The sequence below is a fragment of the Pteropus vampyrus genome, unplaced genomic scaffold, assembly GCF_000151845.1.
Source record: "Pteropus vampyrus isolate Shadow unplaced genomic scaffold, Pvam_2.0 Scaffold66, whole genome shotgun sequence".
Classification (NCBI taxonomy): domain Eukaryota; kingdom Metazoa; phylum Chordata; class Mammalia; order Chiroptera; family Pteropodidae; genus Pteropus; species Pteropus vampyrus.
Genome location: NW_011888847.1, coordinates 8,786,298 through 8,858,386, shown reverse-complemented (window position 1 = coordinate 8,858,386; position 72,089 = coordinate 8,786,298). Strand labels below are relative to the sequence as shown.

Below are 72,089 nucleotides of genomic sequence, written 5' to 3'. Positions count from 1 at the left end.
TGTGTTTCTTGCTAAACTGAGTTTTTAATTTCCAGCACATTTGGGCTTCAACTTCTGCACCTGGCTTTTCAAATCATTGATCCCCATGGTCCAGTAATATCCACCTCATAAGATTGTGGTAAGGCATAAACGACCTTGCCAAGAGCTGTGCAAATGTACTGTATTACAATTTTACTCTAAGACTAATAATAAATGCACTATAAACCCATTATTTCAGGATGACAGTATTTAGTCCTCACCTGCAGACAGACTATGAGAGATTCTGATAGCACTAGAAAGTGATGACAACAAAAAACAATAATAATACAAGTTCATATTTATTGAACACATACTACATTCCAAGCAGTTTGCTAAGACCTTTATATGAATTGTCTCATATAATCTTCAGGCAGGTAATATTACACATCCATTGTCATCAAAGGAAAAAAAAAAAAAACAAGTTTAGCAAGTTTTAGAAACTTCGCCAAGGTCACAAAGCTTCTAAGTGGCAGAGCTGGGATTCAAACTCAAAATATCAAAAGACTTGAGCCTTGCTCCCAAGAAGCTTCCAAAGTATCATGAAAACATATTCACAAATAAGACATAGTCACAGAAAAAATAAATCAAATTTACAAATTTATAAATAAACAAAGTAATAGAAGGTATACCATAGATAATAATTTTTTACATGGTGATAAAGTACACTGAATATAGGAATGCAAGTTCCTTGGAAATCAATGGACTGTTTAATATTCAAGTAATAGTATCCTGATTTTTTTACTTATTTGATTTAGGCGTAACTTGAGAACTACAGATTTTTGCTTTTCATTTAATTTTTTTTCCTCCCTCAGCACATATCCATAAGGAATAAGTCTGTATAGTAGAAATATTTCATATACAACACATATTGAATGATATCCTGAACATACAGTTGTAAGGCAATATTTATGAAAGACCAATCTTTAGTTAATAGAGCACATGCCTCAAAATGTTGGCTGCTTATGCCTGAACTTCTCAAACAGGAGAGCTACGGATTGATCCCAATTCTCTAGAAAATGCTTAACTTTTATGTTTCTGTTATGACAACATCTAAAAGAAATTAAACAAGCATGTTATGGATTATCCAAATGAATCATCTTCTGGATTACTCATATGATTACTGTTCATAATTGCTTAGATCTATGTTCTACAGTTCAATAGATTCATTCAGTGCTCACTACCAATATCTTTATTTTCCTGTCATCTTGCAATTGAATGTACATTTTTTTATCTAGTAGATTCCTTAAGAAGTGCTCTGGAACTATACTCCTTGAGGTCTTGCATGTTCAAAATGGGAGGTTGCCTTTATAATTGGATGAAAGATTGACTGGATGAAAACTCTGTAGGTACCATTTTCTTTCCAGAAGGATTTTAGAGTTATATTGTTCCACTGTTTTCTAGCACTGAGTGTTGCTGTGGAGAAACTGAAGGTCATCCCGATTTATTCCTTATAAGTGAAATGATCTTATTGCCCAGATGACCAAACACAACAAAGACTCTGCGTAGTAAAACATTTACAAAAGCAATTTTTAAAAATAAACCTAAAAGCAACAAATGAACAGGATAAACAGAGACTCATGGACATGGACAATGGACTAGTGGTTACCAGAAGGGAGAGGGGATGGGGGAGGAAGAAAAAATTAAAAAAATAAAATGTTAAAAAAATAAAAATAAAAAATAAAATGAGGCCAAAATAATAATGATAATAACAGTAATAATAATAATAATATAATATGACAGATCTTGTATCAATTTTTTTAGAGCTCTTTAAACTAGATTACAAAACAAAACAACACCCAATTCTATAACATATATAAGAACATAACTAAAATTTAAAAACATTCAAGGAGGTTAATATAAAAGAATATCAAAATGCCTAGCAGAAAAAAAATCATAAGCTCTGATTATTCACTTCAGACAATACTCAAAGGTATCTTTATATATATTTGAACTACAGAATATTCATTAAGATGTCTTTACATGTGGACCATTTTAGTCAATTTTCTCTGTGACCCAGCTTCACTTTTTATTAAGTACATTCGAATCATTTATTTAAGGAAAGTTTTATTAAATTATGTCAATAAATTTCTCAATTGTCCCATTAATCTGATGATTTGTCTCTTGGCCCTTCAATTATGCAAAAGTTGCATCTCCTTTCCCTATCTTCCATCATTTTCTCTCAACTATTTTTTTAATTCTCAAACTTAGAAAAAAAGACATATTAACTTATTTTCATTTTAAAAATCTTTTTATTTTTACTTTTTAAAAGATTGGTCTTTTTAAATAAAGATGACTTTTTATGTACTTCATATGCTGAAGATGATACTATAGTTAATGAGACTTTTTAAAAATTCATATGTCAATTCATAGAAGGACAAAACTAATTTTACAGAAGGGGAAATGGAGGAGTCTTCTCTAGGTTACACAGAAAGTGCTTCAACCTTCGAAGCCCTTTTTTTTCATCTTGCTCAGATCTTTTTTATTTATATCTTCCACTCTATATTCAGCAGTGCCTGTTTTCCTTCGTGGTTTTTCCAATATAGCTCTAATTTCAATCATAGGGTTTTTTGGTTTTATTTTATTTTTTTGTTCTAGTTTGTGTGTTTCTTGGAAATGATAGATGTTTGGCAGCTTTCTCTATTTCTTCTAATGTATTTAGTCTATATAGATGTTCCGTCTTCCCTCGAACCTTCTTTGGTAATTTTTATTATACTTGTTTACGTTTCAGCAGCTTTTGTTATTGCAGCCTATCTCCCCCGATCTTCTGCATCTCTGCTTTGGGTTCTCCATTTGATTATTTTTTAAAATAGTGCCAAAATGTTTTGTCATAATTTTTTTTAATATGCTGTCGTTTTTAGAGAAGTTTTAGGTCCATAGCAAAACTCTGAGTGGAAAGTACAGAGACTTCCCATATTCCCACTGCCCCAACCCCACACACACAGCCTCCCTGTCTACCAACATCCCAAAACAGAATGGTACATTTATTCACAATTAGTGAAGCTACAATGACTCATCATTGTCGCTCAAAGTTCATAGTTTACATTAGAGTTCACATTCTACAGGTTTTGACAAAGGAATGATGACGTGTATCTACCACTACAGTATCATACTGATCAGTTTCACTGCTACGAAAAGTTTTATGTGCACCACCCATTCATTCCTCCCTTGCCCCCGTTTCTCGAGGTTCCAGCAATCACTCATCTTTCTACTGTCTCCATCGTTTTGCCTTTTCCAGAATATTATCTACTTGGAATCATGCCGTAAGGAACCTTTTCAGACTGGCTTCTTTCACATAGTAATAATATGCATTTACGGTTCCTCCATGTTTTTTCTTGGCTTCATAGTCCATTTCTTTTTAGCACTGAATAATATTCTATTGTTGAGATGTACCACAACTTATTTAACCATTCACCTACCGAAGGACAGCTTGGTTGCTTCCAAGTTTTGGCAATTATGAATAAAGCTATTATAACATCTAGTTGCAGGTTTTCATACGGACGTAAGTTTTCAGCTCATTTGTGTAAGTACCAAGGAGTGCAATTGCTGGATTGTACTATAGGAATATTTTTTGTTTTGTAAGAAACTGCCAAACTGTACCCGCTTTGCATTTCCATCAGCAAAGAATGAGAGTTCCTGTTGCTCTGCACCTCACTAGCATTTGGTGTTTGGATTTGGGCCATTCTAATAGGTGTGTAGTGGTATCTTACTGTTATTTTAACGTCATCATTTTTGTCAGCTAGACTGCCACACTTTTTTTTTTTTTTGAAGGTTCTGCTTCATTTGATATCCATTTTTCTAATTCCTTTCCTTCTTTCTTGATGTAACCTCTTTGTATAGTGTAAAATCTTGTAATGATTTCTTTTTTATTACTTTTTGTAGAAACTGGTCCTAAGGAAAGGGAAAAATAGGACAATCCATAATTCTTCTTTCACTCAGTCCTTCCTTACTCACCAGGAAGCCAAAGGTACAGAGTTTAGATAGAATGTGTGCATATCAAGAAGCAAAGTGAAAACAGCTGACTTAATTGCGTGCAGTGTTCCTACTGTCCTAGTAAAAACAAAATGCATATGCACGTGCACATTATAAAATATGAATTGTGTAATTTCAATGATTATGCATAAAACTTAAATGTTCTTATAGTTAATCATTTAAAACTGCCATTGCACAATATAAAGATGAATAGTAAAATTCATGTTAATATTAAATATTAACTTTTTTTACTTAGAACATTAAATAGCAAATAAAAAAACATCAGGACAAGAGAGAGTGATACCACAGGAGAAAGAAAAAAAAGCCTTTAATACTTTTAATAGCACTTTTTCCCTGATTTTTGAACAACAGCTTTGCATTTTCATTTTACACTGGGTCCGACAAATTAGTTAGCTGGACCTACACAGGAAGTAGCACTGAAAAGACCTTAGAGATTATCTAGCTCGATTCCTTCATCATACAAGGAAGATGGGTCCCAGAGAGGTGACATCTTATTTAGGAAATTAAAAGTGAAAAGCAGAATGGAAGGAACTTTCTCCATCTTCAGGCCTTGGGCAATGAACTGGGGTTTCACCGAAACACGCTAAATCCACGGGGACCCACTCTTCTTCGACTTGTCCCTGTCCAGGCTCTCTAGCACTCACACCCTCCTGTGATGATCCCAGGGTTCCCAGAGGCAAGTTTGTCTCCAGGGTTTGGGGGACAGTGGAGCCCAAGCTCCCAGCATTCTTTGCAGCTGTTGCATATTTTGGCCCCATTCCCACCCTCCTGGATTCCCCTGCTAGGCATCACTCCCACACATTCAACAGCTAGACAAGATCCTACACCACCACTGCCACCCAGCAGCCCTGGGTGTCTGGGGACTTTCAGTAGACATGTGTTTTATTCTTGAGAACATCTGGCTTCTAATAAATCCACAACACTTTAAAAGTTTGGGAAATGCATTGTTAGAAGTGGGATTTAGGGGAGAAGAGAGAGTCCTGATGGACTGTCCTAAATTTGCCTCCCTTGGATAAAATTTCTCCCTTCCTACAGAGACAGCGTGGAAGGAGAAACGAAGAGAATGCTAGAACTGAATTAAGAAAGAGGTGATCTCTTTTCCAACTGCTCTGCTAAAATCCTTGCTCTGAGGCTTAGAAATGTTGATTTTAAAAGATTTAACAATTTTTTCCAAGGCAACTGATTGAATAACACATATAACAAGAGGGTTTTTTTATAAGATGTCATGTCATCTGATATTCTAGCCAGCACCACACACACACACACACACACACACACACACACACACAATTATTTTCACTTCTTCAGGGAACGAGAAGAAAATTGACACTTTTTCTCAAATTACAGTGAGATAATTTTACCCTCTCCTACACCCCTAGAGCACAAAGCATTCCCAAAACACAGTGAAGCGATGTTAAAAGGACACCATGTACCATTTCATGATTTTTAAGTCCTTCAAAATCTCTGCCTTCGCTCCACCTATATTAAAACTCTAGACAGACATTTTCTTCGCATAATGTTTTCTGGGAGTTCTCTGTGTTTCCTGAAAAGTACTTCCTTTTTCTTTTCAAGTGAAACTATTTGGCACAGGCTATAGCTAGCTGTGGAGCGAAGGAGATTGGGACTGTGGCGGTATGGCAGGGGAGAAGGGCCTCTCCCCAGGGACCACCACACCCTCTCCCAGCCTTCCTGCTGCTCAAGCTGTCTTGGGGCACTTCCTTTCCAACCACTACCAGCCGCAGGTTTTACAGAAAAAAACACACACACAACCTCTGGCATCTGGGCTGCTGCTTCAGGCTCCACCCTCTGACCCTCTGGCCTTGCACAGATCCCACCCCTCAGGCACAGCCCTCTCAACAGATGCTCCATGTCGGCTGGATTCTCTCTTTCCCCTGGCTCCTGGGTGCTGGACTTTTAGCTTCTCGCTTTCCTGAGATTTCTCACCAGGACTCAGAATTTGGTCTTCCTGCCCAGTTCTCCTCCTGCTCTTGTAAGAACCATTGTAAACGCACCCGTCCAGGTCCTCCTCATCACTCTGGAGAGCCAGGGCCCTCCCTGGAGCATGGAAGCAAGGACTGGATTCTAGCACATTATCTTGCTCTTGTGTTCGCTTCTCCCACTGAACTAGAACTCAGAGACAATGTCTTACTTTTCTATGCTTCCCCCTTCCACCCAATGGCCTCACACAGGACTGGTATGTAGGCACACATGAGGGGTCCAGTAACAGTTGGATGTATAAATTCAAGTTCTCTGCCAAAAGCACAGCATTCTTTGTTAACACACCTGCACAAAAACTCCCTAAACATATGTAGTAGTAACTTTGATTTCGGTTCAATAAATGTCTTCCAGTTGTGTTCTCACACCCCTCCTCCATCACTGCAAAGGCCTTAGGGAGGTGGTCACACTCGTGAGATCTAAGACGTCGCATGGGCTGCTCTACCCAGCTGTAGGGCACTAGGGGCTGTTGTTGAGCTTTGAACAAATCCCAGGATTATTTATAATTGAAAATCAGACTCCAAGAGCCTTTAGAGCCATGAAGGAGTTTATTATTCTCCACTCCCATGTGCTTTCCCTCTGTCCTCCTGCCTTGCCCTCTGGCCTGACATCCTGCCGCACTCACAGCAGGCTCTCCAGCTCTCTCCAGCCTCAGAGCACCTGTGCTTGGCAAGCAGATGCCCTCTCACCGGGCTCGTTCCAGGAGTCAGAATCCCAGACCACCCTGCACACACCACACATACTCTTATGACTGGGACGAAGCATCAAAGAGTGAGAATGGCCAGCTGAGGCGGAAACTGGACATGACTGACTGACTTATTCCGGGCTTATCTCAGCAGGTTGCCTGCAGAAGTGAGGAGAAATGGAGGCTTCTGTGAATGCCTTGGTGGGAGCTTAGTCCCGTTTCCAACCCGCGAGACCATTTCCCTCCCCTCCCTCCTCCACACTCTCGGCCTGAGCCTGTCCCTCCCCAAACACAGCATGCTCTTAGACGTCTAACGGGCACAAGCCGAAGCCAGGTGACTAAGAAAGAGAAATAACAAAGAACATTAGAGCTGGAGAGCCTGAAAAAGACCTTGTAAGCTAATGAATGCAAAAATATTTTAGTTGTAGAGCCTTTTCTTCGAAAGGACCTTACCAGAAAACCCAATGAGCAAACCGAGAAAACCCAGACAGGACAGCCCACACTTGTGCTCTCCACTTTCGCTTCTGCTAGGCCAAGGTGTTTCATTTCACTCTCCTTCCTCGGCTCCCTTCCATTCCAGAGGCACCTGACATGTCAGAGCTTAGCTATGTTGTGCCATCAGGCAGCCTGCTCTTGCCCATCCAGGAATGGTGTTTACGGAAAGTTGTAGAAGACAGGCATATTGATGAGCGTGTTAGTCAGAATCTTCTTTCTTGCAATTGGTAGAAGCCCAACATAAACAAGCTTCATTAAGACGAGGCTTTATTTGAAGGGTACTGGAGCATTCACACATGTATCTGGATTCTCAGTGCCTAGAATTGGGCCTCAGTGCTGTGAAGATCCCTCTCCCTCTGTTTCTCCTCTCTTCCTTACCTCTATTTGCCTTTATTCTCCCCAATAGAAATGAGTTTTCTCTGTGCGACTGAAAATATAGCCTCTGGGACCCTAGATATCCATCCCTCCTTCTAATCTTTCTGAATTAAGACGTCCTCACCACTAGCTTTGCTTAGACCAGTCCTCAGAAAGTCCTCTGATTGGCTCGCATTCTATCATGTGCCCATCCCTGAACCAATCACTGTAGCCCGAGGATTAGACACATGCTTACACTATGGCCATGAGCACGAAGTTCTGGGATTGACAGCCCCTCAGAACCACAAGGAAGGAGGACCGAACTGTGAGAAGTACTTCCCCAAAGAACGAGGGGCTTCTCTTAGGTTAAAGATGGTGACTGGCACACGTTCTTAACATTTTGTTAAAGACTCTCTTGGAAACAGTGCCCTTACATAAAAGGAATGATTTCTGTGAGTTCAACTTCAAGCATTAGAGACTGGGCAAGGAGAACCTTGCAGAGATTCTCAGACCACCCACAGAGGGAGCCATCTATACTCCCTCCCTACACAACCAGAGCTAAACCCAAGCTGGGAGCATGTGTGTTGCGTTTCCTTTTAAACTGAATTCAACTTGAAAAGCCTCTTCATATTATCTTGTGCAAGTGAGCAAGGGAGAGTGTATTGGTTCAGTGGTGCAATAAATAACTTCTCATTATGAGAAATGTGATGCCTCAGTCCACTAAGCCATTTATTTGGTAACCATAATCTGACATTACAGAAGCTTTTCTTGTGAGACCAGAGATATCTGAGCCACTTCCTTTTTCAAACGACTTCAGCTAATGGCTTTCTCTGCTATTAGTGGCATGAGTCCAAGCTATCTTTGATTTGTGGTCACTTGATTAGGTCCTGAAAGGAGAGGTTCAGCTTCGCAAGGAGGAATAATTGCCTGGGAACATTCAATTCCTGTGGCGTTGGAGGAACCACAAATCTGGAGAAACTTAACTTCTCCGGAAAGATGAATGAAAACATTTGTAAAGTCTTCTCACTTCCATGCTGGCCCCTTCCTCACTCTGATAGCTCACTTCAGTCTTCTCTGCCTCTCCAATTTTTCTGACACTGGGAATGTTTTCTTAGAAAGTAGAGGGGATCTTCTCAGATCTTACTACATAAAGCCAGAAGCCATTCGGAAAATGATCCAGCTGCACAGCCTGGCTAATGGGTCACGCCACCATGTCCTTAGGCAAAATACCAGTCCTCGGAGTGCACCTGAAACTCTCCTGTGGATTTCAAACTCTGCCTCCAGCTGCTGTAGAGCAAATAGAGTGGGAGGACAACAGTGTGTGTGGGGGGCGGGGGGTCACTCAATAGACATTATCTAACTAAGAGGGAGAGAGACACCATTTCGTATAGTAAAATGGCATGACCACCTGCCTGCTTCTGGGCTAACCCATAGGCCGTATCAGGAGTCTATGGTACCATCTGATCTGAAAGAGAATGGCAGTAGTGAGCAACTCTGTGCTAAGCACACCTCCCAAGTTGGGAGAAAGACACCAACGGGACATTTGTTTTGACATTGGAAACCTGGCTTCATTCTCAGAACCCTGACAATCAGAGGTTATCGCAGGCCTGGAAGGGACTTTTTCTTTTTAATAAACTTTTGATTTGGGAATAATTTTAGATTTACAGAAAAGTTGCAAATATAGTCCAGAGTTCCCTTTCATATACCTTTCACCCACTTTCCACTGATGTTAACATCTTTCATTACCATGCTGCATTTGTCAAAATTAGGAAATTAACACTGATACAATACCATCAAGTAAACTCCAGACAGAATCCAGATTTCACCATTTTTTCCACAAATGAATGTTCCAGGATCCCACATGGCATTTAGTCATCGTGTCTCCCTAGTCTCCTCTGATCTCTGACAGTTATTCAGTCTTCCCTTGTTTATCATGACCTGGACAATTTTGAGGAGTGCTGGTCAGACATTTCATAGAATATCCCTCGATTAGAGTTGTCTGATGTCTCAGAATAGACCGAGGTTCTGGGTTTGAGAAAGAATACCCAGAGGTGAAGTGCCTGGGAAGGAGTCTTTCAAAGATCAGGTAGCTCAGAAGTTATAAACTGATCTGCCTTCAAATATTTTTGTCTGTTCTATCTGTATTTTTAAGGAATTTGGGGCTGAACTTTCTCAATTCAGATTTCCAGTTTTTCTAAAATATAGAAAGAGCTGGTGTCTGCAGGATTCCACAGCAGAGGTGAGTGTTGAGACGTGGTGGTTCTCTAGTGGATTGTGTCCTCTTGGGGTGTCACCAGTGCTGTGGCCTCCCCAGTTCTGAGGCTCGGCTTCAGCTGCCACTGATCATCATGTCCGCAGTGTTGGTTTTCTTACAGGAAAGAAGTGTCTTCTATATTTTTACCACAACAGAAATGAACCCGGAAGGCTCCATGCTTCAAGAGTAAGTAAGAAAGCAAGAGTAAGAAATAAGGTGAGCTGAATCTCAAGGAAACTACATTTATCCTATTAACAGGAAAGGGACTGAAGGCACACTCTGAAAACTGCATGTAATCCTCTGTGATTACCGTCCACATGGCACAGTCCTCGCTGCTTATTTGGCAGCAAAAAGGAAGATTATGGGTCAAGAGGGAAGCCAATTATAAGGGAAGTGGGTGGGTGAAGGGGTACAATAGTGAAATCTTCACCTGCCCCAACTGCCTCTCAAAACCCTTCCCCAAGCCAAATTTATGTCACTGCCCGAGGATGGCCCTGTCACCTATCTGGACACGGCCATCCAGTAGGGTCTGCGCAGATAGGCAGGGATTTCTAATACTGACCATTCCACCTCAGGAGAGGACCTATGAGCAGATAGAGGGTCTCCCATGTCCTTCATGTCCTCCCTAACACATGGGCCTGCTAGAGGCACTGCAAGGGTCTGATTTCTCACTGTGCCCCACCCCTGCTGCCTGTGAGTCAGACATCCCCTGTCACATGAGCTAGAATCCTGAGCCCCAACCTCCCCCGCCCCAGGCCAAGTGATGACAGGTTTCCTAGCTCCTCTTCATCATCATTCATCTCCCATTTCCCATCCTACCCCATCACCTCAGCCTTGAAGGCCTCAGGATCTATAGAATGTCACACCAGGTGTTGAGGTGGTGACCAAGTCAAATCTTCAAGTCTCCAAGCACCTCACTGATGCTATGTGTCCTACCCAATGCATCACTAGTGCAAACCTGGTGCGGAGGGGGTCCTCAGGTGAAAGGAGTGAGCACTGGACCAGGTGTCATAGGATCTGGATCCGGTCTCAATTCCGGTGCTGTGCAATGCCAGGCAAATCACCAGCCTCTCTGAGACTCAGTTATCTCAGCAATCAAATCAGGTGACAATTTTAACTGCCTTGCTAATCTCTTCATTTCTGTGATGTGTAAAGATGATGAAGCCACTGAATAAGCTTCCTGACTTGTTCCCTTCACTCTCAAGCCTGAGTTATATCCTTCCCTATATGTCCATAGCAGCTCAACTTCCTCCGTCAATGCACTTACATCACATTCGCTGCTTGTTTGTTAACTCTGCACCCCTACTACTAATAGGATTGCCTTGAGGACAACATATTCATATTGAGGCCTATTACAGTGATACCTATTCCAGTACGTGGTATAGGGTATGTCACTAAATGTTTGTTGAATGATCAAATTAATCAAGCAAGCAAGAAAATAACATAGAGCCTATAAAAGTGTTTTGTAAACTATTCAGGCTTTATCTAAATATTAAGGGCTAGGGCTGGTACCTGGGTACTTTCTGGGTAGCTGACCTAGCCTAACCAGTCATCCTCTCAGAGGATCTATTCTGGCCCACAGCCAATGCTTGTTACCTGACCCAGCCTTCTGGTCAAAGCTGATTGGACCAGAAGTTGACACCTGACTTAAATCTGTCAATCTATTGGCTGACAGGCCATCAGTCAGACTCTTCCAATCTTCTGAACTGCCACAGAGATTTTTTTTAAAAATCATGATTTAATGATTGAACTGAAATGTTATGTAGACCCATGACTGGGGCAGCCACATTGGTTTGTTGCAAGCACCAGAAGCCACCAAAGAGAGATGACAGAGGTCATCTGGACCTTAGAACCAGAAAGGGCAATGTCGGTTCCCAACATTCTAGCTGCATTTCCAGTCTAGCTGAACTTTGTGTCTTGTGCTTGGATGTCTGAGAGAGTTGTCCTTGACACAGTATAATAAGTCCCTCTTTGCTTAGCTGGAGATGGGGTGGGGGTTGGAATATCTGTTCTGTATACACAAATAATCTTTCATTCAGGTACTGGGAAAATAAGGCAGTCTCTTACTAACAAGTACACACTTACCTACGGGGAGAAGGAAAAGCACTCCCATAAGGGCTAAAGCATGAACACTTATCTGAGGCAGAGATAGGTCAGAGGACTCTTCTCCGGCCCAGGACAGACACTGAATCCCACAGCCGATGATGGGAATGGTACCCCCCTGAGGAGACTTAAAGATGCTTCTCTCAGATGGGCAGAGGAGGTTGAGCTATAAGCCAAAGAAAAAAAGCCTGGCGTGTTACTGCTGGAGTGGAGGGCCAAGAGTTAGTGGGCAGACCAAGAGGCCTCCCAGGACCCTCTGTGGAGATTGGCTGGCTCTGAAGGGCTAGGAATCCACCAAATCAGGAGAAGGCCAAGCTCACAGTAGGCAAAAGTGCAAACAAATCTCATGAGCCAAGTGATGAAACCAGGAGAAAGAAACATAGCCAACTTCGGGCCTGGCCAGTCGAATCCTGGTAAGAAGGATTCTTCATCCAGAAACTGTGACTCGAATGGTGTTTGTCATAAGATTATGAAACACTGTGGAATTTGTGGTTCCTGTAATTTGTCTGCCTCGGAGGAGCTAATGTTTATTGATTTTCTTTTGCAAGAGGCAGAATCATCAATTTGGTTTGCCAGTATTGAAAGTTCTCAGGTTTCTGGAAGAAGCTTGAACCAAAAGAACTGAAATAGGCATTTCTACACTGGTTTTATTTTTAATCACCGAGCGTGCGATAATAGCCTTCACAAACATCGAAAATCGTATTCTTTTTCAAATCCTCAGAAGTTGAACATGATGGAAGAAAATAAGCATTTATTGAATACTGAGCATGTGTCAGGCACTGAGTTAGGCCCCTTTGTAAGATAGGAGTGAATTTAATCCTTTCAGGACTTCTGAAAATTATTGTACTCATTTCACTGAAGAGAAAACTGAAATTTAAAGAAGTGAAATAGTTTACTCCAAGTCTCACAGCTAATACGGAGCCAAATAGAATCTGCTCCATGTCTATCTGTCTCAAGTTCCTAATCTTTCTGTGGCACATACTGCTTCTCTGTCACAGGTTTCCCCTGGGGCCTTACAAAGAAAAGAAAAATACTTTGGCTGGTTGTTGAGTCCCCATGCCTGGCCTTCTAGCTTTATGTGATAGTTATGGGAAAGGAATAAGAGAAAAAGTTGAAACGCCAAATTTTTATTAATATTATCCTTTTATTAATGTCACTTTTAGATTTATAGTATTAATCCATTTGTACTTTATTTTTGAGAAAAATGTGACTTAAAGGTCTGGCTTTACTTTTGTCTTAATGGATGCCCATATATACCAGTACAATGTTTTTAAAGCATCCTTTTCCTACTAAATCAAAAATGACTTTATCATTCATTTTGTTTCTATTTTTTTGGGTGTACCCCTGACTCTTCTTCTTTCTACCAGTCTATTCGAGCACCAACTCCCTACTGTCTGAATTTCATAGATTTGTTTTAAGTTTTATCTCCTGGTAAAGCAAGTCACCCTTCTTAACTCCTCTCAGACATTTATTCTTCTGTAGGAACATTAATATCTTTTTGTCTATTCCCCGCCACTCACCCAAAATAAGCACTTTTATTCTGATTAAATTTTATTAAATATGTATGTTATATAGATTATTAATGAGAATTGACATTGTAAATTAAATATTATGTTGCACAAAAATAGTATGTATCTCCATTTATTCAATCTGGCCTTCCGTCCCTTAATATAATTTTATAGGTTTTTTTTTTATATATGTCTTCTACCCCTCTCATTAGATTTATTCCAAAGCATTTTGTAGTTTTTGTGTATGTTAGGAATAGAATTTATTTTTATTTCTAACTGGATATGCTCCTTTAGAGAAAAGTTATTGACTTTTTTGTTTATCATATTTAGTCACCTTACTAAATTCTTTTCTTCATTCTAGCAGTTTTTTAAAGTCACTAAATTCTGAATATTTATATTTCCACAAAAAAGAAAAATAATTTGTTTTTTCTCTAACATTTTACATGTTATATAATCCTACATTATTTAAAACTTCCAAAACAGTACTAAATACCAGTAATAGTAGTCAATGATATTTGTTCCTGGTTTTCAAGTGGTTTCACTATTTCATAGTTTGATATAGTCATTATCATGTTTAAAAAGTTTTATTCTATCCCTATTTTACATGGAGTTTTTACTAGTAACTGTTGCTAGATTATATCAAAAGCCTTTTACCATCTGCTGTTATAATAATATAGTTTCTTCTCTTTTAATCTAACATAGGAAATTTTTTGATAAGTTTACAAATCTTAAAGTAATCTTTACATACCTGAAATAAACATGTATTCATTTCCTTTACTTCTTTTTATAACTTTCTGCTGGATTTTGCTTACCAATTTTTGTTTAATGTTTTAGCTTCCATATTCATAAGTGAAATTGTCTAGTTTTCTTTTATTTCTATCGTTATCAAGTTTTGATATTAATATTACTTGGGTGCTTTTCCACCTTTTTTCTATGGCCTACCATAGTTCAAATAATAACCTGCCATAGTTTCATGGATGCTGGCATGAAACGCCTAGATCAGAGACAAAAGACAGTTCATTTTTCACAACAAAAGCAGTAGTGAGAGATAAGAATTTTTGTGCCAATTTCCTAAGCTTCAGTTCCCACAAGGCAATGTGAACAGGACCAGATGATACCTGCACTGTAGTGGTTGGATTACACAAGAGGAACCTCAAGTAAAGGAACCTGATTGTTTTATAATGGTCATTAAGCATTCCTGCTCTTTGCTCCAGAGCGAGACACACTATCTCCTAAGGTTGTAAGAAACCTGCCCTTCACTATGAAGGGAACCACTATCTCTATCTTACACAGTCATTTACTATATAAACATCCTTGAAAAGATAGTTCAGAATAAGGAACAGTCAGTAGTTCACTCACAGATGTACAAAAAAGATGAGGACTCATGGAGAATTATTTCTCAACAATGGATGGCTGAAGCAAAAAAGGTCAAAATATTAGTACTTGTTAATTCTTAGTCAATGGATACAGGAGCCATTACATTATTTCCTTTCTTTTTCTATATTTTTTAAACATCTGCCTCCCCACCCTTTAAAAAAAGAGAGAAAAAGAAATGAGAGCTGTCTAGTAATAAAATGGCTGCCTCAAGATTTGGTGAGCACTCCAACCAGATGTGGGTGACTTCCCTTTAGGGACATTATGGAATTCCTGAATTGGATGGTGGAGCTGGGTAGGGTCCTTTTAATTCAAAGAATTAACAACATTGGATTGACAAGTGTGAAGGCATTTCAAAGTTCCTTAGCTATTTCTATCCATTACCTCTGCATTTTAATATATTAATAGGTGGACCAGGGACAGATGATTCACACACACACACACACACACACACACACACACACACACACACACTTCCCAAACAACTCATGGCATGTTTCTTAATCTCTTTGGTCTTTTTGTCATAAGGCCGATGGGAAAACGGTTATTTAATGCGCTGAAAGCATTGGTATACGAAGAATGTCATGGGCACAAGACGGTCGATGGTGAGCAAGATAAACATGACCCCATTCCACGGAACTTACTATCTAATGGGGAAGACAAATAATTCAACAAAATAATAAGATGTGATTGGCTCTTCTAGATTCACTAGAAATTGATTTAGTCTCCTCCCCTTCCACATCTACTAAACCGTTAGCTCTCTAGGAAGCCATAGCCAGAGAGAGTTGATGCAATTTTTCTGTGTTTGTCCCACAGAGAATAATAGAACAGGAGGGCTGAGGAAAAAACATAGATTAACAAAAAAGCCAACAAAATACTAGTTGACAAAATGTGCCTACTCAGGTAACTCTCTTCTCTCTAGTTCAGATTTTCCTTTTCATAAGAAATTCCAGTACTAGCTTTATATTTCAAATGGTTACTTATTGCTTTAAAGCACCCAGAAAACCTAAAATAGCATTAAAAAGTCTCAAATTAGAATATTCACTTGAGGTCTTTGTCCAAAATGCAACACCCCACATCCCTGGTCCTTTCCTATCTCCTGTACGTCTGACGCCATTTCTCGTGGCCTGAACAATATGTCACATACACACACACAACATTTGCTTTTTCAACATTTTTAAAATTTTTTCTTATTTATTCTGAAAGGCCGAGGATGTAGGAGGGGCTACTATTGCTGAAGTAAGAACAAGATTAGCTAATGAGCCTCATGGTCTCTTTTACTCATCTTCTAAACAACAATAAAAACTCAGCTACAGTTTAATTTAAGCAAACACCTAAATGAAAATAAAAAATTTATAGAGAATATTAAATTAATGTTAAATCCATTGAATAGTCTCTATTTGAAAGCATTCAGAGTAGAATTCCTTTACTTAACAAGCTTCCTTCACTATTCCAGAAAAATTTGGCTTTTTCACAGACCCTATAGCAGGGGTACCTAAAATTGGATGAGAAATGAAGAAAATGCAAAACGAGTTTCTAGTTCCCTTCCGAAGCTGAACTAAATGACAGTTTTAATCCGTTGCATCTGAAATGCTAGGCTGTCAAAAATGATTTTGAAAGATGGACTTCATCTGCCCCCTGCTGTATTCTAGGTGAATGACAAGACTTCCTAATTAAGTCTCAGGAGATAGAGTCAAATTTGGCCCAGACTAACATCCCTTTCTAGATGTACAGGCTATGTCCAAAGAAATGGCGCCTGTGGTTTACCAGCATGTAGCACAGTTGGAATACATCAGTACATATGTGCCAAATGAGTTACCTTGCAGGTATGGAAGGTGTGCTCATATACTGTTGTGTAGGCATAATAATACCAAAAGCATATAAGCCCAAGAAAGAAAACAATGCAAAATTTTGTAATTCTCCGTTAAGTGTTTGAAATAAATCAATGGAAATTGGACATGCCTGACATCCTCTAATAATTCCACTGGGCTAAAAGATATAACAAAATTGGAATATCTAGACCAATGTATAAAAATAGATTCTCTGTTACTTCCAAGAAATAAATCTTTGAGAGTTTAGGATCTAAAAGCGATGAGGGGTAAATATATATATAATTGTCTCCAAGATGGCAGAACTAGTTGAGAGATCATAAAGTTCTTTATGTCCTCTGTCATCTTTCATCCCTTTCTCCTGAGACCCCTGCTGCTACCAGCTCTTCAGTGATTATCTGTATATCTCTTAAAGATTAATGAATGCAAGGATGGGAAAGATGTGCATCGTCTTTAGCTGAGGTGCATTCATTTACTGAATATGAAAGAAGTCACATTAGGGTTAAGATTTCTACATATGACAGATGTACCTATGTACCTACCCTGGAGAAGCTTAGGCTTCAATGAGGAGTCAACAAGTATGAAGTGCCAATGGATGTGAAACAACAAGTGTGCAAGAGAGAAATGTTCCCACCAGGGGAATCTTTTTACCAGTTGAGACTGACAGTCTCTTGCACCACAATTCAACAAGCAAATGAAATGGGGATGGTGGGGAAAGAGTATTTACGATTTTGCTGAGGAAAATGATCCTGGGTGATAAGCAAAAACAGGACTGGGGCCACATGAGACAGGCAGAAAGGAATGCTAGGAATTATAAACTGCCCATTTAATGCGGAAAGCCTCAGAGGGCTGGAGCAACCCTTGGAGAAGTAGAGGGTTGCCACGAGTTCACATCCCTCAGGAATAAATATTTTGGTCACTCCACCAGGTAAAGCCAGACAACGTTGTGGCTGAGGGCAAAAGGAACATGGAATGGGTAAATATCCCATTCACCCATTGTTATTTTAAGGCCTTATTTTTCTCCTTCTTTGGTGAGTTATGTGCATGAGTATGTATACTGATTCTCTTTTGCTTCTCCTCTCCCTTCCCCAATTATTCTACATAGCCTGTGTTGATTCATTTTACAATTTATCCATAGTTTACAGGGTATGAAGGTGGTATTATGTTTAAATTAAAATGAGTATCACACCGAAATCCTGAATTTAGAGCTGACTGTGATAAATTGAAATTTGGGGCTTCCTTTTTTGAGAGAGTAGCATATTTGGTATAAAGGATAGTCACGTTGTGTTAGGCAGATTGGAGGTTTAAGGATGGAAGAAGGATGTGTGTCAATGTTGGGGAGCCAGAGGGTGAACTGATGTGAACAATTCCCTACCCCAGATCTTTCAAACGCCCTCTCCTCACTGATAATTCCTCAAGTATAAATGCTACCTCCCTCGTATCAAATAACTTTTTAAAAGGAAATTGAAATTTTGAAATTAATACAACAGGTGTATTAAATTTTACTCATCAGATATACATGCAAGACTTTGTTTTGGAAGTGAATTTACTGAGAAAATGGTAAAGGTCTCCGCAGCTATTTTTCTGGGCTGGAAGCAGCAAAGGCAGCCTGGTTATGAAGTCAGTGGTGATGGAGGCTGTTTCCACCACCCACGGCAGAGGCTATGTTGTGGATGCAGCTCCAGCGAATGGTTGGATCTGAGGTGTGGTCTGGGCGTTGTTCCTAGAAACTCAGCCTAGTTTCTCCAAAAATTCTGCAAGTTTGGAATAGCCTTGGTGAAGCCCTTCCTACTAATATTAGCTAGAGGATTCTGCTGTTAGGACTAAGTCTGATTAGTATAGAAAATTGTAGCAGCTACATGCCTAAGCTCTACTGCTACTGCTACAATTTGCTTTGCCTCTCGGCCTCAGTTTTGTCATCTTTGAAAACTTTCAAGCCCTGTGGTAAAGATTAGAAATAATACAAAGTGTCTCATATCTAGGCGATATTAATATCACGGCTTATTATTTCATCAAAATATATCCGAAATCTATTTATTACCATCTGACTCAGGGTCATCATCATCTCTCACCTGGACTGCTTCAATTACCTCCTAACTTATCTTGCTTTTTCTATCCTCCCCACCCCCTTAAAATCTATTCTCGTCACAATAGCCAAATGACCCAGTCAAAATGTAAAGTCCTATCACCCTTCTGCTCAAAATGCCCTAATAGTGCCCAGTCTTTCTTCTACTAAAAATTCGCTTCAACACCCCATAAGACCTACATGACCCGGCCCCCTAACAACTTCACTGACTCCACAATCCCAGGCAAACTTGCCTCATTATCCCTTTAACGTGATACTCACACTCATTCCTCAGGCCTTAGCAGTACTTACCTATTCCTTTTTTCTGGCATACTCTTCCCCCCAATATCCACATGGTTCATTCCCTCCTCTCCTCCAAGTCTTTGCTCAAATATCACCTTCTCAATGAAGCTGACCCTCATCATCCCAATTAAAATAATAACCCTCTCACCCCCAGCACGTCTCGTCCTGATCCATTTTTTTTCTATAGCACTTATCACATTCTAACAAACCACATAATTGACTGTGTTGCATTAATTATTGTCTGACTTCCCTATAAAGACTGACCATTTTTGTCTCTTGTTCACTGATGTTTCTCTCATGCCTATAACTGAGTCTGACATAAATATAAATATTTGTGGAATAAACTGAATTAGTGAATGAACAAATGAATGAGTGAATATCACTTCTGCAACTGCTCTACTACAGCACTACTACTAGTAGTAGTACTACAGCTGCTACAGCAGACCCCCCTTATCCACAGAGGATACCTTCCAAGACCTCTAGTGGATGCCTGAAACCAGACAGTACCAAACCACATATATACTGTTTTTTCCTATACACAGATACATACCCATGATAAAGCTTAATTTATAAATTAGGCACAGTAAGAAATTAACAACAATAACTAATAATAAAATCGAACAACTACAACAATATACACTGTAATAAAAATAACGTGCTCTCTCAAAGTATCTTATTGTAGGTATTCACCTTTGTTGTGATGATGTCAGATGACAAAAGGCTTATGTGATGAGATGAAGTGAGATGAATGGGTAGGCATTGTGATGTAGCCTTAGGCTTCTACTGACCTGACAATACATCGGAAGAATCATCTGCTTTAGGTGATCCTGGATCATCAAGTTATGATGACACCAATGGTTGAATGTTGGCAGCAGACTATCGATGGTTGGGGAAATTGAATATTTTTGGACTGTAGTTGACCCAGGTAACTGAAACTGCAGAAAACAAAACCGAGGATAAGGGGGGACTACTGCCCTTTCTTGGCCCTTTCAAGTTCATATTTTTGTTTTCACCTTGCAAAATTCTGCCAGGGCAGGAAGCGAGATTGAAGCAGGAAGTTACTGAGCCAATAGCATGTTTCCTAGGTTCCTACATCTATCATTACAACTATATGAAGAATGAAAAGCTATTCTGAAATGCAATTTTGTTTGTGGTGGGAAGAAAGAAAGGGTACAAAGAGGGTTCTTTCATTTGATACTAAAAATGCCCTGATTGATAAAATCTAGAGTGACTTATTCTAGATACGCAATTCTGAAATGGTTAAAAGGTAAATGGATACCTTAATTTTTGAGGAAATCAGTGATGTCTAGAGTTTGTGCCACACAACGGGCATGAATAATAAGTGCAAATTCTTAGAGTGGATTGTCAGGGACTTTGGCTATCGTATGAAGATATTTACAAGACAGCTGGGGAAATGTAGATGCTTTCTGGCTATTTAATATTAGTGATATTTTATTCTTTTAAAAGTCATGGGTATTGTGATTGCTAAAAATAAGAGTCCTAATGTTTTAGAGATACATATTGAGGTATTCATAACTGAAATGATATAATACCTGAGATTTGCCTCAAAATGAGTCGGGGTGGGGAGAGAGGACTAGGAGTGTATAGATGAAACCAGATCGACTATGTGCTAATATTTGTTGAGTGATGGGTACACAGCAGTTCATTATACTGTTTTCTCTACCTTAATGTTTGAAAATCTTTAAACATCCCATTAAAGACTTTTTCAATAAGTACTCATTTGATCTACACCTGGCACTACACTTCCTCAATCAAGAAAAACATAGTCCATATGTACAAATATGCACTGACACTACAAACAGCCCAGAGATGAAATCTTGATGTTTACTCAACATTACAGATGTTTGCAGACACCTGAGTCAACTTCCATAGGAAATGCCACTGGAGGCAAACCAATGGAAGGTTACCCGAGTTCTGCTTTCTTAATTTCTTTCTCTTCCCTCAAGCTCCTGCTTCACCCACTCTTCTCGCTATTCAACCTATATTGTTCTTGAAAAATGTTAAGAGTTTTAATGTATGGACAGTATCTTCCTAAACATCAGAGGGTAGCTGCCAAATATTTTAGTTAAGTATAGTTGACGTAACACTGTTCAATATTAATTTTAATCACTTCTCAAGGCCCCTCCAAATCTGTGACATGGGGATATTTACATGACTGTTTACTGTGGCAGAGATATGCAATTACTTCATCCAGTAGCCGTACCAAACAAATATGTTTAAAAGGAGTGTTTACAGTTTGACAATTCAGGTAATAATATTGTGTTCTTAGTCTACCAAGCACCAGGAGCTAGAAACATGGTGGTGAATAAAGAGCATTCCTGCCCTTTAGAAGCTACCATACTAATACAGAAAGACACGTAATTGTACGTAAACAAAAATTAGGACTGGATGCTAAAAATAGGGTAATACAATAGAGCCACTGGAATAGCTGCTTTAACTAGGTTGGTCAGGAGAGGTCTATCTGAGGAGGTTAACATTTGAGATGAGATCTGAATAAGGAAGATCTGGTGAAAGAATGTTCCTAGCAGAATTGACAATGAGCCGAGAAGCCCTGAGATAGGCTGTTTAAGGGAAGGGTCAGTGTGGCTGGAGCACAGTGAATGAGAGAAAAGGAAGATGACATCATAGAGATATGCAAGGGCCAGCTTCTCATCAACATGGTAAAGAATCTGAGTTTTATTATTCCAGTAGCAAGGGAAAATCACTGACGAATTTGAAGCATCAAGGATGTTCTGATTTACTCTTTAAAAGTTAAGAGCATACTGGCCACTTTGGGGGAGAAACAGGAGGGTAAGCAGACCAGTTTGGTCTGCTGAGAGGTCATAGTGTGGTAGACCAGTGTTGTAGCAGGGGAGCTAGTAAGCAGTCAGATTCAGGATATTTTCTGAAAGAGAACTAGTGGGCTTAGGAATGGGTTGAATATGGGTATAAGAGAAAAAGAAGAATCAAAGATAATGCCTAGATTTTTAAGACAAAGAAAGCTGGTGAGTGTACTGAACTGGGGCTGGGTGAGAATCAGTAGTTCTGCTCTGGCAAAAATTTGAAATGTACATATAAATGGAAATATTGCACAGATACAGAAGTCTGGGTGGGAGACATAAATGTAATAGTTATCAGTGTAAAAATGTTTATGGATCATCTAACAAAGGACACTGAGTAGGAGAGACCAGTGACGTTAAAAAAAAAAAAAAAGGGTATGGTCATTTTTATCATATGCTGCTGAGTACTTATATCAGATCTGTGGTAATGCAATTTATGGTACTTTAGTCAAACGAGGTATTTACCTCTGAGGTGTACAATCAAAAAGACAAGAAAAATTTCACTTCCTGCTTCATAAAATGTTCTCTATGTAATAACATTGGTGATTCTCACGTCTTTCAGTATTAACAAAATCTTTTCTCCAGCTTTCAGTGTTTTCCAGAACGCAGCCAAGACAGAACTTTCAACTGGAGTTAGGCACATTACTCAGATATCTGTGTCTGAAACTTCATCCGATTCAAACCCCTGGAGGTGTGCAGCAGAGCCCTGAGTTTGAAGCCCGAGATAACCTGGGACATCCTTTTGGGGTTTCCTACCCATCTCACAGGACTGTTGTATGCAAAGTGCTAACATATGTGGAAGTGCTTTACTGAGCTATACAAAGGCTGTGGTCCTCTCTCCTAAGCCTTTTTATACACAACTTTAGGTAATTCTGACCTACTCTACTGCTAGCTTTGGCTCTAAAGAGCTACAGAAGTCATAAACCTACAAGAACATAATAGGAGTCTGTATTGTACTCAAATTATGTCAAAGGTAGATCAATTTCTCAGCCTAAATGCCAGCAAATTGCAAATCTGAAGGAGAAATCCCAAGAATCTCATCTAAGACTTAGGCAGAAAAGTGACAATTCTCTGTCCTGCTTGGAAAGGCCCTAATTTAGCTTTGTTTGCCCAGGAGATAACTGGATGATTCCTCAAAGTTAAACTCTACGACAGAGGCTCCAGACTGAATCCAAGTAAGGTAGCCATGTGATTAGCAAATGCTAGCCAAGTGAAAAGCGAGCCACCAGAGGCACAGCTGCCGGCTCTTCAAGCTGATCTTCATCATCACCCCACAACTATGACACAAATGGAAAAGCATTTAAGTCACAGATCAATTCTGGTCACAGTACTGGAATTCAGGCCACGAAAAACTGCTGAAACCTAAAAGTGTGCAACAGACACAAGCAACATAGGCTTGCAGACAAGCAGCTAGTGTAAAAAGCCAATCCCCTAGTTAAAAGACTAAGCAACTGCTTAGAAACTTTCCAAAAGGCCATTTTGAATATTTATATGGTCGACCACCAACAGCAACATCACAGTGATTTCTGAAATTTCGTGGTATATTTTTAATAGGTTCTTAACCAAATTAAGACTAAACCTTTTTAAATCCCATAATGATGAAACAATGTAAACTAACACCAACAGCACTTACACCTACAGCAAGGGTGAAGTCCCTAGCCTGCCCAATTCTGGAAGTAAAAAAACTAAAGCTGGCCCAGCTCAGAGTTCTCTGAAAATATAACCCTTAAAAGTGAAATACAGTGATTCAATTCTATGAAAATATTTTCACTGAAGCAGAGATGACTATCTTCATGAGAAATACATAAAGCATGCTCAACAGCAGGTTCACAAATGACTGCCCCTTCCACAAAAGTAAATTAGGAAGATCAATTATTTGTCCTCAGTATTTTTTAAAAACCTCCCTTGTAAAAAACTGTACCACAGAAAACATACTAACACCAAAGTTATTCAGTCAACAGTTTTGAGTTGTCTTTAATCTCTTTTATTGCTTCTTGCTTAACAATGCTCGAAATCTGCCAAGTGAAACCCAAGTTCTTCCTTGGATCCTTTATAGACGTCTATCTTCTTTGGAGAAAATATATCCTTCCCAACAAGAAATACTAAGAAATCCAATGGTCTAGATTCCACAACTCTTTAAAAAAAAAAAAAGGTAAGCTATATGTCTTTAATTTCAGAATTGCTATTATACAACGAAATTTTTATTTTTTCATTTGTAAAAAGAGTCCAGCATTCATAAAACAGGGTGGTAGAAGAAATAAAGAGACACTTTTCAGGTGGATTTTTTATGTTTAAGAACAGATGAGTTGGTAGCAATTTAATACAGATGGAAACAAGTACAGTCCATATAAAAACAGGAGTTGAAGGGGGGAAGAGAAGAGATATATCAACCAAAGTAAATTTAGAGCTTTCAGGCATGCAACTCAACATCTGAATTTTCTTCACTTAAAAACCAAACTAGGTGCTTTAATAGGTATCCATAAAGGCTACAAAAGTATTGCAAAAATGTTAGCCTTACATATACCACACAAAAAGAAAGAAATTAATATATCCCCAGCTACACCTAGGCTAATCACAAGTTTTCCCTCCCAAAGAGAGACACAGAAAAGTAACTTTTTACAAGCTTAGCTCCGAGGTACAATACCTTAGAGCTCTCACTTGGGTGTGTCCTGCTCATGCTCTTTTCAGAATAAACAAATAAGATTTATGTAATGGAAAGCATACTTGAAGAATTTCTTAAAAAAGAATCACAAGTTTCATTTTATATATACAACAAATTTTTAATTATGTACTGAAAATAAATTACAGGAAGTAACTTTAAAATGTAACAGAGGACAGTCACGATAAACATTCCCATTGAATTCCCGGGGGGCGGGGGGCGAGGTGGGGTGAGATTGCAGTGCTCAAGATAAATATCACAAATATATCAAAAACTTCAAATTGTCTATGCATTCACACACTGACATGAGCCACAAACGTTCCTTCACAGAGACTGTACTTATTAGCCTACCACAGAACCAGATTTTGCCATAAACTACAAAACTTTTCATACAAAATTGTTATTTATATATTTATAATTCATATACATGCCCTATCTGTGATTTTAGAAAATAAAAGCTACACAACTGTACAGACACTCTTAACTCATAGCTGTAGGCAACATTTTTGGATGGAATTTCTCCCCCAATAAAATTAATGGCATATTTTATGTACATGAAGGCTAAACTGTATAATGACAGTTCAGTTTCCCAGATATGCATCTCCTCTTAGGGCAGGTTTATAAATTTAAAAAGGCAAGACAAATGTACACCTCAGAATCACTTTCTCAGCTACAAGAGTTGTCATGTAATTTCTGTGAAGTTTCTGATACATGCATTTTATGTAATACTGGTACTGAAGGCAGTAAAGCAATATATACTTTTAATGTAGTGGCTCAATAAAGGCTTCAATGTCATTCCAATCTGATTCTTTATACAGTGATTCATAACTTCTCTAAAAATTAAAATTTCAACGGGATACTGTGTTAGACTCTAAATAGATTTCTTAAAATATTTCCCTGAAATATCCTTTTACATAAGACAAATTTTACTAACATTAGATTAAGTAAAAAGAAAAACAAAGAATTAAACATGGCACAAATGTGCATGATAAACTAATGCTCCTCAGCCAATCTCCATGCCTTAGGAGCCATGAACAGAATGCTTAAAACCAACAAACAATTTTCACACTCTGTGGCAGCCATCTGTGAAGCCAGTTATACTAAACTACTTCTACAGTTGATTGTAAACTTTGGTTTATTTTTATTTGAGTTCTCATTGTACAGCAAGCATGAAAAAAAGGGAGAGTGAAGTCCATGAGGAGATGAACTGTCAGTCTGTCTTTAATCGGGCATGATGAGACACCTGGTCAGTCAGGCCTGCTTTGATAGAGTTTGTTACAGACTGCCTTATGTTTTCCTCCATCAAATTATCACCCAGGGGCTTCAATACCTGTGGTATGAGAAATGTGCAAAACAAATAAAAACATGAGGTAAAAAAGGAGTTACATATAAAAATAGATATAAAAATTCAATCCAAAGCAATGAAGAAAATAACCAGGAATGTGGGAAATAAAAAGATGCTTCTCCCAAAAAAAGTTATGATGCTACAAATAATGCAGTTAAACAATTTTTATAATGCAACAAAAATCACTTTCCTCTTATTCAAACCATTTACAATTCCTATGAGATGGATGTGCAATTCCATACCCTATATGCAGCATCAAATCTGGTATGTATACAGCATTTATGCAGACCGGCCCAGACGGTCCTGCTTATTGTCCTACATGTATAAGTGTGAACACTTCAGATAGAGAAAAAAGCTTAAAATACTGTCTAATTTTTCTTCTTGTTATTGTTGGATGACAGTCTCTGTCGCTGTGCTGATGAAAGAGCACGATGAACCATTCGACGTCTAGTAACTTCAAACAGTTTGGAAAACACCTAAAACATGGAGTGATTTGTTAGGAGAATGACTCAAGAGTGCCTTGAAGTTAAAGAGTTTAAGACTACAAGAATTTGAGACTTTGTAGGTTTCTCACCTTCCTGGGACTCCTCTGAAGCAAAAGAAAAGAGAAATGCAAAAAAATTTAGACAAGGTATGTTGACAGATCTTCTCTGACTAGTGAGCACCTTACTTCAACTATACTGAAAATAATTTCACATTCTTTAGATTCTTCCACTTAACTGTTTTGTAATAATGGCATCTCTAAAATCCTAGAATCAATGCTGTACAGATGACTGGTTTTCAAATGAAGACACTGTACAATTACTGAAATTCATGTTGCAGAAAATTAGTAATGATCCAAAATTTTAAAGTTGATATTTTTTTTAAAAAGTGAGGTTGTGACAGCTTTTCATCCATCTTCTATTAGGAGATACCAAAGGAATATGAAGAGGTTTTTGAGATAAAAATTTAAATTTTACAAATATCCAAACACAAGCTTCCAAATCAGATCTGAATAAATAAGAGCATTTCTATATAGAATAGAAACAAAATCCAAATAAATATAGTGGGTCACTTTATAAAGTAATAATAATGTTATTACAAGAAAAGTTAACATCGAATTAACTTTCTTCAAAAAAATGACTTCATCAGTCTTTGAATTTAAAGCCCAAACATTGGACCTGCATAGTCTAGGTATTCAAATAAGCCCAATACTTCACTAGCCCAGAAATGGTATCTGAAAATGCCTATTATACTGTCCACCAGTAATAACTGTAGCTTTCACTCTGGTCCTTGATATGATGCTCAAGTTTTTCACGATGATCATTTTAATGACAACTTCCTTAAGTGCAATTTTCTGAACACAGGCAATTCCAACACACAGTTGGCCAACACACAACACGGCTTTCCTTAGTAGATACTGTCAGGCCCAACTTTGATTTCTGGTTTGAGGTAAAGGGTTATGATGTGACTTCTGGTTGAAGTAAAGATTATGATTAAGAGAAGCTGGTTCTCTGTAGCACTTTGCTTTGTTCATTAGTATTTCCATAGTACAGAGGTCATACAAAGTTTTTTTGGTGTAAGAAATCCTTACAGAATTGTTCCTTGCAGTATATCAGTAAATCACTACTATCTTCACGGAAAGTAACGAAGATCTGAGTATCATCTGATATTTTTCCTGGAATATAAGTATGCATTGCTTTTTGCCAATAGTAGTAAGAAATTTCTTTTGCTTTCCTAAAACATGCACTTCCCAACTTCTTTTTCTTACCTTCGTAACTCTTTCACCAACTATATTTTCTTTTCTCAAAGAAAAATTCCTTAGAGTCTCACCCTACCCATTGTCTGCTATAGTCAAGATCTACGATTAAGAATCTATCCAAAGGATATTACAGATTTAAGCCAACCAAAGCACTCTATAATTATGACTTTAAAGGAAAAAATCACTCTCCTGTTATACTTTATATTTAGATTATACATCCAAACAAAACAGAAAACATCCTTTTGACATTCCTCATACGAAGGAAAAGTAGGTGTGCGAATACTGTGTGCGGGGGAGGGGGAGTCACAGGGATGAAATTAGTCACTGAAAAACCAAAAGATAGATACCAACCTGTTCCCATAGTGTTTCAGCAATCTGATCAATCATTGTTCCAATTTCTCTGAACTCCCCAGAGTATTTAACATATGCCCAAGTACAAAGAGATGTCAGTGCTAACCCCATGACAAGGTTACACAAGACAGCTATAGAGTTTAGGCCAACGAAGCCAGTCAGTCCTGAGATTATATACATAGCAAACATGACTGCAAAGAGTGTGGCAGGGGTACGAGCAGCATAGAAGATATTTTTGCCATCATTGTGCTTTATAAAATTTGCATAGGTTTCTTCAATTTCAGCCTCAAGCTGGTCCTGATAACGACGGCAGAATTCATCTCCACCCATTTTTTTTACTGAACGGAACTGTTTAATCGCCACTTCCTTGAGATCCAAGTGTTTTCGCTCCAAATCTGAAGGTGCAATGTAAGGCTTGTCCCCACCACATACCTGCACAGACATGATTACAGGAGGACAGATTACATGCTAGAAATAATTCATACTTGACAGAAGTTCCTTTCTCATAATTTTCAGACTCAAGAAATCAAGTCACCTACATGGTTCAGTTTTAAACTTGTTCATAATACCTCATACATAATCATAACCTATTTATATCTTGAATGCTTAACTGGCTAGGGCAAAATAAATTTCCAAAAATGACTAATAAAAGTAAAGACAGAAAAATTACACTGCAATTTGTACCTTTCACTTGACCCACCAATACACCATAAGATACAAAAGACTGCTGACAAGAGAGTGAGTAAAAGATAATACAGAAAAGGTACTTTAATGTTTAAGTTAGCAAGCCAAGCATAGAAACTGCTACTGGCCTTTACCGTAATGTTATTTACATCAGAAACTACTAATAACAGCACTCTGGATCATGTATTAAAAAATATTTCAGTATGGTTCATGTAATAATCTACCACCCATATCCTGCACTCTAACTATGTGAACCTAGTTTATTTCTAACAGAGATGATAAAAGGGTATCAGGAAGTGACTGAACATAATAATGCTTAAGGAGCACAAAAGAGTTCAATTATTTTAAATATAAAAATCTTCTATCTCACTCTAGTGTCAAGTTTAAATTTTAGTTACAAACCTGTTCCATACTTTTGCAATAAATCTCTCTTGCTCCTGCTACTGCAGCAAGATTATTAGCTTCAGCTGTTGCCTAAAAAATAAAATGTGCCAATTTTATGCAAAAATTACATGACAACCCCATACATTCTGATTAACACTGTAAGTTACGTACAATGAACAAGTCTGAAAATGAACCAGAGAAAATATTATTAACATCCTGTTCTTTCCAATGGAAGGGAACACCGGTATAAAGGATAATTGCTTCTAATAGGACTACCTAATTTTGTTTTGCTTAAGTTTGTTAAAATAGGTTTGTAGAAAATACCATACATGCTCAGGAAATTATAGAGAATAAAATAGCTACCACCCTAAAATGTCTCCAGATGAAAAGAATCAAGAATAACCCATATGGTTCTCTCTCATAATCAGTATTACACAAGAGACATTTTTAAAACCACAACAGCTTAGTGGGTGACTTTCATGAGAAAAATACTGTTTAATCACTATAAAACTGAAAAACTGCCCAAGGTAGCATATTTTTAAATTATGAACTAGATTAAAATAACACTGTCCCAAAAGGACAGATATTTTTAAAAAAGAAAGAAAAAACATACATTCATTAGAAGCAACTCTAAATCATTCATACCAAGAGAAAATAAGCCTATTTCAAACACCATTCACTGTCAAAGACTCAGAGAACAGAAGCTTGGTTCAGAGAGGCCCATATTAAGCTATCTTCTGCAATACAAATTTTCGTGCACTTTTTGAGCAGCTGAAGGGACTGAGAATTCTTATTTCTGGTGGCCTATATGTGTGCAAGGTCTTCAATCTATAGTTACAAAAAAATCATGTAAAAAACTTCAGGACCCATGACATGTATTGCCTTAAATATCTAAAATTTTTTGCATGCAAAGAAGCACCATCCTATTTCCATCACAATCTCTAAAGCAAGGATTTTTCTCCTTCATAAATAAATAAATGTACAATGCACACACTACCTGAAGCATGGACTTTGGATGTGGAAGTTCCTCTCCTTGATAAATTTTAATGTAAGCCTAAAAATACAGAAGATTCATTATATTGGTAGGTTATGCAATTTGGCTCTACAACCCCAAAGAAAGAAAAACCATTACATAAAAAACGATTCACACTATTAAAAGGAAAATCTAGGCTTTAAAAATTATCCACTCTCATTTCAACAAAATTAACCCTATGCTCAACATTAAATGCATGTTGCTAAATGATAACCAAGAGAAATGATTCTAAATACAATTACGTAAAAGTTCTATCTCATATTTAAAAGTTACATATAAAATGTCTGTAATACTCCCTTACTGCCAATGTTTCAACTAAATATGTTAGATTCATATGTTCAGTATATTACTTTGACTAGTTTAAATTATTTTCAGTTCAAGAAAAAATTTACATAATTGTGGTTTAAGAATCAGAAGGCAATATAGGAGTTTATAGTAAGTCCGTGTAGGAATCTTTCATCTGAACTTTCTACTGACTCTAAATTCATTACAAAGAGAGTATGAAAATGATCAAGGATTCATAAAATGACCAAAAATACACCCTTAGGTACTCTATTTTTCCCTTCTACCTATCTATAACTACTATGAATAAATAAAACCATCTACAAGGGTCATGCTCTGGCAATCAAGCTATAAAGACTAGAAAAGTACAAAGGAAAAAAAAAATCTATGAATAATTTACTTGAGCTTAGAAACCAGTTTTCAACTGCTCTTATCAAGTCCTCAGAACTCTGAGAGAAGGCTTTTGTGAGAATTCAAGGTGCAGAACTATGCTCCCAATATCTATTATCATTCACAAATGATACAAATGGTATTATGATAATATGATGAATGGTGGTTGTTCTCTCATATCATAGCTAAAGAACAAGTAGGATATTTCTGTAAACAAATGAAATCACTATCTAGAAGATAAAAGTTGTCTGCTACTCTTAAATATCCTTAAATATTGATATACTCAGTTCAAGGCAGAAAAATAAGTTATACATTTTATTCTTTTGTTTTAAAATAAAGGTAAGAAATTTTTTGCACATATAGATGAGTTTTAAGTCAGCTATATTTCTAACTTAGACAAAGTCATTTAATGTTAAGTTTTCCTACCTTAAAGTATTCTACAAGATCTCTACAAGTGACTTTAGAGCCACTTATCTCTTTTTCTACCAAATTTTCAGGGGCAAGCAGCAATGGAACCAGATTTCGAAGCTCTCGTTTAAAGTCTTCATCAATATCTAGTGGACATGAAGTTAGTCAACATATTAGTCCAGAAAAAAAAAAGTAAAGAAGTCCCCATTTGTAAGAGTTCATAAAATTCTGTTTCATAAGAGTTCATAGTATCTATTACTTAAGTATTCATTTTAAAAAGTCATCCAAACATATCATTATCTCCTAGAAAAATATATAATCCTCCCTACTCTACTACCCCATTTCACCTCATGCCCCAAGAATTCTTTCAGCTCAAATAATAAATAAAATAAATTGTGGACTACCCAAACAAATCTCACAGTAAGTATTTACTAGACTATCCTTTTCAGAAAGCAAATAATTCGTGAAATTATATTAAATTTTAATACTAGGTTTTGTTTTTCCAGCCATACTATAAAGTTTCATCAATCCTCAAGCCTTTTACCATCATGCTCAAAATAATCCAAAAACATACACAAAAAATTATACTGTCACCCGTGAAAGAGGCTTAAATCTGATTACATCAATACAGCAGATCAGTAAAGCTTTTTAGCAGAAAGTAATCAGATGAAATAATGAAGTGTTCTCAGCCTTTAGAATTTTTAAGACATCAGTGCTGAGCAACAGACCACATTATAAAATATGTTAATATGCTAGCTGTTTGCAAACAACAACAACGGAAAGCTAGAAAGACCACAAAGAGCTTTACAATCACATTACAATGCAACAAAATGTCCTCTAGAATAAGACAGAAAATTTAAGAATCCATGTATTTAAAAACTTTCAGCCCCTAAAAATAAGTTCTGACTTTAGTAAGAATGGGAATTCCCACCTTTCAATCTCCCATCAAAACTAGGATTAGTTGCAACTTTAAGACCAGGATGTGGTAAAAGGAAGCAACCAAGATTTGAGAAACAATTGTGAATGTGCTTCCTTACATTCTGTAGCTCTTCATGTTGATTTTGTTTTACCTGAGGGCAGAAGAAGACAGAAAGAAGGTGCAAACAGGAGAAAAAAAAAATTTTAAAGAAAACATACTCACATACATGCCTTCACACTTAACTCAAATGCTACTCCAGATAGGTGTTTTTTGACAATATAAAATTTTACTACAGACCCACTTCTAACCACTTTGGTAAAGACCCTACTTTGTCTTAAACCAGAAAAGATGTTTTTTTCCTCATGTTAGCTGCCAAGGATACAAAAATAATAATTAATGATTAATCATAACAAGTTGTGGTTGTGATACAAACCAGATAATTAAGAATTTGCCTTTAAAGTACTTATAATGCTTAAGAGAAAGACAAAGTATTAATTTGTCTACAAACAAAAAGGTCAGCCCCTGAGCAAAATAACAGCTTAGGTGAAACATCCCAGTGCAGTCTAAAGAATCTTAGAAATTTTTAGGATTTCAGCACTCACTCCAAATGATTATTTATGATTAATGCTAGTTACCAGTGTTTGGGAAAGAGAGATTACTGTGTATTTTCTGGAAGAAAATCCTATATTTAGATTTTTAATAACTACTTATCTCAATATACTCTCCTAAAAATTCTTATCAAAAACCATTCTAAAACACACACACACAAAAAAAAACATACACCATTCATAATCAACAAAACCTGGAAACTACCTAGATCTCCATCAAGAGTAGAATGGAAAAAATCTTTGTGTATTCATACAATTGAATACTGCATAACAATGAGAATAAATGAACTAAACTATATGCAACAATATGGATTTGTCTAAGAAACATAATATTGGGCAAAAGATGCTAAACAAAAACAAATACATACTGTGTATGATTCCTTTCATAAAAAGTATAAAAACAAAGCCTGTTAGAGGTCAGGATAGTAGTAGAGGGTTTGGGGGGATCAGTGGATGGAGGTAGGTGTTTCTGGGTGCTTGTTACATGGCTAAGTTCAATTTGTACAAATTCATTAAGCTGCATGCCTATAAATTGATCACTTTCCTGTATCACGTCAATATTATATTAAAAACCTTCCTGTCTTTGAAGTACATAATTCTGAGTTTAGTTAGTATGCCTGATGTGCTATGTGTTAATTTCTCTGAACAAACCAGAGAAAACTCTTGATGACTGAAATTATCTGACAGTAGGCTCTGGAAATGCCTTTCAAATAATACAAGAAAGAGGAATTGGTCTTAATTTCACTTTAGGAGTAATAAAATTCTATTTTACCCCAAGTCTCTCAATGTGTTGAGAAACTAAGTGCATTATCACATAGGCAAATGAAATTTTATTAACCTAAAGAGAGAACTCTCCTATTTATGCATAAAGGGACTGTGTATGTGAGTAGATGGGTAGTATTTAAACCATCTGAGGGTTTCCCAAGTAATTCCATGGGAGGGTACCTTTAGGAATAAAGGATCATGTTAGTGAGGTTATTTTCCAGGAATGCCTCAGTGTAGAATACTGCATGGGACAGAAGTCTAGATATTTAGGTTCCACTTCTAGTTATCGATAATTAGTTAAGTGACCAAAGACAAGTCATTTTTCTAAGTTCCAGTTTCGTTTTCCATATCTATATATCTATAAGTATATATAGATACAGGTATACAAATATAAAAAAAAGAAGGCTGAACTAGATGACGTTTAAGATTCCTTTTCTAGCTCTATTCACTGTCATTCTGAGACAGTATTCCTTGGAGAGAGGGTCTCACATCATCTATGTGCAGTGCATGCATGTTTTATTATTCAACCTCTCCCAAATGTTCTAAAGCTCAGCTGGACCAGTAAGAGACATGCATGCAATCTAAGTAGGTCAAAAAGCTTAGTCTCCTTCAAATTTTTATCCTTTAAATATTGATTTGCCGAGGAGACAGTTAACTCTTAAGAGAAATATTTGTTCCTTAATTTCTGTTTGAGGACACTGTCTCAGGCAGGAGCGCAACCAATTTATTTTTCATCAAATATATATGGAGTCATCTGGGCTAACCTGGGATACTCAATTTATTCCAATAACACTTAGAGATTGGTAATCTAAGCAATGGTCCAGGCAGCCTACTCCTTCACCTGGCTTGGTGCTTATGCTCTAAGAAATGGGGGCTTACCTGCAATCTCTTTTCAAGGAATTGTTTTCCACCTTCCAAACCATATGAATGTTCATAAGGATAACTCCAATCTCGAATCAAAAACATTAATGTCTATAGACAGAAAAAAATTTCTTACAAAATTTTACCAAAAAATCATTACTTTAATAATTGAAGCCTCCCTTACTTCCCTAAACAGTCCTTATCAAAAGATACAGTAACAAAATGGTCAATACTGCTGTAGTTATATCAAGGGCCTGCCTAAACCAACAACACTCCAAGCCCTTGTACCAAGCAATTGCCTCCATTTGCAAACCACTCACTATGTAGTCACCACAAGCAATACATGACTTTTTTTTAATGAACGAAAGGTATATCAGGGCATACAGATCATAATTTTAAGTCAAAGTTGTATAACTAGAAGAATAGCTAACCTAATTCTAGACCAACTAATTCTTTTCACAGAATTTTTAATTCATATAGGCTTAGGTTTCCCAACCTCAACACTACTGACATTTTGAGCCACGGAATTCTTAGTGGTGCATGGCTGTCCTGTGAACTGCTGGATATTGAACAGCATTTCTGGTCTCTATGCACTAGATGCCAATATCATTAACCGCCCCCTCAAAAAAAAAACTATGACAACCAAAAATGTCTCCAGATACTGGCAAATGTCCACTTAGTGGCAAAATAACCCCAGTTCAGAAAAACTGAAATAGGCAAAATAGAGTATATTTCACCCATATACACAAAATGAAGCCATAACCTGCCCAAGTATTTCATAAAAGTGATCATTTGAGACAGTCAAGACTGGGGTAAAATCAACGTAAACTCACCAACACTAAGAATCACCAGCAATGCTATGACACAGGAAGAACATCACATACCGACTAGCAAACAGGGTGGAGTCACTCTCACCTACTATAAAACAACTGACCAAATAGTACTAATGTCATCTTATGAATTAGCTTTTTTTTTTTAACCTCTGTCATGAAAGAACTCCACAAAAGTAAGTAAAGTTTCTAAAATAACTCCACCCAGGTTAATTTCTGACTTTATATTCTATACCTAGCATTTAAAAGGAATAAAAAACATGGGGGAAGAGAGGCTAGAAGGAGGGGGAGATCTATAAATTCTGGAACTTTCTACATGAAACCAAAATAAAGAATAACAGCAATAACCTCAATTTGTAATATACCACAAACAAGAAACCTAGTATTTTATAGTTTATCACATTAAAAGATATATAAGTGACTGTCCTAAGTTTTGAAATTAAATAACATTTAATTAAGAGAAATATTAGTAAGCTCTTAATCTAAAGTATTAAGAACCAATACATAATACATATTCATTTGTTCTATTTCCTGTCCTGTTAGCCTACTACTGATACGTTGGTGATGACACTACTGTAAATTAGTATCAACTCTGCTGAATCTGTTGCTAAAAATTCTATTACGACAAATAGCCTCACGTCTTCAGAATTACAAGATGAGGTGATTTGATAGCTTTTCATAGGTAACTTTTAAAAAATGATAAATTACTTACCTGAAAGGGTTTCTGGTAGATTTCTTCCATTGCAAGTCTGCCATACTCTGTAAATAACTATTAAGTCAAGTTATTTAGAACAATGCCCCGAAAGAGACTGAAAGAAGACATCTGCAAGGCTGTTCTATATCAGACCACTAGATGTCAGAACCTTCAAATCATCTGAAAGCCAGGCATTTTAATTTTCTAACAGACTAAGGTATATATTAAAATTTAATAAGTTTAATTAATAAAAAGTTAAGAAGTCATATATCAGTTTAAAATCATGTAATATTCAATCTGCCTCTTACAATATTATAGGCTTCTAGGTGTAAAGTGACAATAAAGTAGAAATTAAATTTTCAATACTTTGGCATATATTGAGACATACATACTTGCAAGTGCTGAAGATCATCTTCTTGAATATTCTGAGACAAATTATATACCTGTTAAAACAAAATATTGTTGTTATTAGTGTTTTGTTTTAAATATTCAGCAATGTATAACTTTACTTGTGGAAATGAAGGATATTTTATATCTCAGCACAAATGAATCACTTAGCCACTATCTTAACCAGTGGCATATGAAAAACAGATTCTTTTTTTTCCTAAGAGTCCGGATAAAGCATTAAGAGGGAAGCAGTAGTGGTAAGCTGTAAAATTCATGAATATATACATATGGAGCCTAAAAAGTGGCAGACATTAAAAAAAAAAAAGTAGATTATGTAGTAAGTTTTTCTCATTCTTAAAGTTACTTCAATGTTATAAAATGGTCATTTTAAGTGAAATTTCCACATTATTTTTCTAAGTCAATGAAAGTGAGGGGCATAACTCTACAACGTTAAATCCCTCACTGATATAATCATAGTTACATAGTTTATAGTTAATTTAGTGGGTGTTTCAACTACCATAGATTCTAATACGGTTCTTTTTACTTAATTTTAAATTTAAATTCATCAGTCCGAACAATTTAATATGAAAATTTTACTGGCCTGTGGTAACTGAAAAAAATCACAGTAGGTGGCACTCTTGCCCTTTCCAGAATTTTTTAGGATGCTTTCCAAGGCACACAGACCAGAGCTGACAATATAGTCTAAGTACTCTCAAGGAAGGAAAACTGGAGGAAAGATTCACTAGATCCAGTCCTTCTGACTCGGATCTTTAAAAGGCAACCTAGAGAAAAGTGGGTGTCCACAGATGTCACCTCTGCTAAGAAATAACTTACGTCTAAGAAAATAAGGTCATTCCAAAGATAGAACAATTTGTTCTAACAGCAAATAAGTGTTAATCTAGCTAAATCACTTGGAGGTCAAGAATATAAACATTATGGCCAATATAGGTCAGCAAAATTAAAATGACATTCTCAGCTGACAAACTCCTGAGTACTTAAAAAGTAATTAATGACTGAGGTGATTAAACTCTAGATTTAAAGCTTAAAACCTGAAAGCATGACCAACCTGTTTTTAATCATATTGGCCTTAGTTTTTAGAAAAGAGGTCCAGATACTTTCATTGTCAGAGCCAGGTTGCAAACAGCAATGAGGGAAGAGAATTTGGTTTTTTTAGATCATTACTACTTAGCATACTACATTGTACTAAGAGGTGCTCAATAGATGCTGAATAATTGTATGTTGAAATAAATGACAAGAGAAATCAATCTATCACTGATCTATCAGTCAGAGAGCTTATGTAAGGAAGATGAGAAGTGTAGCCTCAAAGATGAAAGCAATAAAAAATAATTTTAATCTTTGTGATTACAGTTTACCAAGCACTTTCTTATGCATTACCTCATCTAGAGCTCATTTCTGACTGCACACAACCACCACATGTGATATAGGCAAGATGGGTAAAATTCTCATTTTACACATAAGAAAGCTGAGTGGCTTTAAGTGGTTGTCCAAAACAAGGCCTCCTACTATCATAAAGTTGAATAAACAAGAGAATACCAAGGTCCAGGTTTTAAGACAGGGAACTCCCACATTATAATTTGAGGCAAGCCACAACAAGCCAGCTAATCTGAAGGGCTATAATATAATAATATAACACAAATATGTGGCTTCTGGTGGCCTTAAGAGAATGGTTGTTCTGCCACTTTGCAAAAGCAGAGAAAAAGAGGTAGAACAAAATGGAGAAAAGAGACTTTAAGAGTCCTCAATAGCATCATTTAGTTGATAGTGACAGATATCCCAGCCCTATAATAAACAGAAGCCAGGCAGAAAAGTACTCCTCTTTTATCTTATAATATCCAAAATTTCTTTCCACTCTGACAGCTAGACACATCAAATTGAGAAAGGAGGAAATGGGAACTTAACAGATTGGTCTATCTTCCAGATATTACTGGTAAGCAGTACAAAACTTCCATCCAAGACACTTTGACAACATAACCTATAATCTACCACCAAGAAGAAATATTTCTTATGTCAAGATGAGCACATACTTTATATTTGCAAATATACTTCTTGATTCATTATCACCAGCTGAGCCTAACCACCATACTTTGGTAATTCATATTTCAGTCAGAGGTATTAACCACAGATGATCTCAGAAATTTACAAAATGAAATTTGGTTTAACTCAGTCCAATTAGTCTAAATTATACAGAAAAGAGATGGCCTAGCCTAAAGAGACTGGAACTTTATAGAATTCCAAACACAGTTAGATAAGGTATAAGGATAAGTGAAAAACAGAAGAAATTTTATCCTTTCTAAATGAAACAGGTAATTTAAGTCTTTAGTTTATTATAAAAACATCACTTAGGTTTCCCTAGTTAAATATGAATTAATTCTTATGCCTCTACCTCCATTAATTCAAAAAATCAAGTACTAGATGTCATACAGATCAAGTAGAAAACTAACTACTTGGGGGTTTTTTGTTGGTTGGTTGGTTGGTTGATTTAGCCAAAAATAAAGATAAACCTCTATACCTTATTATATCTGGCAGCCACATGATTGAATTTAATTAAGAATAACATGTAAATTACCAGAGGGTAAGGGGAAGGGAGAAGGGGGAAATAAAAAAAATAAAATGTTAAAAATAAATAAAAACAAAATTACTTAAAAAAAAAAAAGAATAACATGTAATACCTTTCTCTTAAAAAAAAAAAAAAAGCATTAGATACTATTATGAAAAACCAAAGGTACTGGCTATTCATTTACTGCTTCCTTAGTAAGCACTCAAAGTATGAAATTTCACATTGTGAGCCAGAACAAAAAGCATGAAATGTAAATGACCAGTAAGAAATGTAAATAGCTCTAATTTTAATCCTTTTCTTTCTTCAATCAAAAGGCATTTTGAGGAACAGCGAAGGTATTAGATTTATCTGAACTGATCATGCTATAGCATCTCATATCTCACCTGGACAGAGCTAGTCATAGTGCTCAGAGCAAACACCGTTGCACAGTCTTTGATAGTTGACTGGCTATCAAAGGCACCCTGGGTATCCATTAGCAACACGGCCACCTAGGAATTTAAAAGTTTAAAATACTAAGTAAAATATCCACCAATAATAAAGAAATCAAATATAAAATGAAAAATGCCAAAATCCGTAATTAAGAAAAGCACTCTAAGTTAAATATCTCACACATTTTCACATAATAATCCATATTTATTACAGTTAGACATTAATAGTTCTGTGTTGTTTTGATCTTTAATACTGGAAAAGAGCTCAAGAAAGAATATGGAAGAAAAACATAACAAAAAAAGTATGAACAGAAATTTACTTTCGTTCCATTAGGTCTGTCGATCACAAATACTTCACTCCAGACTTGTATCCCTGTTGTTTCTCTTTCGCAACCACCTCGCCACGTAAAGCCAGTCAATGGTTCGTTGTTTCCACCAATCCAACTTTGAGAATCCTGGTAAAGTCAAGCAAAAACATAGAATAAAACGCAAAAAAAATTAAGAACTAAAAAGGAATTTAAGAAATCACCCATTCTTTATTTTGCAAATGAGGACGGTAAGTTCAGTGAGATAAAATATACTGTAACATTACACAAGTAGTTAAAAAAGCAGTCCCCAATCTCATCTGAGGTGATCTGTCTTAGAGACAAATCTGCTCATATTATGTCTCTTCATGCTTCTAGATAGGCGGGTTCGCATCTACTTTTCCCCATGTTGGAAAGATTTCCTATAATGTTTAAAAATCATAAAAAATAGATATACCATCTATTTTGACATCTCTTATACAGATAAACAAAACTAAGTTCCAGACAGAATGGCTGTCAAAAACAGCATTGCTCTTAGAATAGCTTATACTAAAATGTTTTCACACTGCCTTAATTTTCTCTTTAAAAAATATCGACTTTAAAAATAACCACAAGACTTGTTTGGAACCTGATTCAAACAATTCAACTATAAAAAAGTCTTTTTCAAAACGAAAAGAGAAATCTGAACCCAGAGTAGGTATTATATTTGATGGTGTTAAATCAGGATAAAGTTGATCTTTTGGTGATAATGGTATTGTGCTCATGTTAAAAAATAATAGAATCCTTATCTGTTAAATATGCAAGTATTTATGGCGAAAGGATATGTCTGGCATTTGTTTAAAAATATTCCAGCAAAAAAAGAAAGAAAGAAAAAAGAATAAAAGAGCAGGGAGGAAAACATATGAAACAAGATGCTGACAGGTACACTGGGGTTCACTGTACTATCATTCTATGTTGGGGTATGTTTAAAATTTTCCATAATAAAATGTTCTAAAACCACATGGTTACAATTAAGCATTATGAACTAATATAAAAATTAATATACCATAAGGTAATTTATCTAGAAAGTTAAATCTGGGATATAATAAATGAGTAACTTTCACAAAATATCAAGATCCCTATTCTTTAGTATACTTAAAGCCTATATACCTTTTATTCAAACAAAGTACTCCACAGGAAAAATTCTTTTATTTCAAAAATAATTCTAGTAAGCTTGGACATGTAGCCCAAAACAGATAACGAAGCTCAAATTAGGGGTGGAAAAAAGATATTAGGGTAGAAACAATTTATGAAAAGCAAATATAAAGTGAAGGGAGAAAGTAAGTGTTGTCCAGACCATCATCTAATGTGAAAGTCAGCCTTAAACTTCAAACCACCTATAATTATTCCAAAAACTTCCATCTCCAGTAGGTTACCAATCCTATCAATTACAAAATTCTCTTGGATGCTGTCTTCACTTTTCAGTAGGCACACTTCACAGGCATCAAAGGATTAAATGGTACCCCCGAGACAAGCCCAATGGTGGTTGTGCCCCTGCTGTATTTTGGATGTTCCAGATAGACCCCTCCAACCCTTCCTTCCCACAGTGACTTAATTTTCTCAACAAATCATGCCACTATTCTGCTAAAAAGTCATCTGTGGCTCCCCATTACCTACAGGACTATCTGAAGATCTGTTGCATATAATCCACCTTTAATTTACTTTTTCTATCTCTGCCCCTGATAATCCACGTAAGTCTCTCCAGCACACCCCCACACACAACTCCCTGTTTCTACCATACCAAACCCTATTCCTCAATACATATGATTAGCATATCAATATTTATACCTTTGTTCCACCCCATTCTCTGCTTAGACTGAGCCAGCAGTCAAGAAACTCCAACTTTTCTGAAATCTTAAAGCCTATTACTAACGCTGCAGGTGGTTATTTTTATAAAGCTTTGCACTGCAGTTCTTGTGGCTATAAACTCCATCTTCATTTATTGAACTGCTCTTACCAAAGTGCCTTGCCCTGTTCTAGGCTCTCACATGTGGCATTTCATTCCCCAACAATGTCAAAAGTGGTATTTAATGAACTGATTATTAAAAGGTCTACCCTACACAAATAATTTTTTTAAAATCTACCCTGTTAGAGAAATCTGTTTTTATTCTATATTTTACCTATTTATCTTGTTTCTCTAACTCCCCATAAGTTCCATGAAGAAGGAAACTTTGTCTGTTTTATTGTTTTGTTTTCTCAAAACATAGTGCCTGGCTTTCAGTAGGTACTCAAAATACTTGTTCGATAAATGAGTATCTTTAAAATTTTAATTGTTAAGCTTCGTTGTGTTCCTTTCTGAGCATGGGTAAGATATGGGAAAAAAATATGACCCTTTCATTATTCCTAGAAATAATACAATTACATGGAAAAGACAGTAAAAATAAACTTTAAAAAATATAGATGACTGAAATCATAGGCAAGCACATTTGTTAACCTTCCCTTCTCCAAAAGAAACTTGAAAAAGAACTGGTATATCATTTTTTAAAAACTCTGACTATATTATCATCTCTTCTTAGTTTATCCTTTAATAAAAATGTTTAAAAAACACTACATTGATTAGTCAATAAAACAATGAAACGGTAAATCAGAGAACTGAGATGATCAAAACGAATAAGTTTTGACCTTTCAAAATCTGAAGTTAAGAAGTCTCCTATTTCTCTAATATAATGAACTCTGATAATTTTCATAAAATACATTTGCATTTAACAAATATCTATTGAAGACCTATCATGTGCCAGCCACTGTTCTAGGCTCTAAGGATACAGCCATGAACAAGAACAAACATTCTTGCCCTCAAGGAGCATTCCAGTGAATTCTAGAAGCAGCCTCACTGTAACAGATACTATTTGCTGTCATAAGTAAAAGTAAATCTAGACTTGAAAAATAGTAATCTGGTACCATTTACTACTGTGGGGACCAAAAAAAAGCCTTAAATCTTGAAATTCCGAAAATAATCTTATCCCTCCAAGAAAATAAAAAGGGAAAGAGAAGATTCTTACAGAATAAATCTCAATTGCAAAAGGCAATCTGAAAACACCTGAACTTTAAATGTAGTCAAATATTATATAGTGAATAAACATAAGCTTACCAATGTAATATAATTACCAACAATAAAGAACTCCTACCTACTCTAAATAGTAAGATACAAGTTCTTATCTTGCCATAGGAAAGATAACATTCCCTATCAACGAAGTGAAAGAAGAGCTAGGTAAACTTTAAACACAGAGCTGGTGGTCCAGCCACAGGTCTACATGTATCAAAGCACACAGAGCTCCTTCTGCTTGTGGGACAATCACAAAAGGCATAATATAGGTATAATGAAAATAGTAGAAGGAGAAGGAAGAAATAAAAGAAACATCAAAAGCAATAATGGTTGAGAAAAGGTCAGAAAACACCAAAAGGTATAAATACCAAAATATCTACAAATAAAGGCATATCAGTCTAGCTGCAAAATAACAAAGACAAAAGGAAATCCTGAAAGAAGCGTGAGATGAAAAACACTTTACCTATAGAGGAAAAAAGATAAAAATTACTTTGGACTTCTCATCAAAAACCACACAAATGAGAAGAGAGTGAAGTAAAACATTTCAAGTGCTGAAAGAAAAAAAGCCAGCAACCAAAATTCTGTATCCAGCGAAGTTATCCAATAAAAGTGAAAGAATTGAAATAAAGACTTCCTCTGACAAAAGCTGAGGGAGGTTGTCGCCAGTACACATGTCTTTGCAAGAAATGTTAAAAGTCCTCAAAGGGAAAGAAAATAATATAGGTCAGAAATGCAGACATATGTATGTAACAAGAGTACCAGAGAAAGACTAAGAAGGTAAAATAAAACCTTTTATCTTTCTTATGCTTAACTGATTTGAGACAACTGTGTGTTCGAAGTACTAATAGTAACAATGTATTGAGTGATCATATATACAGATGGGGAAATGAGCGACAGCAATTTTATAAAGGACAGGAAGAAGGCATTGGGAATACTCTGTCATAAGGTACTTGAGCTAGTATTTTAGAGTAGTATTACTCTAAAGTCAAATTAGATTAGCTGTAAACGTATATTGCAAACCCCAGGCAATCACTAAAAAAAATTTTTTAAAGTATAATGGATATACTGAGAGGATAGACAATGAAATCATATAAAATGCTCAATTAAAGCTAATAAAAGCAGAAAAAGAGAAGCTAAAAAAAAGAAACAAAAAGTGCAACCAACAAAATAGTTGCAAATGTAAGATATTAATCCAACTATATCAATTACTTTAGATGTGCATGATCTCAATAAACCACTTAAAAGACATAAACTTTTAAAATGGATTTTAAAAGAAGACCCAGCTATTTGTTGTCTACCAAAAAAAATGTTTAAATATAAAGACACAGATGGCTTTAAAGAAAAAAAATGGAGGAAGGCATACCATGCAACCACTAATCAAATGAAAGCTAGAGTAGCTATATTAAATTCAGCCAGAGCTGACTTCGGAAGAAGGAAATTATCAGGATAAAGAGTGGTCTTACATATGATAAAGGAGTCAATTCTCAAAAAAAACCTTAACAGTCCTTAATGTATGTGCACCTAACAACAAAGCATCAAAATATGTGAGGCAAAAACTAAACTGCAAGGAGAAATAGACAAATCCACTATATCTGTAGACTTCAACACTTCTCAAGCAGCAGTCGGAAAATCAGTAAGTATACAGTTGGACTGAACACCACCAGCAATCAAATGAACTTAACTGGAATTACAGAATATTTCATCCTACAGCAGAACATTCTCAAACTCACACAGAATATTCACCAAAACAGACAACATTCTGGGCCTTAAAACAAGTTTAAAGGAACAGGTTATATGAACTATTCTCTCAGATTGCAATAGAATTAAACTAGAAACTAATAATATTGGGGCTGGAAAAAAATTGCAGCTGGAAAACCTCCAAATAATTGAAGTTTAAACAATACACTTCTAAATAACACATGGGTCAAAGAAGAAGCCTCAAGAGAAATATTTTAAAATATTTTGAACTAAAACAAAACAAAAATAAAACTTATGAAAATGTATAAAATGCAGCAAAAGCAACGCTTAGAGGGAAATTTATAGCATTGGGTACACACACACACACACACACACACACACACACACACGGAAAGATCTAAAACCAATCATCTAAATTTCCACCTTAGGAAACTAGGAAAAAAGAGCAATATAACATAAAGCAAGCAGAATAAAATTAGAGAAGAAATCAATAAAACTGAAAAGAACAAAGCAGGATATCAACAGAAAAAAAAAATCAATGAAATTAAAAGCTAGTCCTTTGAAAGATCAATAACATTGATTTGAGAGAGAGAAAAGTCAAACTAATAATATCAGAAATCAAAAAAGAGTCAAAACTAATTCCATGATGTCAAAGAGATAACTCTATGTCCACAATTTTGGTAACTTAGTTGGAAATGCACCCATTCTTTGAAAGACAAACCACCAATGTCACACACACACACACACACACACACACACACACACACACACACACACGCACACACACACACACACACACACAGAAATTTAATGGGTAATTAATAACCTTCTAAAAATGATAACCAAGACCAGAGAGTTTCACTCGTGAAGTCTACCAATTATTTAGGGAAGAAATAACACAATTTCTCTATAAGCTCTTCCAGGAAATAGAAGCAGAGGGAACACTTCCTAACTCGTTCTATGAGGCCGGAATTATCCTAATACTAAAATCAGCTAAAGCACATTACAAGTAAGAAAAACTACAGACCAACATATCTCATGAACAAAGATGTAAAATTACTCAACAAAATTAGCAAACTGAAACCAATAATGTATGAAAAGAATTATATGCCACAACTAAGTGTGATTTATTCTAGGGATGCAAGGCTGGCTCAATATTCAAAAAATTCATACGGTAATCCAGTACATCAACAGGCTAAAAAAAAAAAAAAATCACATGATCTTGTCAAATGATGCAAAAAAAAAAAAAGTATTTTACGAAATCCAACATCCATTCATGATTAAAAATATATGAAAATAAAAATTTAAAAAAAAACACCTCCTGGCGGACCAGGAATAGAGAGGAACTTCCTGAGGTTAAATTTTGTAGAATTTTTAAAAATCTACAAAAGAAATCCTACAGCTAACATCATACATAGTGGTGAGAACCCAAATGTTGTCTCCCTAAAGATTAGAAAAAAAGATGCCCATTCTTATCACTTTTACTAAACACTATACTGTAAGTTCTAGCTAGGACAATTAGCCAAGAAAAAAAGATAAAAGGTACTCAGATTGGAAAAGAAGTAAAACTATCTTTATTTACAGATGACATAATCTTATATATAGAAAACTCTAAAAAATCCACTAAAAAACTACTGGAACTAAATAAGTTGAGCAAGACTGCGAGATATAAGATCAACATACAAAAATCAATTGAAAAAATTTTAAATCAATTGTATTTCTGTAGACTTGCAATGAACAATATGAAAATACAGTTTTAAAAACTTCATTTATAATAGCATAAAAAATAAATTTAACAAAAGTGTTAAACATACTCTGCAAACTACAAAACATTTCTGAGAAATTAAAGATCTAAATAAATAGGAAAACATTTCATGTTCATGGATTAGAACACTTAAAATTAAGATGGCAATACTCTTCAAATTAAACTTTCAGATTCAACCCAATCACAAATAGAATTTCAGTTAACCTCCTATAGAAACTGACAAGCCAAATCTTAAATTCATATGAAACTGCAAGGGACCTAGAATAGACAGACAATCTTGAAAAGGAAGAACAAAATAAGAGGACTCTCACTTCCTGATTTGAAAACTGACTACAAAGCAACAGTAATCAAGACAGTATAAGTACTGGCATAAGAATAGACATAGAGATCACTTAAACAAAACTGAGAGTCCAGAAATAAATTCATGTACCTATGATCAGCTAATTTTCAATAAAGGTGCCAAGACCGTTCAACGGGGAAAGAAAAGTCTTCCCAACAAATGGTGCTGGGACACCTGGAAAGGCACATACAAAAGAATGAAGCTGGAATTTTACCTAATATTACTATATATGTCAATGTATTATATAAAATTAGTAATATATTATACATATTAATATAATTATAGCATTACTCATAATCTGAAAGGTGGAAATAACTTAAATGTCCATTAACTAATGAATAAATAAAATTGGGCATATCTATACAATAGAATATTATTGTCTTAAAAAAGAATGAAGTACCAATAATACAACATAAATGAACCTTTAAAACATTATGCTAAGTGAAAGAAGCCAGTCACAAAAGACCACATATATTATCGCCTACCTTCTTCAGCTAGCATCCCACCTTTGCAGGCATATAAGTTAAGGAAATAAATTCAAAACTATCCCACTGTTATTCCTTCTTTCATTTCCCAGGAAGAACATGACCAACTACTCAGTAGAAACATGTTATCCACAAAAAAGTAGAGGCATTTTATCCCAAATATCAGATATTGTTTAATGCAATTTTAAATTAAGAGAATTAATATTAAATTACTTACATCAGAAATTCTATTTGGAAACCTTATGAGTGAAAATTAATAAAGCTTTTTCAACCTAGAAGCTACTAACTAGGTATGTAACCTCACTCATGCCCTCATAACTTTTCTCTGGCTTCAGTGCCTCCCCCAGGAGAGGAGGGAATTCTGGTAGCTCAAAGAGTTCAAATACATGACACATGTGTGGGCTGCATTCCACCTCTGAAGAGCCACTACTAATTGATCAGAGATCAAATCGGAAATGCTACCTGAGGTGGAACTTATCTGTCATTGCTAGACAAGTGAGACAAGCTTCTTTCTCCTTTTAACATTCTACTATCTGTGACCTACTTGTAATCAAATACACATTTATTTGCAGTGAACAGGTCAGACACAGACAGATATAATACACACAAACTAACTTAAGGAGTCAGAACCTCAAAATGCAAGAATTCTTCATCACCTTTAAATGTACAGTGTTCTTTTAAAAGAATATGTCTATATGTATCTCTATTTCAGATGTGAAACTCTAGGAGAAAAAATCAAGTCTAAATGGAAAAACTTTAAAATACTGTATCTTTCTCAATTTCCAATATATGTAAAATAGTGTTCTTTAATATGAACTACATTCTTAGTACTCAGGCATACAGTGACATGCCTAAAAAGATCCCTATGAAAAGAACTTTACAAAAAGCTTCCTAGAAAAATAACTGGGAATGTTTACCTTACTACTTACCTCAAGGCAGATATACCCAGTTACAGGTTTACATAGAACTCATAAAGGTGAGCACCCTGACAGATGTTTAGACAATTACATAATTCTGTCAGAGGGTTAGTTCTAGCATCTTCATGTGGCATCTAAATGTCAAAAGCCTTCTGTAAAGTCCTTCCCACTATGTGGCTCCATTCCAAATTTCCAATTCCTTCTTGGTCCCTATCAAACTCCCATTCCCTAGGCTCAATTTTCAACAGTTAGAAAAACATTCTGATTCAAGCGAAAAAAATTTTTTTTGTTTTCAAGGGGAAAAAGTCAAAATCAGGGACGGCAAGGGAAATAATAATTACATCGAAAGAGGAAGGTTCATCGACCAAAATAGAAAATAAGTGCTTACTATGGGCCAATTATTATGCTAGGTGCAGGAGATATGGTAATCAAGGCTCACTTCTGACAGAGGGTAAAACAGCCAGAAAAAAAATAAGTGACTAAAGTTGTGTCAAAAAAAAAAGGAGCACCAAAGAAACATATAACCTGTGCACGAAAGTTGGGATAAGGACGTAACATAATCTTAGACATCGGGGAAGGCCTCCTATGAAAATATTAGCCAAGGATACAGCAACGTTTGCGAAATAACAAGACACGCTCAAGGAACTACAAAAACTACAGTATACCTGACAAATAAAGCCAAGAAAGGAGGCTAACATGAAAGTCCATGGAAGCCACTATAAGGAACTAGTAATTACTTATCTCGAAAATTAAGAGTCACTGCAAGTGACTTAACTGAGGAGCATAGATATACTTTTACAAAGGGCTCTCTAGCAGCCTACTTCACCTATGGTTGCAAAAGTGATCAAGGGACAGTATGAGGAAATAACAGAAAGGGAGAGATGAATAGTACTTCAGAGACTTTAGAGTACGCTCAGACATCTTGGATTAGAACTACAATGCCTGGAACATAGATGCTCAATCATATATATCAATAGGTACTATATGCAAAAAGGAATTATGGAGATGAAGAATGAAGAGCTCAAAAAAACTTATTGTCTTAACTGAGAAGTCTTATCAAGAAATATATTTTTTAAAATTAAAAATATAGCTCTTACTGTTTTTTATCTATGTTTTAAAATAAGGTTGGTTGGTTGTTTTTAACTGGGTTCAATTTAAAAGACACTATTCACCTTGTTATACATATATCTAAGCATGAAGTCCAGCAGAAATGATTTCCCTTTACGAAAAGCTCCTGCCACGGATACCACTACTATGTTAAGATCACGAATGTGCTCCTGCAGCAATATCTGCTCCAAAGCTTCTTCATCAAGTTCAAAGTTATGGTCATCTTCATGAGCAAGAACAATCTGAACTGGACATGGTTTCTTCATAACCTCATCAGAGTTTACTAGGTCATCGTCTTCATAATTCTCACCTAGGATTTAAAAAAAAGAGAGAAACTCATTACTTTAATTCCTACATTATAAACTTTTCCTAAAGGATCACGACTAAAGCAAAATTTCAAATAACTTCCCACCCCACACCCAGACCCCCATTATAATCATTTGAAAATAGTCACAAGTACTGTTCAAGTACATATTGGATTTCTCATTCCCTCTGTAATAGGACCAAGAATATCGATAGATTTCCCACTAGATATACAGATAAGCAGCAATACTAAATATGGCCTCTATCTCAATTACGTCTTTAAGAGCTACCTATGAACAGTAGCTGTTCCTGAGCCCTGTATTATTCTATAAACGACTTTTGCTACTGTATGCACACAGAAACAAGTTGGAGGGAGGGAGAGGAGAAGGATCAATTTCACCTAATAATTCAGATTCCAATTTTCCTTGTAGGTATAACCTGGAAATTATTCCAAGTTACAAAGATTAAAACATGTATATGAAATGTAGACATTTTTCAAACTTAAAGAGCTATGTTAAGGCCCTAAGAAGTCTCCAAAACTGATACTTATGATAAAGCTAACAAGTCTCTAATTTAATAAGAGTACCAATGGTACAGCTTCTCATATTAAAGCAAAGCACAGGATTAGTATTTTAGTGGAAGATACAAGAATGGTCAGTGAGGAAGGTAGTATAGCTTAGAGTTTCACCTGCCTCTGGGGCTCTTCTTCACCAAACACCATAGCCACCACTTCAAAATTACATAGCTCCCCAAACAGCTACATAAACCCTTCCTTTGTTCACCCAGCATACCAGAAGAAGGTAAAACTTGCAGAAGAACCTTACTAAATAGTGATAACTGTAGAACATGTAACAGCAGAGACAAAGTCCTAAAGCTGAAATTTCTGTTAAAAAAACAAAACAAAACGAATAGCTAATTTCAGAGGCTATGTAACATATCTGGCTTTCTTCCTTGCTTGATCCCATGTAGCAACAAGTTATTCCTGGATAACTTATTCTCTCCCACAACAACATTTTTAAGAGAATGACTCCTTGAGCCTGTCGTCTACTAAGTGTCAGTTTCTAATCTAAGGAACATACAGTATCTACTTTGTTCAGTGCAATGATAGTCCCTCTTCTTTCCCAGGAGACAGTTGGTCCACTGAGGAGTGGCACATTAGTCAACAGTGCAATAATACTTTATCCACAAAACCACTATTCTCAAAGACTACATACCCATATTAATACATTTTTTATCTCTTTACAGAAAAAAATCTACCTTATTTAATTTGAAAAGTCTTTGCCTCCATATCACAAGGCACTTTTAACTATACATAGCAAAACCAACACTACTTCAAACTGTGATACAAATGGTGACAAATACAATCTAAAGAGCAATTACAAGAGAGAATCTTTTAAAGTAAAAGCAATCAATATTTAATTTAAAAGAATATTATCACTGCCTCTTCCAATGGTATACAGATATAGCCAGGTATGCTATTTGAATGCACAAAAAAGTAAACTTTCCAGGAAAGGTACAACACAATTAAATTCCAATTTAATATATCATTAGGTGAATCCAGATAAATGGCAAGACAAATAATTTTAATATTATTTTATTAACCCAATATACCCAACATATTGTCATTTCAACTCATATTTTTAAATTAATATATTTATATTCTTCTTTCATAGTGTCTTTGAAATCCACTGTGTATTTTACACTTATAGAATATTTCAATTCGGACATTCATGTTTATCAAAAAATACATGATCACTTAAATTTCATAAAATTTAGAACTGAAAAAGTAGATTCACATATACAGGTTTTTCCAAACAATGTTTTCAAAAAAACTTTTTTGAATCAAATACCAAAATAAGTTTCCATTCATTTTTGCATCCATACTGACAAAACTACTTCAGTTTTTTAAAATATAAACTCAAATTAAATTTAAAATTCAGTTCTTTAGTAACAATATCCATATTGCTTTAATATGCATATCCTTGATTGATGCTGACCATTTACGTATAGTATTTGTTTCCTCTTGTATGAACTGTCTATTTAAAATCTAAGTAGCTTTAAGAAAAAAGTGTCGATTACAACCCAGAAGTCCTTTTAATTCTACAGTAGCAAAGTATTAAATAGTTAAACAGTATATTGCAGATAATTTTTTAAATTCAAAAAAGATTATACGGTGCTTGCATATTTAAGAGTACAGTGGGATACCTTGTATACAGTACATAATTTAACGCTGAAAACTAATCGAAAAGGTTTATAGTTGCTATATATTTGCTTGTACAATATGAGTTTAGTCATTTAGATAAAAACCTGAGGGTGTGCTTAGCACAAATATATGGATTCTGCTGGGTTTTTCTGTAAATTTTCTTCAAATTTGGAACTGTTTTGCTTTCGCTATAATATAAAAAAAAGTATATCACCGAATATCAATTTTTTAAAAGTAAGAAAAATGTCACTCTAGAAATAAAGCATGATATTTTAAAATCTACAGAAGTGAGAAATAAAAGAGTATGAGTTATCTTCCAGGGTCAAACATTCATGTTCGACAAAGCACAGTTGTGACAGACAAGGAAATATAACTGAAGGAAGCATAGATCTCTAGGTCAGTAAAATTATCAGTAATTTTTGCTAAATGTGACAGGCTGATTAATGATGTGAGGCAACGTGATAGAATGTGTGTATCAGCAAATCTATAAAACTCTGAACCAAAGAGACCATTTCCTTAATAGAGGCACAATCTACATTCTTCAGATTGCTTAAAAACTGGATAGATGAGCTAGCAAAGGAATATGTTTTTAGCTAAAAAAGATGGTCTGAGAGGTTTAGGAAGAGAACTGATTGGCACTGAAATTCAGCAGTAAGTATTAAGTGCCATTCCAGGTGCACTGAAGAATTTTCCAGTAATGTTACCTGGAAGCCAAGAAGAAATTACTATTTGAGATCATTATCGACAAAACAGAATTTTTCAGAAAGTGAATGCATCAGTAAAGCCAATAAAGAAAGAGCAATATGTAATTTCAAAGCAAACCTGACCTAATTGTCAGAATTTCACTCAAAGTACTTCAACAACAAAGCATTTTATAAGTGGAAAAGCAAGGAATCATTGAAGAAAAATTTTTTCTGGCATTTGCTAGCCACAGTTTTAGAGCATCAACAAGGAAAATTTGAACCAGACAATAACAACTTTGGATATAATTAAAGGTCTTTAAAATAATGTAGACCTCTTATGCTTGTTAAAGCAAATGCTACCAAGGAAAGGGGGTATACTGACTTGTGCTTTATCTTGCTCTTAGGAGAGCCTTAGAAGAGGCTCTAAGAAGCCTCAATTAATCCAGCTAATCTAGTTCATGAAGAAAAATTCCTTAAAAGGTTATATTAGTATTAAGTATAAAATAATTACTAAATAACCATATACGTATATTAGGTATCTAGTTTATGTTCTTAATAAATATCTGTAAGATATCTAATTCTTTTCATTTATTTTCAAGAACAAGTATGATACAGAATGAAACAGATTTCCTAAAACAAAATCGCAATTAGAAATAACACACACTTATAACAACTAAATATCTGACTTAACACTGTTTACCCAGGAATCAACTAAGGAGTATCTAAGGTCCTGCAGAAATAGAATCCAAGTAGTCTTCACTACCTAAAAATGGAGACTTCGAAAGGCAGCAATGTACAATGATTACTTAAGACTACTGGATCATAAGCTGATGGGATAGAGTATAATGAGTAGATCGACCTCCAACTCTAATCAGTCTTAACATCAAAAAAACACATTTTGTGACTCCTGATTTGATGCATTAGGAAGGACCGGACACCACCAATGATTTACTTTTGAGGAAAATTTTTTTAAAACATGTATCTGATCAAGCCTCCAGATCTAGTACTTGGGAGGGGCAGAAGAGTGCCATGGAGGACCAAAAATAAAATGTTTACAATACATACAAGACAAAGTCAACTGATTGCAAAATTCTGTGCCTATCCCACCAAACACCTCAACCCACTTCCCCAGAAATACAGTTCTAAACACACATCGATTCTTACCTCCTAAAATCTGAAAGCAAGAATCCTACCAAAAGAAACTCATTATCAGTTGGCTAAATAAAAGAAGGTACTCACTCTTTACTATGGAAAACTGAAAAAACTCAGATTTAAAATCAAATCCATTAAACACCTTACAAAGAAAACTTTAGGCCCTGATGGATTCACTGAATTCTACCAAATATTTAAGGATGAAATTATACCAATTCTACAGACTCTAATAGAAAAAAAAGTGAACATTTCCCAATTCATTTTATGAAGCCAATATTATTATCCTAGTACCAAAACCAGACAAACATTACAAGATAACAAAACTACAGACCAACATACCTCAGGACAGACATAAAAATCATTCATCAAAATCCAGTATTCAGAATATATAAAGAACTCCTACAACTCAATAAGAACAATTCCATTTTAAAATGGGAGAGATTTTAACAGACACTTCAAAGATATATAAATGGTCGATAAGCACATGAAAATATACTCAACACCATGAGATGTTAGAGAAATATAAATTAATACTGCAATGACATACACTACACACTCACCAGAATAGCTAAAATTTATAAGAATACCAAAAGAGTTTGTTAGGAGCAACTGGCACTTATATATTTCTGATGAGGATATAAAATGACACCACCACTTTGAAAAAACGTTTTGGCAATATCCTATATAAAGTTAAACATACACTTAACCATACAACCGGCAATCATACTCTTAGGTACTTAAAAGAGAAATTAAACATATGACAACAAGACTTGAACACAAATGCTCATAGCAGCTTTATTCATAATGGCCATACATGGAAAACAACTTAAATGTGTTCATTTATTGGAAAATGAATAAACTGTGTTAAATCTATACACTGGATTACTACTTGGCAATGAAAAGAATTACTGAAATACACAACACAGATAAATCTAAAAAGCATTCTACTAAAAGAAGTCACATGCAAAATATTATACTGTCTGATTCAATGCTAGAAAAAGCAAACCTATAGTAACAGAAACCAGATCAGTGCTTGCCAAGAGCTGAAGGTAAAGGAAGAGAAGTGATGAGTGCTATGGACTGAATGTTTGTGTGTCCCCAAATTCGCATGCTGAAGCCCGAATCCCCAAAGTGATGGTATTTGGAAGTGGTACCTTTGGGGGATAATTTGGTTATGAGGGTGGAACCTCACGTACAGGATTAATGAGACTTGAGACAGATGATCTCTAACATATTAGGATATAGCAAGAAGACAGCCATCTGCAAATCGGAAAGAGGGCTCTTACTAGACACCAAATCTCTGGCACCTTAATCTTGGATGTCCCAGTCTCCATAACTGAGAAATAAATGTGTGTGTTTTTTAAGCCACCAATTTATGGTAATTCGTTACAGCAGCCGAAGCTACAAAACTATAAAGGGAACTTTTTGAGATGATGGAAATGTTCTACATCATGATTGTGGTGATGGTGGTGGTTATAAAACTATACATGTATCAAAACTCATCAAACCATACTCAAAAATCAGTGGACTTTATGTAAATTATTTTGGTAAGGCAGATTTTGAAAAAATCAAATCCAACCTATTCCTCTTGGCACCTTCATTTATTAAATGAGAGGATAAAGTAATACAACTAATTCATTAATCAATTTCCAGGGAAAAAAATATTCTAATTAGTACTGTCCCTTCAAGGATAATTGCCCATAAAGGTTATACTCCAATGTGATGAAAAACTGGGGCTGTCCATCAATTCTGACACTGTTCAAATTAATTTTAAAATATTTTCTCTTGACCTGAATTCAGGACCTGCAAAACATAATTTTGAGTGTCTCTAATGGTGGCAAATTTACTCCTTTTTGAATGAATTCCTGTGAATCCAGTACTTCATCATGCCAAAATATTTTGCTTAAAAAATATATAGGTATTATGAAGTTACTAACACTTTTTAAAAACTTGAGAGACAGCTTTTTACATTGGAGAGGGACTTTTTACTCCTACAAGTTTTTAAAGTTTAAGCATCAATAGAACATGCATATGCTCCCTAAAATACATGTCAAGACACAAGTTCTAGCACAGCAGGTCCTCAAACAACATCACTTCATTTAACATCCTTTTATTATAACATTGATGAGAAAAAAATGTCAATTCTGGGTCAGAGTCACTGTCTGTGTGGAGTTTGCACATTTACCCCATGTCGGCATGGGTTTTCTCCAGGTATGCCAATTTCGTGCCATATCCCAAAGATGTGCACGTTAGGTGAATCTATGTGTCTACATTGTCCCAGTCTGAGTAAGTGTGAGTGTGGATGAGTGCACTCTCTAACAGAAGGGCGTCCTGCCCACAGTTGGTTCATGCCTTGTGCCCTGAGCTGCCTGGATAGGTTCTAGCCACTATCAACCTTGAACTAGAATAAGTAGATTGGAAAATAATAATCATTTTATTAATCTCTTTTAAATGTACATATAGCTCACATTTATTTCAATGTTTAATATCAGAAGTATTTGGTCTTCCTTCAGAAGTTGGGTGATGCTTTTGTGACAATAATGTGCTATAGAAATTTAACTCTTGTATCTAATAGCCTATGGTAAGCATGGTTTCACTATAAGTCATTTCACTGCAGTTGTACGAACCTATTGATGTTGAGGACTTACTATATTTAAAAATAAATCTAATATATCACTCACAGGGGTTTTGGACATTATGCAGCCAAATGCATAATGAAAAGAAGGAAATTATAAGGAAAATACATGACTAGACCACTATTGAAGGACCAGGTCTTATTACTTTAGTGTTATATCCTCGATAGCAGTGCTTCTCAAAACTTTTAGCATGCATATGAATAACATGAGGATCTTATTAAAATGCATATGCTGATTCAGTGAATCCAGGGTGGCACCCGAAACTGCACATTTAGACCTCCAACATAATACCAACACTGCTGGTCCTCAGGAAATAACAAAGAACCTAGGATCACAATATTTTACAGGTATTTAGTATGCTAATATAATTTATTTTATTTTATTACATGTAGTTTCTAGTGATGTTAAAGTTAACACGAAAGAAAGTTATGCTCAACTATACTCTTCCATTCTTCATGAGAGACTGCTAAAACTCTTGAGATACAACTAACCACTCCATTCTAGCTACTGACGATCCTGAAAAGAGGCATTGTACAGACATCCCTACCTTAAAAAAAAGTAAATGTAAAAAATATTTTAATATGTTGACATGATATACAGCTAGGTTTGAAAATATTGATCTGCAGTCATAACAGTTACCTGGGGGAGCTTTTATAGCAGTGCTGGGCTCCCATCCCCTGCCCCAGACAGATGCAGCCTAGAATAATATTGACAAACTTGGACTTCGATAAAGTATTTTTCTTAAGGAGAGGAAGAGCTATTAGCCAATCAGAAAATCCAAAAACAGCAACAAAAAAAAGTTTTAACTATTTGCTCCTATAAAATGTTAAGAACTTATAAAGAACAACAAAAAAGGCAAAACAGAAAAAAACATAACTCATAAAGCTAAACTTTTATCATATACAACTGGAACCACACTGTAAATTGCAAAAATAAAAACTTTTAAAGACTCCTGAACAACATCAGATATCAGATAATGTGGGGTAGGAAGAAATTTTATTCTGTCCTTCTAGGTTCTTCCAGCTGGTATAATAATTAAATCCACAGGATACAAATTAACAAGAGAAAAATAACTAAATTTAATTATGTGTGTACATATGAGAACCCCACATACATGAGAGGTTCAGAGATGGAAAAGTAAAATGAGGTACATATGGCATCCTGAGCCAAGGAATGATGCCTTAGGGCTTCAGAGGAGAGGAAGGTCACTGGTAGGATGATAAAAAGAACAGAAGTTCAGTAATTAGAAGTCTGCCCTGGCCCATAGATAGGTCATAGAATGTCATCTCTTGTAATAATTCTTATTATGGGCAAGGACTCTAATGTAGATTCTTCTAGGTAGTTGAGGGGCAGAAGTTTCTCCTGGACCCACAGGGTCTCAACTGCCTGTGGCTCAAAATAATCCACAGGCCAAAGTGGCACATCTTGGGGAGGCCTGTTCTGAACTCCTTCAGATATTTTGCCCCATTAACTTTGCCCCTTTGGCCAACAAGACCATTCAAAAATCACTAAGCTTTAAAAATGCTTTTAAGAGTATATAAGACAGTTCATCTCCTTCCTTCATTACTATCAAATCAGGAGATAAACATAAAGTTGTTTTCGTATAAGATTTGCATACTATTTTACATTTGAAATCTATTGTTTCCATAGTAACCAGTACTGATGTAACAGAATTTTTCCTGTTCCCATTTAAAGAATACTGAGTCATAAAAATGCCTTTATGCATTTATCTAAATAGATGAAGAAAAATGTAAAATAGATTACAAATGTATACACTCAAAATATTTTCCCAAAGCTTATTATCAAGTATTAACAAGTATTAAAGCATATACTTGAATATAAGTGTACTTAGAGATAAAATTTTCAACTGAAATTCTGTTAAATTAGATATTAAATGAGATTTAAATTTAGAATTAGAATTAAAATTAGAATTAAATGAGATTGAAATTTAAGAAGTCAATTTTGTTGGTTAAGAGATGATAAAATGAATAATGGCTCAGGGGACTCTAAGCAACAAGAAAGTCAGAAGAATTTTATTAGGTTCTGCAACTTAACAGTCTCAAAAAAGTTCTCTATTTTCTTCTACAGGGAAGTCTTGCAAAAAAAATCTCACCCAAGTCTTACATCTGCTCTTAATGTACTTTTTTGTTTGTTATTTTGGTGGGGGGAGATGTACTTTCATTCTGTGGTCCAAGTTTTTAAAGAATTAGAGGAGGACAGTGAGGCTCAGATTAAGCAATCTGCAAAGACATACATTTAGTAAGTAACCAAATAAAGATACACACCCAGATTTTTGTAATAGTCAAATCCATCATCTTCCCACTATGCCAAATGGGCATGTTTGAATAATTCAAAACTAAATCTTTACGTGCTCAAGATTTCCAGAAAACTGAAGTTACCAAAAATACAATTTGTTAACAAAAAGGAGAGGAGTATATTTCTCATCTTTGTAACAAATCTTGGCATACAGCTATTTTTCCCTTTACTTTATCCAAAAATTTCCTTGTCAAAACTTAATCATTTATACAGTCAACACATCATTTATACAATCCCTTAACATTTGGGAAACGTTTTTTTTCTTCATAAGCTTTCCTGAAGGCAAGTTTTAAGGTGCAGACTTTTAAAATATAAGATGGAATAAAATTATACTTGCCCATCTTTGGTAAGATATTCACACATGTTTACATGCAAATAACTGTGCAATTCATTGTTTCATATTTATTGAAACAATGCTTGGTACATCTATACAATGTGACATGAATAAATGAGGAAGATCTCCCACCTTATCTACTTCAAGCCAGTAATTAAAAAGCAAACCACTATTTTAGATACTAGATAAGTACAATTTGCTAATAATAGTCCTAACTCTCAAGATTCTAACAGAACAAGCTTAAAAGAACTGTAAAAGAAAGTGTTACATTAGGTTATTTAAATAGAGCTATTAATGAAGACATCCAGGAGAATGCTGCATCCTTCTGAGCCCTGAAAACGAGATTAAGGCTAACTTTAAAAGTTTAGGTTAAGAGTGCTGGGCATTATCCTGAGGAGAGCCACGGAAAAATTTGAAGCAGAGGAGTGATAGGATCAAAGCTGTGTTGTAGAGATTAAGTGAAAGTGATGGGTGAGTAATAAGTATAATGAAAATCTAAAAACAGGGAGATCAGATAGTAAGGCAACTAGAAGAGACTGAGTATAAGGTGAGGAGCCCAAAGTCAGGAGGTGACAGTAAAAATGGAAAGTGATGAGAGCTAGCTAATTCTTCAACAACCTTCTTTGGACTATGCAACAGATAACACTAAATTATTCCATATTTTTTATAAGGCATTTTGTTTTCTTACAAGCTTTTATAAAGCAACAATGCACTAAAGTTCCATTTCCAAAAGTTATTTTTGATATGGTAACTACAAAGTTTTGTAACACACAGATCAGAAATCCATCAAACCCAGAGGTTTCCTTGACTCGGCCAAACAATTTAAACATTCCCTTTTTTGATCCAAAAATTAACTCTGTGGTAAGTTAAAAGATATTAAACCCATAGAACTATTGAAATTTATCATAACCAGTTAGGAGTCATAAAAAAATATATACACACAAGGACCCAAGTTTAAATTCGGAATAGCGTTTTCATGATATATCTCAAATAGACATCTATGTGCCAAGACTCTGGAAATAAAGGCATTAAGAGTCGCCACAACTCTCTATCTCAGGTGACTCATTAAAGTAGCAGCTTAAAAAAAGATAGAAAATTAAAGTATACACTCAAATCCCAAACTTGGCTCAATACAGGCAAAATTCCTACTAAGAGAACAGCTGTAAAAAGGGAATAGTGCCAAAAACAGACAAGCATCCTTCCAGCTAGACAAAATGTGACTAATTTGAAAAAAAAACAGAAGGGATAAGAAAGTCAGAGGTTCTCTGTACACTCTCCTTTTGTCTTTTTCTCTAGTTTGGCAATTTTAGAGTATATGTCAGGATTTCTTGTGGCAGATAAATATACATGCTCGAAAATAAGGGGAAGGGAGAACATATCTCCATAGTTTTTAAAGAAGTCACATTTGGAACTATTCAGGCAATTTTTCCAATTCTTTGCTGTACTTGGCCACAGAAAAACAATCCACACTCCTTTTTTATTAAACGTGCTCCAGCACTATTTGATCTTTCAATTGCCTCTACCTAATTGCTTTTAATGCTTTTTTAAGCATCCCTTTTAGAAAAATTCTTAGGAGGAACAAGGGCTCAGACTCTTTTGTAAAAAGCTTACTAACATACTGCCTATTTTTTTTTTTATCTTTAAACATGTGATATATCCTACACTGTTCTCAAAGAACCACCTATTCCTCAAGGCCTGACAAAGACCATCTCCTCCATGAAGTCTTCCTCACCAACACTAGCACGCAGTAATTTCTACTTCTAAAATTATAAACTTAATAATAAACTTTTCTCACAAATATGCGTAAAGTCTAACGGGGTCCCCGACATTTTTGGCACCAGGAACCAGTGCTCCTATGAAAATCTAACGCTTGATGATCTGAGGTAGAGCTGAGGCAGTGATGCTAGCATGGGGGATTGGCTGCAAATACAGATGAAGCTTCGCTTGCTTGCTTGCCCGCCCACCACCCACCTCCTGCTGTGTGGCCCAGTTACTAACAGGCCACCAACCAGTACCTGTCCACAGCCCAGGGACTGGGGAATCCCTACTCTATCTGATCTCCCATCTACATGAAAGCTTGGAACAAGGGTCTGTTCCACACTTTTCTACAGTAGGTGTTCATTACAAGCAAACCAAAAACCCTTTTATAAACTAGGTGCTCAATATGTCAAATGATAACATCAAGGGAAAAAAGCTAGTTGTTTAAGTATGGTCCTCTATCTTCCTGCCCTTCTTCACCTTTTTACTATCCCAAAAAACTAATCCCAGCCCCTTCAGATTTTCCTTTACCCTGAAGAGAAGACATGATAACTGTCTTTGTTCACTCAATACATGCCAAGTGCTTTTAAGACATTATTTTGTTCCCCCTCTTTAATTCTCCATCCCCCACTTCCACCTCTGACCTATGGATGTTGCCATTTCCCCTTAAGAACTGGAGCTCTTAAATGAGATTCACATTCGGTTACCATATTAAAATTTCAACATCAACTGTAACCAAAAAAATGCAAATGAAACAGTAAGATCCCTACTTTTACCTAATTGACATTTATTTTTAAATAACACCCACTTGTAAACAAAGTATTTGTAAACAAGCACAAACCAAACCCCAATGGGAGACAGAATAAATGGGTACAACCTTTCTGAATAGATATGATGTGGTGTATCATCAGTTTTGAAAATGTGCATGCCATCTGACCCAGAAATCTACTTTTAAGACCTTATCCTAAAGGTCAAGATTTATCTACAAAGATGTTCAGTCAGCATTATTTACAAAAAATAACCCATATCCAAAATGAGGATTAGTTTAGTACTCAAAAAATCATGCTATAGAGATTAATCACATAGGGAAATACAATATAAAATGAAAAAGTAAATTACAAAATTACAATAAGATCCCAATTTAGGAAAAATTAAATTATGCATTTAAAAAAAGGATATAAACTAAAAGATGTCCATTAAAATGTTAGCACTGGTTACCACTAGTTGGTATGATTTTTACTTTCTTCCCTTTCATTTTGTGTTTTCCACGTGTCTACAAAGATCTACTGCTTTTCAAATAAAAAAAATTAAAACTTTCACAACAAAGTATGAATTACCATCTTACTCCTATTAAGAAAAGAGCTGTGATCAAAAATCCTGTTCAATCATGAGTTTAGCTATAACTTAAAGGCAGTAAATTTCTATCTTAACATCTTGTTGTGAGACATTTGGCATGAGCCACACTGAACCTTCCCTAGACCTTACAGCCTACTTTAGATTTTTTGAGAAACGGTATCCAAGTGCACTGCCGTTTTCCTGCAATAAAAACCCTCTAACTCTAAACAAAAAATTCATATAGCCAGTTCATATTGTCATATCTATTTTAAAATAAAGTGCTGATGAAAAGAAAACAGCAATTTTCTGAAGATCTGATTAATAATGGTCTTCAAAAAAACCTAAGAACAAGGATGATTTTCCTGTCAAAATTTCTGACTCAAAAACCACCCCCCCATTCTGATAAAAATGAACTTAATCCAACTTTTAATATCTCATAAACCCATTTATTCAAATGTGAAAAGAACAGTTTGTTTCATATGCCAATTTCACCTCCTATAAAGTTTCTTCTTTATGCAAGGCTTTAAAGCTTCTAAAGTACCTTCATAGTTTATTATCTATTTAATAAAAAAAAAATTTTAAGATCTTAAGTTTGTAGGATTCTATTAACCACCAGAAAGGAAAAAATATTATCACTGAGCTAGTATTAAAATCCAAGCCTCTATTCTAAATGCATTCTGAAGGTCATAGGAAGTTTATAGAACTCAAAAGTAAGTCTTTAGTTAAAATAAGTATGTTCTAACCATTCACCATGGCTCTACTAAAATGATTGCAAGAAGGGGGGAAAAAAAGCTTTTTATGGAATCACAAATTAGGTGTTTAGTCAATCATTTTTTTTAAGCATTCTTGTGTGTAACAGACCCAAGTTAGATTTTGCATGTTTACTGTTTGAAAAGCCAATGCACCCTACTTGGAAACTGTCATGGCCTTAACTAAAAAATTAATTCATATTGTATCCTATAACTGAAATAAACAATTTCAGACTATTTTGCCACATAATTAACTGATTCTCTAAAATGAAAGTTTATTCAAATGAAGATAGCTGAGAAGCATGAATGTATTTTTTATCCCACTAAAACTGAAAAGGCCTTTAAGTCACCTACTTTACAAATTTTTAGTTCAAAGTCTCATCTTAGATAACCATACATTATAGTAATAACTACCATCAACAGAATGTTTTCCACTGGATAAGCATTTTTATCACATTTAATGCAATAACCGGAATCACAAATGCATTACCAGCATTTTACAAATAAAGTTAAAAATTTACCCTACCAACCTTGCCCAAACTAAACCTTTGTCCACATTATAGGGAAAAAAATTAGAAGAGACTTTCTGCTCACAAATATATACATATAAATAATAACACAAGTAGTCAAAATGGCACTTCATACATATATATTACTGTCTGTCTTACATACAGACAGCTTTACAATTTACAAAACACTTGTGTCCTGTCATCTCATCTTTTCCTACAACAGCCGTGTTATAGGATTATCATCACTACTATATGTGAGGGGCTTCAAGGCTCAGAGTTTAAGTGAAGTCACTCAGCTTTTGATTCCTCATTCATTGTCCAATAACCTCGCTTGATCATCTCTGAGTAAAAAAACATTGCCGCCATAATCTGAGTATTTTGCAATAAAAAGATGAAATGTACTAGAGATCCTAGATGAGCATCTTTCATCAGTTACCTATTACACCATCAAATTATTAAGAGTTACTGGGTATTTTGCCGATGATAGAAATACAAGTTGTATCAATAATTTTTATTAAGCTGGTACAATAGCAAGGAAATATCCTAGATTCTACTTGTACTGGCCAGATGACTAAAACCAGTCAGTCAGAAGTGCATATCATCTCCTTGGGAACATAGAGAATGTATAAATTAGTTTTTCGTGACTTAACAGTTGTTTCTAATACATATTATCTACCCATAAAACCAACTACCGTACAGACATCTGTGCTTCAGAGTAGGTAGTGAGGGTAGCTACTTATGTACACACATTTCTAAAAAATCTACCCAAGTTTAGAAAATATGTGTACACCCAAATACAGAGATATGTTTACCAATAACTTGAAAGATCGCTTGTACAGTAGTTATGTTGGTTTTGTACTTCTGAACGCTTCGTGCTTCTCCATGTCCAAAACAGGCAAAACTGTTCTACTTCATTACTTCTATTCCTTTCTATAACATCTACCTTTTCCTTTCCTACTTTAAAATGACCCAGTCTACTTAGTGACTTGCCCCATCTTTACTTTTTAAATGCCCCAATTTTCTCGTTAGCATGATTTCAGACTTCATTCATCCAACAAAGTTGCACCTAATCATCTCTAATTACATGTGATAATTATAAACGAAGAAAGATCTTTCCAAGTCTGGTGAGTGAGGAGCAGGAAGGGTGCCTCTGAGTAGTTTCTGTGGCTGTAGACAAGTCACAATCAACTCTTCCAACTTAATTCCCTCATCGGAAGTATTAGGAAATAAAAATCAAAGCAAGATGTTTAAAGTACTTTATAAAGTAGCAAGTATTACTGCCATCATATTTTCAGGTTTGATGCTTTTTTCTGCTATACATTTTTAAAGCAATGAAGAAAGCCCTCGACCATTTTAATGTATCATATAGGTAATGAGGAGGAGTAAAGGATAAGAAAACTTATATGAGTAAGGAATTCATTGGGGGATCAAATTCAGTTATTCTATATTCACAACTATCTTCCTTAAGTTAAGTAATGCCCAATAAAGTAAACAACATGCCTGGACTTCAAAACTCCAATATGGCTACAAAGACTACAGTACCACATTTTTTAAAAAAGAAAGAAAAAAAGGAAGCTGCCTCCCTGCACCCACCCCAGAGAAGGCCTCCTTCTATAAAGCTGTATATTGCCATCACACACACACACACACATTAACTTTTATTCACATCCCTTACATATGTGGCTTGTAACTTGGAGAGCCTGTCAAAAAAGGCTTTGCTTTCACTTGTGTGTCAACAGGTTTTCTAATTGAGCATAAACTATTTTTTAAAGATATACTGCTACTAAGTCTCACAATTTAAAAAAAATGTCTTGACCTACAGCATCAAACTAGGTGACAGTCTTCCAGGTACTCTCTCTCAGCAGTTGCTTAATATGAGACAGATGGAAAAAGCACTATTTTGGAAAAGTTCTAACAATATCAAGAATGTTATTTTCACTTGTGAATATTTAAAAACTTAAGCCTAAAGTTGAAACAAGGCAGAAAAATAAAAAGGAATCCCAAAATAGGTACACTTGACTTAAAGGCCAGAATCTCATTTTAACTCACAGTTTATCTTCTGTATAATAAATATCTCTTTACTGTAAGGCAGCTCCTTCTTCCTCAAATAAAAGATTTCAAAAGATTTGACTAAATAGGTTTAATCCCATCCAGATTCCTATCATCTATACAAAGTCATGAAAATATGAGTGTGTTAGTGCTTTATAAAGACCCTACATTCCTAAAGAGGATAAGCATTTCTCTTAAGAGACACAAAGCATCTTCCAAAGACTAAACTACTGGAGTGGTACCCGAGAGCCCAACCTAGCTCTTCAACTTCACTTATCCAGAAAGCAGAGGGAGACAAAGAATTTCTACACAGTAAAAAATAGATGAGTCCCTATTCATTCACAGCCTGTTTCCTCTTACTTTAAACACAAATTTTAACAAGTTTATTTGGTTTTTAATGTAGTAATGGGTTTCTCGCAGCAAATCAGCAGGGAGAGGAAATGTTTTAGGCAGTTATTTGATAAGAATGACTATCAAGTGAAGTCTAACTCCAGGAAAAAAAAAAAAGACTAAAATCTGTAAGTAGCAGACAGAGCATTTAATAAGTGGTGAGCCCTATTTATCGAGTCTTAAGAATCGTATCTCTTCTCAATGTACCACAGCAAAAAAATGTTAATAACCATGACTGAGTCATAAAGTTATGTATGCTTTTCCTGATTAGGCAGGCATATAAAACACTTTGAAACTACATCTAAAACGGTCATCTTAAAAAGAATATTTTAGATAGATTAGAAGGACAGATAAGCACACTCATGCCTAAGAGTCCAAAAGAGTTAATCAATCCATCAGCATTCCAAAACAATTACTTGACAATTCAACCAGAAGAGATCCAAGGCAAAATCTCTCTGATAGTATTTTTTTCTATGTAAACAGTTCTGTCAAGTGCTTCAGTTGACAGGCAATAATAAAAGAAGCTTTATTTCCTGTTCTCTTTCCCTTACCAAAACTCTACAGTTTGTCATCACCTCTGATACATGTTCAACATGTCCAGGGGCTACCATGAATGATGAAGTACAGTTCACATAAACTTTTCTACTAAAGTGAGTCTTCATGGTTGATATTTTATCAAAATGTTTTACATTTCATCTCACAAAATCAGATTGTGGAGAGAATTCTGAAAAATACAAGTTAATATTTAATGTGTTAACAAACTCATGTATGCCATGGCTGTACTTACCTAACCGTAAGCTTTTACTACTTATAAGCTAAGCTTTTGAAAAACTTTATGCCTTTAAGTACCATCAAAATTCTCAATCAGGACTTCATGCGTTCGTTCAGTTCACACGACAGTAAAAGATCAAATGCTAAACTCCTAAAAATAGGGGTGTTATCAGTGAAAGGAACACACAACACTTCACTGCCGAAGCAAATACGTCTTCTAGAGGGCAGGGGCGCTCCTTGTACACGTACAGTAAGAACTCAATTCAGCAAAACCTGGGAGCGAAGAATCAGGTGACTTCACACCACAGGCACTTTCTGTCTGATCCAGCCTTACTATGGTCTAAGTGGCTAGTAAACGGCTCATTAACCCCAGGTTGACAACTAAACCTGGACTCGCATCTCAGCCATGCGCAACTCTCGCAAATGGGTTCGCAGCCCGAGAGGCCCCAGAACGCAAGCGCCGGGGCACAAGCCTTGGCCTGCGGACTGCGGTTCCCTCCTGGAAGGTTGTCTGGAAAGCTTTCCGACCTGGCAGCGAGACGTCTGCTCCCCCCGCGCGCTCCGCGTCCTCCTCCACTGCGGGGCCCATCACGTCCTGGTTACCCCTTCCTCCCTTTCCGCGCGAAGGACAGAGGGCAGCGAGTGCCTGCTGGGTGACAGGTCGTCCTGCCGAGTCCAGAGGTCCCCGGGACCGAGCCGCAGGCGACCTCCCCGCGCCCGGGTCTGCGGCCCCGGCTCAAGGCCGCCCCCACAGGTCGGGGCAGCGGCAGCCACGCGGCGGACGGGCAGGGGGCCGGGCGCAGACGTGCGCGCCGCCCGTTCACCCGACAGCTGCGGGAGCCGCGGCCCGCAGCGCGCCCTTTCAGGCCGCGCGCGGCAGGAGCACGGGGCGCGGCGGGGACTAGGCCCGTCGGCCAGACGCGGCGGCAGGAGGAGAGCTGAGCCAGCCGCGGACGACGACCCCGCCGCCTGCGGCCGCTGCCCGCGATCCGAGTGACCCGCGCCCCTCTCCCCACCCGGGACCTGCGGCCTCCACCCCGCCGGCCCGTACCTAAGAAGGTCGTGGACGAGACGTGGTTAACCCCGGTGCTTGGGTCGCTGGTCCGCCGCCGGCGCCGCAGCCCCTGGTGCGGCTGCTGCCTCCGCGATACCTCGTCCCCCTCCGCCATCTTGTACCGATTTAAAATTAACTCCCCACTGACGTCAAACGCCGCCGCCGCTTTATCAACCTCCCGGGAGCCGGTGGGGCGCCCGACGGGTCCTAGCGCCAACCTCAGCCTGCTCCTCCTTATCCTCCCTGAGTCCTCCCTTGTCCCGCCCATCCGCGCCCGCGCTCCGCCTCTACCCTGCCGGCCTGCTGCTCAGCTTTCCTGGCCTTTCACTTCTGGGAGGAGTTGAGGTGCGATCCCACAACCACCGCCTCACACTCCTACCGCCCTGAGATGAGTACCACATCCCCTTAGCTCTTGGCTGATCTGTGTAAAAGCAGAGAGAACCAAGTCCCTCCTTCCCAATTCAGTAACCCAATTTACCGCTCTTCTCCATAATCGTTGACTCGTGCCCTGCGCGTGAGGTTGCTTTCGCACTTCTACACTTTTTACCCCCGCCTTTTCCTCCACAGCTGTTCATCTCCTGCCTCCCTATCACCTCCCCGCTCCTGAGCTATTGCTTGTGTCTTGCTTTTCCCTTTGATATTTCCTAGCACAAGTCCTTAATGTTGCTTCCCCTCCAGAGACCATCTTAAGGGTTTGTTTGCAATAGCTCCCCTCCCCCTAACTTCTTAACTGTGCATGCCCTTGCCCTCCAGCTCCTTGCTCCTTGCAGAGGCAAGCCAAAATGCACTCTAATCAGAAAATGAATTGTAGCAGGTCCTTTTTTCTAACTGTGATGAACTCTCTTGTAGGGATCCAGTGACATCCTGTAGAAAGTTAAGGACACTTTTAAAAATAAATAACCCGTGAAGGCCACTCTGAAACATGGTCCCTATTCTTCTAGATTTTTACCATATCAGCAGCTGCATTAGAAATTCCTTTTCATTGGTAAAGAAAGATGTCCAAGTGTCCAAATCATTGTCTTGTCCAGGTCTTCTCACAAGTCTAAAATTCACGACCTTAATCTTTCATGATCTCTAGAAAGGCATTGTCATCGAAGCTTGCAGGGTGCCATTCTAAAGGGGTTTTTGTTGGGCTTTTTATTCACCTGTTTTTCTGTCTTTATGGAAAGGAATTTGGAGCTCCTGCTGGACTTCCTAACACCAGACATCCTGGCTCAATGCCCCTGGGGCAGCCTAAGCCCCAAGCCAGTAAGGGAGGGACTACTGTATTAGACACTGTTTATTTCATAGGTTATTACTACTGTGTTTAGGCCAGGTCCACAGCTACAGACCCCATGGAATATAGAGAAGCCAAATGCAAGTATAGTTAAGAGATTAAGCTTTGGTCCATGGTCATCTCAACTCCATATCTGTAAAAGGCCTTCGTCCATTTTCTCCAGTCAGTTATCCCTCTTCAATTTCTTATCACAGTGAAACCTCTGTGTTACTAGAGTTCTCCCTTCCATCTCCTCCCCTCTATACCCTGCAAGTCCTTGTAAAGTCAGTTTGGACTTCTCTCCAGCTCACCTCCTCTCCATCCTCTCAGCCTCCTTCTTGATTCAGGCCCCATTCTCTCTCACTAGACATTATTGTAACAACCTTCCGCTGCTTTGCCCTTCTTCTGTGGATCCTACACACAGCCACTGGCTTGAGTTTTGTTAAATGCAAATCTGATCATGTGATTTCCCTGCTCAGGATAAATCCAAACTCTTCAGAATAGTTGACAAGGCCTTTTATGATTTGGGCCCAACTTATGTACCTAGCCTCATTTATTCCTTCATTCTTTCATTTAAGAAATAAATTTTGACACTGCTGTAAGTGCTGAAGAGACAAGAAATGAACGAGACAGACGAAATAGGTTTTCTTGCTTTTTGTCTCTTTCCTCACCCCGCACACACCCCTCCACCACAAAAAAGTGAGGTGCAGGTGCTCATAGATCTATCTTCTTCAGGGCATATCTCCAACACCTAAACCAGTGCCTAGTACAGAGCAGGGCCCACAAAAATATCTGTGGATATGAAAGAATGAATGAATGAATGAATTACATTTTTGATTCTACCACTGATTCACCTAATGTTTCTAAACTTCTAGGTCCTCATTTTTTATAACCAAATAACAGGATTCTTATGAAATCAAATTAAATAATGTATTGAGAATGTTTTCTTGACTGACAATTAGCTAACAATTATGGACTATTTACTGTTCCAGGAACTGTTCAAAATATCTGATACATGTTAAGTCGTTTAATCCTTACGAAAATTCTAAGAGATAAATGCTATTGTTATTCTCATCTTACAGGTATAGAAACTGAGGCACCAAGAGGTTAAAAAAAACTTGCCTATGTGGCAGGATTGGCATTTGAAAGCAGGCAATCTGGGTCCAGAGTTTATGCTTCTATCCACTGTGATTGATGTTCAACTTGTTATAGATTGTGAATTCCTAGAGGGCAGAATCCACAGTAGGTACTTTGACATTCTGCCTTCAGTAAGTGTAAATTGTATTAAAAGCTACTTCTGGCAAATAAACAACTTAAAATTTTTTTTAATCCTATTAATAAATGAGCAAGAGACATTCACAAACAATTTTTAAAAAGAGTTATAAAAATGGACCTTAAACTATGAAAAAATGTTTAGTTTCACTAATAAAAATGAAAATTAGAACAACACTGAGACACCATTTCTCATCCATCAGGTTGGCAAAAATTCAAAAGCTTACAATTAAACTCTGTTGGCAGGGATGCAGGGAGAAACAGGCACTCTCATACTCTGCATTCTCACCAAGAATGCAAAATGCTATAATCCCAATGGAAAGGAATTTGCCAATATCCAATAAACTTCATTCACATTCAAGCTCCAACCTGTCAATCTCACTTCCAGGCATTAACTGAAGCTACAACTCCGATAATACAAAAACATACATTTGCACAAGGCTATTCACTGCAGCATTATTTGCAATTGCAAAATATTGGCAACTATCTAAATAAGCATAAGTTATCGGTTAAACTATATTAAGTACTCATGATGCAACACTTAGTAGCTGTAAAAAACAAAATAGAGAAGATCTGTATGAACTGATATGGAGTGATCTCTAAAAGATATAAGTAAAAAAAAAAACAAAAGAGCATATGTAGTATGACACCTTTTGTGCAAGAAAGAGAAATAAGAAAACATACATATATCTACTTAACTATCCAAAAGAAACTCAGGTTAAACAGAAAACAAGAAAGTAGTTCTCTCCAAGGAGTAGGGTGTCGGGGCATAAGATAGAAGGAAGACAGAATGGAGTAACACTCTTTTGTACAGTGTTGACTTTTGGAAAAAGGGGGCTCCTGCTGGCCACATTTGAATCATGTTCTACATGATAAAAAATATCAACAAGCTTGGGAAGTGTAAACTAAAATTGAAAACAAACTAAATAATGATTTTAATAGTATTTTAAATGAATAACACAACCTCACTGAAGAGGAAAAAACGAGAGACAACTAATCCAAATAATTTACAAATAGTATTAAACTATAAATATTTCTCAAACTTGGTTAGGTTGGAAGGAGAACAGCAATTCTGAACCTATTTTAGATGTACTATAGAACTGAACAAGTGAGTAAACATCTTGATATTGTTAAGAGCCAGAGTTCTCAATGGGGAAAAAGGGATGTACAAATAATGAAAGGGGGAAGGCAAAATGAACTCTATGGGATAAATTAAATTGGAGGTATTGATATGGACACAAGATTTCTAAAATATGTGTATGCGTATGTTTAAGTTATATGTATGAAAGTATAAATATGTATGTGTACAGATGTATACATGGATCGTATACATGGTTTGTATACATGGATATATTTCTTAGCTCTGTCCACAGAAAAGAACTATAAGCAAAGACACCCAGATAGCAACAATTATACCTAGTGCCCAGTCTTGGTCTCTAATACCATTCCCTACTAAACAGAAACTTGAGTCCTTAGAGAAATGGCTGATTCTAGAGCTGGAGCAAGGTGGGTAAAAGGTGAACCATGAACAACATTTTTGTGGCAGAAATTAAGGAGGGACTCAAAATTATAATGGGGCATGTCACAAAGATACATAAATCAGCTTGAAGGGGTTCCCACTGGTCAAATTTGGAACAATACAATTTGAGCACCAAAACAACTAAGATTCAAATCTTTGAGAAAATAGGAATCTATGTCTATACCAATGATGATAGATGATAGGTAAATGATAGATAGATAGATAGATAGATAGATAGATAGATAGATAGATAGATAGATGATAGTACAGATGTGAAAGGGGGATTCTTATTTACAGTAGAATGTTGACCACTGCTAAATATGGAGAAAATGCTAGAGTTGGAAAGTCATCAATTGTAACCATGATAACAGAGACCAGTTCAGACAGGAATCATCAATGGATGCTAAATCTGGAGAGCGGGGGGCGATGCGGGGAGACTTGATGAATAGCAGAATATTTGTATGTGTTAAAGTTTCTTCAGCACCCCCCTCCCCCGCATTTGCTTATTAATTGCAAGGGGAAAATGGAAACCATACCATGTAGGAATCAGACAATACCTTGACTAGATGATTAATGAAGAGGCACGTGGACAGCATGTGCCTCCAGAAGTAATGCCCTGAAAGGGACACACCATCACTTATATAGTATTTCAGTCTGAAATGAACCTAACAATGAGAGAACTTAAGACAAACCTAAAATAAGAAATATTCTATTTTAACACACACACATGAGAGGAGGATGTATTCTTCAAAAACAATGTCATAAAAGACAAAGAAAGGCTGTAGAAATGTTCCAAATCAAAGGAGGCTCAGAGACATGACAACTAACTGAAATGTCTGATCCTAGATGGGATCCTCCACTGGAGCAGGAAATGCTATAAAGGACACTATGAAATCCATTGGCAAAATTGGAATATGGATGGTAGAGAAAAGTGTCACATCA

The 72,089-nt window shown here is 36.3% G+C and overlaps 1 protein-coding gene across 2 annotated transcripts; it reads right to left on the bottom strand.

Annotated features, from left to right (window-relative positions):
• Positions 1–24,567: 24,567 nt before the first annotated feature.
• Positions 24,568–67,253, bottom strand: ATL2 (atlastin GTPase 2). Of its 2 annotated transcripts, none has more exons than XM_011361396.2 (13): positions 67,099–67,253; positions 48,925–49,169; positions 39,481–39,615; positions 39,116–39,220; positions 36,160–36,210; positions 35,786–35,842; positions 34,262–34,354; positions 32,022–32,160; positions 31,109–31,236; positions 29,975–30,031; positions 28,996–29,067; positions 27,910–28,341; positions 24,568–25,802 (listed from the first exon to the last, which is right to left on the bottom strand). In XM_011361396.2, the coding sequence occupies exons 1-13, from the start codon at positions 67,214–67,216 to the stop codon at positions 25,683–25,685; spliced, it is 1,752 nt and encodes a 583-aa protein (XP_011359698.1). In that variant the 5' UTR covers positions 67,217–67,253; the 3' UTR covers positions 24,568–25,682. The 2 variants fall into 2 exon arrangements, with proteins under 2 accessions (XP_011359698.1, XP_011359699.1); XM_011361397.2 differs by having other exon boundaries at positions 25,671–26,293.
• Between the last annotated feature and the right edge of the window lie 4,836 nt (positions 67,254–72,089).

Coding starts and splice junctions, on each gene's coding strand:
- ATL2 (XM_011361396.2), bottom strand. CDS start 67,216: ATGGCGGAGGGGGACGAGGTATCGCGGAGGCAGCAGCCGCACCAGGGG. Junction 32,161..34,261: donor TCCTTGAAAAGAGATTGCAG/GTAAGCCCCCAT, acceptor TTCTGCCCTCAG/GTAAAACAAAATCAACATGA. Junction 31,237..32,021: donor TTTTGATGGGAGATTGAAAG/GTGGGAATTCCC, acceptor CATGTCCACTAG/ATATTGATGAAGACTTTAAA.